Below are 72,089 nucleotides of genomic sequence, written 5' to 3' on the forward strand. Positions count from 1 at the left end.
CTTCAAACTTGGTATGATGATTGGTCATGACCAGCAGATGACCCCTATTGATTTTGGGGTCAAAGGTCACATTGACCTTGTAGGAAAAAACGGTTTCCGGTCAATAACTAAAGAACCCTTAGGCCTAGGAACTTCAAACTTGGTATGATGATTGGTCATGACCAGTAGATGACCCCTATTGATTTTGGGGTCAAAGGGTCAATGTCATAGTGACCTTGTACTTAATGACCGTTTCTAATCAATAACTCAACAACTCAAGTTGCCTTGGTTGATATTTTATAAATGTGCTTTTGGTATACACATTTGAAGGTCTTATGTAATATTATAACTTGGCTGTCATTAATGAGGCCTATGTGATTCATAAAATTTATGTATATATTATTTGGTAAGATTTTTAATAACTTTAATTGGTGCACACAACCTATAGGGTCACAATAATTATTACCTTGTGACTAGTCATGACCAGTAGGAACTAGACAACCCTTATTAATTGCTTGTTCACTGGGTCAGAAGTCATGCATAATAACCTGATCACATGACAAATTGGCTGCCGATAGGGGGCATACATGTTTTACAAACATATCTTGTTATTTAACCGTTTAAGGTGGAAAAACTTGAATAATGTGTTTAAAAAATTATCAATGTTTCTTTAATATCTATCTCAAATTTTACAATCAATAAATTGTTTTAACTGAAAATCTACAAAATTAAAATATTCGTAGTGGCATCTGCCATAATAAATAGAGATATTTTCTGCATAAACTTGTGTGTTTACTTTATTTATTTTTTGCTCGGAAATTATTCATAAATGGTAGGCCTATTTAATCATTTTCGTAAAAAGAAATAATTGTTTTATGTTCGACCTTCACCGGTCTTGAACGGTCACCTGTTTCCAAAGAACTTCTTCTATATTGATCGATTATTGTCAACTATATTCCTGATACAAACGTTTATTTATCCCCACCCCCAAATAATGTTGAAAATAGTTAAATGAAATATCTTTATATCATTAAAATGTTCACCGCAGGAAACCATTTTACTTGTTATGATACTGTACCAACCACAATCGTAATACAATGGTAAAAAGCTTACGGGAGCAGAGCGGCTAGGGGAGAGAACTTGAACTAGACCATTGTGTTTTTAAGTCTATATATAGATAACTCGCCCCAGTAGGATAATAGTTCGAAATAACACCATGTAACTTTATATAACGTCTATATAGTGAAATGTTTAAGGAGGTATAATAAACATGTATACATGCAATCTAGGTGTTTGGGAGAGGGGCGTAGTTGGTAGCTTGCATTTATCACAGTAGACAATATATCGAATAATTTTAACTGTGCCCTGTTAAATCTTTTCGTATTGACTATGTTAAAATAAGGTGAATATTTTTAATTCAACTCGTATGTTAAATAACGGCAGCTATTACAGGATACACTTAGTCTTTATTCTCAATGTCAAATTGCACTTAATCTCAACAAGAACCACGTTAACATGGCCCACCGAATGTGTTTGCTCATTGGAAGAATGTATATGTAGTAGAGCAGAATAATTCAATTTTAAGAGGTCTTTGTGTGATGAAGACTGGTGGCTGAAGTGATTACAGATTTGAAACCTATGAAGTTACATGTTGATACCGCTAACACTTTTTTAGATATGCTCCGGACAAAAGTATGAAAAATAACAAAGAGCATTAAATCAAAGAAATATAAAGGGTAGAGTTATCATTCTTGCGCATAGCAGTATGGAAAATAACAAAGTGCAGTAACTCAAAAATTATGAATGGTTGAGTTATCACTCACACCTCCTGAGTGAAATATATCAGCCTATGGAGTTTCATGTTGATATCTCAAAGGCTTTTTGAGGTACTCTTGAAAAAAATTATGTTTAAAAAAAAAACAGGACAATAACTGAAAATAATGTAATGTGGAGTTATCATTCTCGTGCACTGCACTCCACATTATGATCTATCTACCTATGAAGTTTCAAGTTGATACCTCAAATACTTTTTGAGATAAGCTCTGGACAAAAAAGTCGGACAGAGACTATTTCTATGTACCCCGCCGCCTTTCGGTGGGTGAAAGTAAGTAAAAAAATAAAATACAAGAAGAACAATGCTAGTCAGTAATATTTTTATTGTCTGTATTACTAAAAGTAGTGTAACACTTAATATGCATTTGAAGTTAAGTATCTATCAATATGTAACAATAAAATGAATAAAATATGTTACCACATATATTGATTTTAGATTAACTGAAAACGTTGATTTTCAATAACATTTATCACATTCCACAATGATAAGATACATAGAACAAATATGTCAAACACCATATTGTTTGCAATAATCTGTGTTTAAACAGATGATAGTCGGGGATTGTTAAAACACATGTTTATCATTAAAACAGAATATGCCTAAGAAAGCTATATTTCGTTTAATATTTTTCTAATTCTTTCTTAAAGTCAAACATAGGTTAAATGATGTTTTATAATATATTCAGAACATTTGGGATGTTTAATCAATGAAAAAATAGCACTGAACATTCAGTAATGCATCATAAAACAAATTGTTAACAAAGTACTACTTGATTGACTTCCGCTCAAAAAATTAATTCAATAAAAGTATACCAAACGCCAATAGAGTAAAGGATAGTTTTATATATGGTAGATGAGTTTTTTTTTTTTTTTCTTTAAACTTAACAAGAGACAAAAAAAAATTCTTGAGAACGTGAGAGCGTGTCTGAGGCATAGTTGGCCTTTAAAGGGTCATTGTGCTCTAAAATGTCATTCACAAAAGATTTGTCAATGGGTTGGGCTTATACTCACCATTAGAGATAGATAAACTTTATTCATACAAAGGCAATATGCCCATCAGTACACAATAATAATACAATCAGCAGTTGCATATTAACATCAATGGCATGATATAGCATGGTATACATAAAATAGTTCTATTAAAAAGTCAATACTTATTCATTAAAACATATCTAGTCTATTATATATGTGATACATATAAAATGTTTATGATAACATCAATGACTTGATATAAGCATCATATATATGAAATAGTGAGAGGACAAGGTTATCGTTGATACAATGCACTGTCTCTTTTATCAAAACTTTTGTAAACAAATATTGCTAAATTTTTTAAACAATCCAAATATTTTCAGATTCAAATAGTTCTCTAAATTTAATTACATAAGGTCTCTTCCAAAAATATTTTTTCATATGCATTTGTCTAATATCTTGTTACAGGGTCATTCAAATAAAAAATGAAACTCATCCTCTAGAGTATTACAAAGTCTACATTTTCTTTCGTCAAATGATATTTTTGTGGCCTATCCCATCTACCCGCTTCTACCTCTAAATAATGTGATGACACTCTCAGTCTTGTTAATGCTTTTCTAAATTTAGTAATTTTAACAATGTCTAAATATGGCTGATATCTAAAACATGAAAAAAGTTTATATGCCCTGGCTCTTGTCGAATTTTCTAATCGAGCGTTCCATAGTTGTAAACAATTATCATACATTCTTTGCTTAAATACATCTATAAAAATATTTTTGTTTCCAACTCCTTGGAATAGCCACACATGATTAAAACCTAATGAGTCTAGTAAAAGTTTAATATTATAGGCCCATGAAATCTTATTAGGATACATTTCTAAGTCTCTTAACATCATATCGTATACATGTCTTACATATTTTGTGCATTCGCATTCTAATATTTTAAACCAGAATCTTACTATACATATTAGCCTATTAGAAAGTAAACATGTTCGACCTAATTCTCCAGAGACAAAATTATTCTGGGTTTGGGCACGTACTCCTAAATGTTGTTTACAATATTGTAAATGTATTCTTTCTATAACATTTGTTTCTTTGAATCCCCATATTTCACATCCAAAGTTAAAATAGGAACAACTAACTTATCAAATAGTTCTAAGGAGTTCTTAACATCAATATTAGTGAATTTAACTAAATAAGACTTGAGTTTGTATATTGCCTTCAACACCTGGACAATATAGGACAATACTCGTATTATGCATTAACTAAATATGAACAAAGGAGAGAATACAAAACGAAAATTAAAGACCAACTCTTATTCCTTCTTTGCAATATCTAAAACATTTAGGTCGTAATAACTTTATGTACACAGACTGGTCTACAGATTATATCATACTTTTATTATTAATGCTAGTTTCTCTAAATGTACAAAATGACTGCATTTTGTCATTTACATAATGAACACATAGCATACTTAATCATAAATATATAAATTAAGTTTGCATATTTTAATCATTTACTTACTTAATTCATTCTCACGCTTGAAACTCTTAAGGAGATAATACTTTTCCATAACTGATGCATTTATATACATAAAGCATTTAAATATATGAAATGCATTAAAAACGTAACACTGTGCATACTCTACAAATATACCTTGTGGCTAAGGATATATTTTATCGTTTAACATAATTCATACTTTTCTTGCAGAAATGTTGACATTATTAATATTCAAATTGTGGAAACTGACAAAAAGATGAAAAGTGTTACAAAGCCGTTCGCTTAAAGCAGGCTAAGAATAGAAAACAATGTATCACTTTCAATTCATTTCTGAATATATTGCATTTCTATCTTTTTAAGTACGTCAGCTTATCTTATCGGAAATTTGAATTTTGTGATTTTGGACCTCAGTAGAGTTCCTTCATGTATATAATACACTTACATTATAAACATTATTTGGCACATTTACCTAAAGAGAATATTTACATATTTAATAGAAATAAACATTTCAATTACACAGGGATAAACAAAATATAAAAAGTGTTATGATTAATCATAACTTTCCTTTCTTAAAAAATATCCATGTATGAAGTTTAAAGTTGCCACCGAGAATACATTATTAGTGCTCGGGACAAAGTTAAGGATGAAAAATTACAAAGGTCAACAACTATTTAATTAAACAAAAGAGAATTATGCCTCTAAAACAAGAATGCATCCACATGCACAATTTCATGAATTTTTGAAAATGTATTTAAAAGTAAAATATTGTTTAGGGGTCAAAGAAAGTACGTTACGTTGCAAGCAGCACTCAAAATCTACATATCTTGCCAACAGGATGTCATAATATGAAGAAAAAAAAACACTTTAACATAACATGCATAACATGTAACTTGAAACAATTTTTACTTTTTTTAAACATTGGTACATTTTTTTCTCCATTTTGATTTTTCTTGAAATATTTTGGTTCATCTGGAGCAACTGTTTGATAAAATCTGTTCTGCATATAAACATGTAGGTAGTTAATATAACATATTTCAAATTCATTTTCTTATATAGCATGAATTGTATTATTAGTAACATTCTAATTTTGAGAATAATTATATTATCTCTGTACACAAGACGCAAAATTACAATATAATATGGTAAAATGGGTCCATGCAATAAATAGATCAACTGATACAAATAAAACATTTATATGCAATTTAACGGCTATAATATTTAATTTTCTGTCTATAATTACATAAAGAAATATTTTAAACAATTCATGTATGACAATAACATGTGCATAAATGCATAAAATCGAAGCAAACTCTACATATTTTTAGTGAACAAAATATTGAACAACAGCAACAAAAATGTGTTTACATAATCTTTGTCAAGTACATACATGTATATAGTTTTCCCTGAGTATATAATATCAGAATTCATCACATAACACTGTTTTGTTTTAGACGTAAAGCATAAGGAAATGATGGCAATGGATATCAAGTGTTCACAAAATTACAGAAGGTGATTTGATCACATTAAATGCGGTGCTATGGCTCAGGATTCATGTATCTTGTAGAATTCCAAGACGTCTTAATGTTAAGGACTTGTAGTTCACACAAAAATATTTATGTAAGTCTTTATAGAATGAATAGTTTGATCTAAGAGAACAATTAATACATATTCAATAGTGATCAACAAGAAACCTGGTACTACATGCCAATTATCTTAACGTTTCTTGGGAGAATATGCTTCCCTGCAGAAGAAACTGTCCATCAAACAAATCTAGACAATAAGCCGAACTATTTTTCATAAAAGAAGATAATTACTTTCACTATTGAAGATACATACTAGGCAATGCTATATTATAATTATGTAAGCTGGTGCACATTTTAAGTTTCATAAGATCTTTAATGTGTTATCTAAATTCATGTCTATGTTGGTATGTCACAACTTTGTTATAGTAAATAATAATTCCTTTATTTTAGTACATGTAGCAAGAAAATAAGTTGTTTTTATTTTTGGAGCACTAAGCAATATCACTATGACTAGACTTGTATATTTAGTACCACAAAGACACAGAAAAAAGGTAATAAATTGCTGACAAAACTTCAAGATCAGTGTTATTCCTGAACATCTTTTACTGTTTAAATATTTAAACATATGTCTTTGATTATTATGATAATCAAGATTCCCATTTCATACAGATTTCTTGCATATGAGACTGGCGTTTCGTTAGTTTTACCCATGCCGGAAATTTCATCTGGCATGGGGGTTCCAGATGAGTCGCGTACTGTACAATGGCACGATAAAGTTGACGTCCTTTTACCGTTATGAATGATTTTGTAATTCATACGCTGTTGAAAGAAAGTAATAACGGTTGTAATTATATAATTTTTCATTGAAAATTAAGATAAAGAATTTAGCATATAATAAAATATGGAAGAATATGCAAGAAAAAGTCACCTCGGGACGGATATTCCGATCCGAACCGCAAAATATGACAGATATTATTAATACAGCATCACAGTAGTTGCTGAAATTCGTCTTCCGTTTGAGTTACTAATGATAAGTTTTGTTCCATGTACAGATCATGTACTTATCGCTCTACAGCCTATGTTTTACTTTATTCTCTCACGAAAATCTCTGAGATTTTATTGTATTACTTTAATACTATATCTTCTTACATTGTCTTAACTAATGAAATAAATTTTACAGTAGACACATGACAAGGTTAGCTTTTAAAAAAGCTAGTAGCGACTCGCTTCGTAATTTTTATCAAGGGGTGTGTTTAAATGTAAAAATGACAGTTCTGTTAGCTGAAGGGACTTCAGCGAACATCAAAATACAAGTGACATCAAAAGTTATGGAAGCCAGTTCACTCAGTTTAACAAAGAGGAATATGAGTATATATATGAAGATGCATGTAAACAGATAGAATGAAGTCCCTATGTCTATGCACATTTACTATAGAGCATGTTGACCTTGACCCAAAAAATGTTAGATATGTAGAATTCATACAGATGTCTCTTTATACGAAGTTGTAATATGTTATTTAGTATTGGAATGATTGACAGACACAAGTCCTATACACGAATATATTACTGAAGAACTCTCTTGGGTGTGGGCGAATTTAGATTCATGGGGCATGAGTCTCGTAAATCCCGGTCAAAATAGACCGGGAGAGACCGGAAACGACCGAACCGGAGAATAGTATATCCCAGTAAATACATACACTAAATACCGGAAAGGATAAAATGACCGGAAAAAAGAAAAAGAAAGAAAAAAATGCATAGAACCAGATGTACACTTATGTTAATTAACCAAACGAAAACTTACTACATGTACATAGAAAACTAAATCAGAAGTCAGTGTAAATAACATTTTTTGAAAACAAACATATCAATCATCATTATATCTTTGCGCTCAAAGCGATACTTGCTGCTTTTTAAAAATGGCGTGAAAATTGAAGTTTTTTTGACGCTTTGTAAGATGAAATTTGATTGGCTAAATAATTTTGGATTCCAGCCCTGACAGATAAGTTTTGTAGAAAGCTGGAAGCCAAGCTTCGATTTAATTTTTGGAAGGATTCGGATTTTTAGGTTATTTTTAAGTAAAATCCTAACGTAATACCGCGAGCCGGCATAAGATACAACTTGGAATTTTACATTTATCAGATTTTATGAACACATAAAATAATTTATGTCATTGGCCCCCCTCTTGATTACAAATTTTCCCTATTACTGAATTGTTACGGTCAAAATCAGTTTTTAGCTTTCTACATAAATTAACTTTTTAGCCAATGAGGTTGTGACTTTAGATCACGTGATGCTTTCGAACCAATCAGGGCTCGTAAGCTTTCATAGCAAATATTATATGGCGAAGGAGAAGTTCTCGCCATTTCTTTCAACGAAATTCTCAAGATTTTACATTAGTATCTTTGTTTCAAGGTGAAACATTATCGCAATATATTAGTTAATTATTGTTCATTTAAAATTTAAAAGAGAAAAACCAAGACAGAAATATCAATAATGATATTTAATTAGCTTAAAAAATGATCACGAATTATCACTAAATAACTGCAAAATTGGTCAACACTAATTAACTATAGAATGATATATTATCAACCACAAAGAATTACTAATTATTATGAATATTTACCAAAATGCAGTACTAAAATAACTAAATGCAATAAAAACTAATTGCAAAACCAAATGGGCTAGGGTGGGTGGGCAAAAAGACTAGAAACGTGATCTCGACTACGAAATAAGTAACAGAATGGCTAGCAAAAGCAAAATAACCTATATATAGGTAATTAAACAACCTATCAAATTCAATAACAGAAATTTGAATTAATCCAATCAGAAATCTAAAAAATAAACCGTTGACCAACGAGATAAGCTGATATAACCAGAGGTCAACTCGATTCAAATAAAGCTTTATCATTCACAAGAATTAATCGATTTTAACAGGTGTATTAAAATACGCTATATTGTTATTAAAAGTTGTTGGACGTTAATTGTTGGGGCGGCGACCTCGTTTTTGTCTCTTTTTCCAGTGTAAAGTGGCAGATTTTCAAGCGAGCTGTAAACAAAGGAATTTTCCATTGTTATACAACCATCATGGCTGAAATCACTGCGCCTAAAATTCAAATATTTGGACACTCATTTGTGAAAAGACTAAGGGAATTCAATCGAGGAGATAGTACGCAGCGATATGATTTGAACTTACATGGCCATGCAATGGTTCAATATTCCGGATATTCTGGCGCTACAGTGTCAAAACTTCGACAACGCCTAGAGGTTGTTTACGATTTCAATCCCGACAAAGTTGTTTTGGTTATCGGCACAAACGATATATACAGGCCAGATATTTCTCCCTCGATCAGTTGCAAATAGCATCGTTGACCTGGTGGACACCCTTTTGTTTGTGACACAAGTTCAGAAAGTTATAGTGTTACAAGTCCTGCACAGACTTTCTCCATCAGTTCATACGAGATATCCAGTAGATGTTGACTGGTTTAATGTTCGTGTCGATGAACTCAATTCTCTATTGATGGAAAAACTGAACAAACAAGAACACAATAGATCATAGATCATGCTAGTCATAATCAGAATTGATTGTTAAGCAGTATGATGTAGATGTAGATTTATGGCGTATGAAGGGATTTTGGTCATCAGCCTGTAAACATCAAAATTTCTCATCAGATGGATGTCACTTGTCTAACGCTGGTCAGCTCCGCCTCATAAATAATATAAGAGCAGCTGTGGTCGCCGCCCTGAAACGTTCCATCTGCAATGCCAATGCATAAGATATTTATTTTTAAATCATGTCTTTTATCATGCCATAGTTAAAGCTAATATTTTCATTATAGTAGTCACCATATAGGTGGTCGTCAATTAGTTCATTATATGTAATCATTATCACTACTTTTCAAATCAACCCTGTAAGGGTGGACAATTTTCTATTAACTTCGGCTTACTTGCTCCAAGCATACATATCTAAATCTCTATGGTTACTATTTCAATGACTTATGAGTCAACATTTAGTATATAGTTTTGTTGTGACAAGGGTTACATTTTCCTATACAAATAATTTGATTTGGTTTTAATAACTTAGTACATATCTATGTGTCATGCCACCTTATTGACAGATACTGATTACACTAATAGAAGGATATTCGTACTGTATGCAGTATGGGAAAACTAGTGTTTCCTTCAAACACATTAACAAGTAAAATGGTTTCCTGCGGGGAACATTTTTAATGATATAAAGATATTTCATCTAACTATTTTCAACATTGTTTGGGGGAATAAATAAACGTTTGTATATAGTTGGGATATAGACTATAGTTGACGATAATCGATCAATATAGAAGAAGGTCTTTGGAAACTTGGTGACCGTTGATGACGGAGTTGATGTTTGTAAAATTTGAGATACATATTAAAGAAACATTGATAATTTTCAAAAACATAATTCAAGTGTTTCCACCTTAAACAGTAAAGTAATTATGGGAAAATGAAAATATCGCGTAATAGTTTTTTTTTGTTCTTAATTACCAATCTCCACACAGTGATCTCCCCTTAATTCTTCGGCGTAGATCTCTGCAACCAAGGTCCCGATTCATCAGAATTTCTGATATACTATATTTTTTTCAAAAATTGTTTTATCTACTGCTTTTATCTATCAGATAAGTTTTCTCTCATTTATTTAACAATGTTTATGAATAAATAAATAAATAATATGAATATTTAGAAATAATTTTAAAAATTATGAGATTATTTTCTACCGAGACGATATTTTGATATTTAATCTTTTTTAGCTTTTTAATTTATTTTTCGTTATTTTGTATACTTTCGATAATGTTTTGATAAACTATATTGAACGTAGGCACAAAAAGTTAAAAATAAAACAGAAAGAGAAAAATAACGTTAGATTTTCTTTGTAACAGTCGATATTTACATTTGAATTTCGACGTTACGTCATGTGACTTTCATCATCATGTGACGTCTTTGAAGGCAGTGATTACAATTCTGCCGAGGGGGGTAATCACTGTGAGGAGTTTGCTTAATTACGTGTCACTCTAATTCCCTAGAGGTGTCACCCCGGTACGGAATTAGACCCAGCCCGTTGTAGTCTAGAAAGTAGGTCTTTTAAATTTTGAAATGGCCTATTTCAAGTCATCTTAATTGATACTGGTTATATTTCAAGTATATCTTTAGTAATAATTAATATACATGAAGTTTCATTTCTGAGTACCTTAAAGGTTGTTTTTGATGTATTTTTGCAGGATTTCATTTCTGGGGGGAAGGTTTCATGAGGCACTATGCACAAGAATACACACCAGTTACTATTTGGAATATTCTATAGTGATTACAGAAATTAAAAGCTGCAGAAAAACTCCAAGGGCTAATGTATTATTTTTTGTGCTAAATTTACTTGGACTGCATTGGTGTTTAAAGAAATGGTCATGAAGTTTCGGTACCGGATTTGCTTTGTCCAGAATTTAGCCTTAAATGTGATGGATTCACTATAGGATATATGGGTCGCAAATTCAGTAGGCCGTCTCCTAGAGGTAAATCCGTAACATACCGGTAGACGGTATTTAGCCAGTTTTCGAAAAGGTCAATTAACCAATCATGTACGCTTTACAGATCACATGCTCCTCCATGTACCGAAAACAGGTCACGTGCTCCTCCATGCCTCAAAAGTAAAACGCGTACCAATACCCTGCGGTCTCCAGACCGCAGGGAATAATGTTGCTAGGGTGTGGTGCATTATTTTTAAATTTTATGCTTTCAAACTTATTCCAATAATCACATGCAATAACACATGCATGCATTATAAATACTGGTTCAATTTAAAGTTTATGTCTGTGTGAGTCCGTTTTTAGTTCACACACATAATATTTTCATGGTTTATTTTTAATCCATGTTTGTGTGATTTAGTTTCCAGTTCACACACGTAATTTACATGGATTAGTGTATAGTCCATGTCTGTGTGATTTAGTTTACAGTTCACACATTTTTTATTACATGGTTTAGTTTACAGTCCATGTCTGTGTGATTTAGTTTACAGTTCACACATAATTAAATATGGCTTAGTTTACAGTCCATGTTTGTGTGCTTTAGTTTAAAGTTCACACATATTGTACATGTTTATACATTGTTTAGTTTGCAGTCCAAGTTGGTTCGCATTATTTTACGATTGTCACGCATTATACGAACATGGTTTAGTTACCAGTCATATTTGTAGGCTTAATATTATAGCCGTCAGCTTATGTTTACAATTACCTCACACATCAAACTATGAGTCTTATTTTACAATGGAGGTTGTTAGGCTGTTTGCATATATGAGGTTGTGTTTTCCATTTATTTGATTTCTGACAGTCATATTTCATTCTTTTCAGATGAAAACCCTCCTAATAGGAGAAAAAGGAGTGAACGCTCCATGTTCATGTACTTGTGGCGCAGCAAAACACAACCAAGGATTTTCGCGGAAGAAAACTTAACGCCCGAAAGTTGGGGTTTCCACAACTTCTGTCCAACAGAGCTCTTTGGGGATTACCATCTCCTACACCAGATCAATTAACACAACAGATGGGAAATAACACCACAGATGCTAGTACTGAGAGCCATCATGGCGTGTTGCATACACTTCCTGCTATGAATACTCAATCAATGGCTAGTACGTGTCAATATGACTTTCCAAATCCGTCTACGTCAGATGCGCCTAATTATTCTCCCGGCAATCCAATTCCGCATTTATCGTCAGCAATGTCAGACATGCAATCCAGTGATTCGGATTCGGATGAAGATGACGTCTCCCCTTTGTTCCGTCTTTTCAAGATGCTATTTCACATCATTCACATGCAATTTTATCAGGTAATGGCATTCAGTTTGCGGAGCCAATCAGCACTCCTATCCTGAATCAAATTAAGAGGGCTACCTGTAAAGCTATTTGGAGAAACAAGTATGTCGATATGGCAGACCTCCTACCGTCCTCTTTAAACCCTCAACCAACACATTACAATTTTCAAGTAGATAATCGCTCAATTTCACAATAAACCCTACATCCAAATCAAAAAGAATACAAAACATTGAAGTATGGACAACTGCATTTAAACGTTTTATGGCAGTATTCTTGCAACGGTTCCCACTAGAAGCCCAGCAATTGCTTAAATATATGGAGATCGTCCCAGATTTAGCTAAAACGACGTCCATGCTTTGCATTTTTATACTATGACACGCAATTTCGAATGTTGCAGGAGTCGCTTGCTCTTCCCTGGGATCGAATTCATACTGAATTCTGGTTACTCTCTGGGCGGCGGTTCCCTTTTGGCGGTTTTGTAACCTACCAGTTTTACCATTTGGAAAATTATTATAACATGTTTTATATGTAATAGTTTTATTTAATGTCAGTAATGGCATTTTCAATAAATGCCCTTTTTCATTCAACACATGGGTTTGTTTATATTTTCCCTATGGCAAACGAGTTCGATCTAGACTGCTCTTTCCCTGTTCTTGAATAAGATTTTATGAACACAAAAAATAATTTATGTCGTTGGCCGTTTTTTTTTCTCTTGATTACAAATTTTCCCTTTTACTGAATTGTTACGGTCAACATCAGTTTTTAGCTTTCTACATAAATTAACTTTTTAGCCAATGAGGTCGTGACTTTAGATCACATGATGCTTTCGAACCAATCAGGGCTCGTAAGCTTTCATAGCAAATATTTTATGGCGAAGGAGAAGTTCTCGCCATTTTTTTTCAACGAAATTCCACCACCTCCCCTAAGTCCGCCACCTTTTTAACAGTTACCCAGCTCTGGTTAACTTACTTTCATAATAGATAACATTGAATTTTGTTAATATTACATTTTCTTGTAATTGTTACATATCTTTATGCCTGTTATAATTGTAGCACCTTTTTTATCCTTGTACTAGTATGTTTCTTTACTATATCATTAATTTTATTGTATCTCTACAAATGTTAAAATAGTTGTACCTTTCTTTCTATTACGTAATTATGTTCTCTTGTATCAAGATATTTTGTGGGCGGTGTTGTAACCTCCCAGTTTTACCATTTGGAAAATTATTATAACATGTTTTATATGTAATAGTTTTAATTAATGTCAGTTATGGCATTTTCAATAAATGCCCTTTTTCATTCAACACATGTGTTTGTTTATATTTTCCCTATGGCAAACGAGTTCGATCTAGACTGCTCTTTCCCTGTTCTGGACAATACATAAATATAATAGTGTATTACAATTTTCTTCCGCGGGAATGTTGTTTTTATTCTTAATCAATTACATTTGTATCGCAATTACACGGTCCCCTATATTTACAACAGCCCCTATACCCCCTATATTCTATAGTTTGGCATTAATGAATTATAGAATATCCAGTTAATCTCGAAAGATATAAGTTAAGTTATAGTGAAACAATTTAAACTGCACAAACATTTAATTAGAATTATCCACCCAACATAACAGGGTTATTTTTCAAATACTTCGATCATCACACTAACATATATTTATATAAATGTTATTTGATGGTGGAGGTAGCATCTTATTACCTTTAACAATTGAACGTAAATGTTTTTTTGAGTCATCGAAATAAATACAAATGTACTAACTTGTTGTTTATCAACATCAATCAATGTTGTAATATTTCCATGAAGACAATCTTAAATTTCCATTCATATGTCCATACATTTCTATTCCCTGGTATTGATTATCAAACTGTCTATTCAAAAAATAAAGAATGATGTCTATTTCACCTGTCACTTGTCTCATAATCTATTTATAAATTGTTTCTCTAAGTTCACTTAAGGTTACTCAGTACTTGTGTTGTATTAAAGTCAAACCTGTACTCTCCAGACTTCGAGGTGTCATCATATGTGACCACAAAATTGTCTGAGTGTTTTATAAATATTTTAAAATTTTCAAATTCTGTTGTTGGTTTTTTATCACAACCTGCCATTTGTATTGTCACTGTTTGTGGTAGTTTGTTTATAACAGTAATGAGATTATATAACACTGGACAAGACATTGTTATATCACACAAGGTAACAAGTTCAATATTGGTCATTTGAGGTGACAATATTAATGATCTTTCACCTAGACTGATATCACACAACATCACATGTTTCACATGATGTAACAGTGGTAGTATTTGTAACATTGTTTCTATGTCACTGGAAGAATCTAGACCACCAAATGTAAATGTGTGTAGTTTACTGGCTGCTGGTAGTTGACTTAGATAAGATGACACAACACCAGGTTTATATAATTCACCTACAGTACATTCCTCTAACAACGAAACATCTATGTTTGATGGTGACACAGGTATCCCGAGCAATCCTAAACATCTTAGTTGTGAATGTTGAGACAGGTCAAGGGTGAATCCCCTACATGAAGTATCATGATCACTACAGTTTAAACTTTCCAATGTTATTTCTTTCATTGATTTTTTACTAGTGAGAAAATTTAACAATGTCTCCAATACCTCGTGGCTCATAGTGAAACTGTGTATATATAAACACTCCAGGTGTTGTAATTTTACTAGTTGTCCATTTATCTCTGCAGACAGCCGAAAAGGTTCTTCTAAAAATTTATGATTTTCCCATATACATGAACTCAAAGCTAAACATTTTAAAGGGTTCAACAACAAGCTCACTATTTCCTCTTCTACAATTTCACCACTATAGTACAATTTCTCTATATGTGGAAGGTCAGAGAGTGTAAACAAATTTACAATTTCTTGTAGACTACACATACCTTCATTTTCAATTATCATTGATTTTATGTTTTTTTTATTTTGTTGACACAGATGTCGTAATTGTTGGAAGTAGTTTTCTTGGTGACATTTTTCATTAATTATGAAATCTTGTAAACACAATTTAAGGTCTTTGTTTTCCATTCCTTCTTTGGCACACCAAATATACATATCTTGTATGTCTTGTAATTGCTGACTGTGCATGGAATACTGATCTATTCTAGTTCTGTATTTGCTCGTTTTTTCATCATTGTTTATCACAGGCATCAAATTACTTGATATTGCAGACATTAATTTAGGGTTCATGCTACTAATAAAGACAAACACTTTTGACATGTCTAGTATATTTTGTAAACAATTGCACTCTACAAAGATGATTTTCTGAACTTCACTTGTATTTCGGAAACTTATAAATATTGCTGAAAAGTATTCTTGCACTGTTTTATGTGAAAATGAGATCTTAGACCTCTCATTTAATAATGTTTTCACTTTACTTTCTGATAATATTCCTGATAGACAGCTTGATTTCAATTCATTTTGGGTAAGATATTTTTCAGCGATATATTTATCAAAAACTAGTTTACTTTCTTTTTTCGCCCTGAACAATGTATAGAAAGCTAGTTCCCCAATGTTAACCAGATACGTGTAGTAACTACAGAAATGTATATGCTTTCTGAAACATTCAGGAACATTACTTGTGGATGTTTCACATGATGAATGGAACTTTCCATATAATTTCTCAGTTCTGGATAGAATGAGCTGAATAATGCCAGTATATAATTTTACTGCAGAATTTCCAATTGGAATTTTTTCAATCCAAACACATATAAGATAGAGTAAAAGAAGAGGGGTAGATTCTACATCTTCAAGGTCATGGTCTCTAATTTCCTCTTCAAATCTACATACCTTTTGTATGAGTACATCATCTTGAAGGCTGACATTCAATATTTTCATGACATTGATCTTAAATTGCCTGGCACTTTCTTTGGTGAATTTAACTAGCTCTACTGTCCTGTCTATTGGACATGTCCTCAAGTTTGATATTCCAAGCTTCCACGACCGGGTCGTTGTTAAGATCACACACTTTTCACTTGCATATCGATGAGGAATAATTTTAGGAAGTCTTGAACAATCGTTGTCAGGATGAGTCCATTCATCTAGTCCATCCAATATAACAAGACATTTTTCATTACGTAGAATGTCATTTAAAAGATTTTTTGGTATTTCAGATTTACAAGGAAGATTATTTATGATTTGTTGTTTGATCATGTCGTATACACCACATTCTGTAGCTGAATCTCTTAATAGCACGAGAAACATAAACTCAAAGCCAGATAACGCTTGCAGCACATCTTCTTCAAAATGCTTGTAATTGTCATCATTTTTATGAGCTTGACACCATGTTATAGCGAGATACTTTGAAAATGCAGTTTTTCCAAAGCCAGCATCAGCGCATAAATAAATTTCTTTCAGATCATTACTTCCAGATGTAAATAGGCCTTGTAAAGACTTGACTCTAGTTTTTTCCTTCTTTCCACCGGGTAAGTTTACAAGAATGTTCATTCCTGGCATGACATAAAAACCAACGAGGTGGGTATCAAAACCATCTGTTAGTGGTGAAAGAGGAACTGTACTTTGAAAGGTATTGTACCATGTAATAAGTACATCTTTAAATTCTGAAATAGAGATAATATACGAACTAGTCGATATTTATAACTTAAGATTTTAAAGCAACTGCAAAATACAAAAACAGCCATGTATTGCTTATTTATGCATAATGATTTCAAAATTATTTGTTTTATTGACATAAAACAAACACAAAACCACTTATTTTTCACGTAAAGTTATTCCCTAGAATGTTCATTTCTATACCCCAGTGAAAACCTACGGAAGCTTATCAGGGCCTCCACTTATCTAAAAGTTTCATGGCATGTCAACTTGTTTCTTTTCGTTTTGACCAAAAACATTTCATGAAGACGTTATGACTAATACGTAAAACATAAAACATTCCTTGAAGACGTAATGATTAATACGTAATACGTAGAAGTTTTTAATCATTGCAAAAACACTTTGTTGAATTATGTGAGCTATTTGGCAATGCGAGTAACGTCTTTGCGTCTTACTAAATATATCAGCAAAGTCGTGAAATCAAAAAGTTTCAACAGGAATTTTGTCGAAGAGACAAAAGCTTTAAGCATATCGAGAAAAAATCAGTAGCAATGCCTTAAAGCTTCTCATCTTTGACAGTACATTTTATTGAGAAATGCAAAAACATACGATATTCCATAAAAACAATATGCTACGGAAGCTTATCAGGGCCACAGTCGGCGAGATGCTTTGCGCTAAGTCAATTCATTTTTTTGCATTGATAAGATGTTTTTGCATTTCTAAATGAAATTTACTGACAAAGATGAGAAGCTTTTAGACATTGCAACTGAATGTTTCTCGATATGTTTGAAGCTTTTGTCTATTCGACAAAAATCCTGTCGAAACTTCTTGATTTCAAGACTTTGATGAAATATTTAGTAACACGCAAAGACGTTACTCGCATTGACAAATATCTCACGTAATTCAACAAAGATTTTTGCAATGATTAAATTTTTTTACATATTACATATTAATCATAACGTCTTCATGGAATGTTTTATGTATTTACGTATCAATCATATTGTCTTCATGGAATGTTTTTGGTCAAAACGAGAAGAAAAAAGTTGACATGACGTGAAACTTTTAGATAAGTGGAGGCTCTGATAAGCTTCCGTAATATGCCATGAATATAAAAATGATGAATCAACAAAATTTATGTATTTCGACATCTTACCGTTTTATTTACATCTCTTGTTCTTCAGCTACTTTATGTTTTTAAAATTCAAACATTCAAATCTAAAAATAGTACAACTCATATTTATGGAAGATAGATAGCGCATTAAATCTTTTCTTGTTTTCATTTTATTTTCATTCGATAAAGGTGTACAAATACAGTATGGTATCCTTTGTATATTTTTCACAGGTTGACCATGTCACTACTATAAGATATTAAGTCAATATATTTATTTCGAAAGATTCTTGTTATTGCAAAATAAATATGTGATTAATTCAAGGCATATTACGCCTCAGAAATGAATAATTTTTAATTCTTTAGAAATGGCTATCATAAATTTTAAAGTGATTAAATGGCCGTTTGAGAGCATGTTAGATGTCGGGTACCTGTAGAAATTAGAGCTAAATGTGAAATATTTGGTCACAAAAGTCTCAAAAAGTAGACAAAGTAGTATTTTGACTTCCATACAAAGTTCTAGTACCCAATCAAGATGACTTTTTAAATGCATAAACAAGAGCACCGCTAGGCGGATCATTATGTTCCCGCAGGTGTTTTTTTTTCTTAGTAAGGATGAAGCACATGGGAGTTAAAATAAATTATTACCTCCTTCAAATAGCAATCCTCCTATGACGTTTGAATATTGTGGTTCAAATGGAACTTAAGTTAAGATCTGAAAACTGTGTAATACTAATATATAGTGACCTTGAACTTTGACTTTGTGACCCCAAAATCAATATGGGTCTCCTACCCAATGTGGACAATCATCCTATGAAGTTTGAACACTGAAGGCCAAATGGAGCTTAAGTTATGTTCTGGAAACTGTTTTCAGTTTCAAAGTATTAGTGACTTTGACCTTTGACCCCATGATTCTAAAATCAATAGGGGTCTTCAACACAATATAGACAATCATCCTTTGAAGTTTGAACATAGTGTGCCGAATGCAACTTAAGTTAAACTCCGGAAACTGTTCAGTTTTTAGGTAACAGTGTCTTTAACCTTTGACCTTGTGACCCCAAAATCAATAGGGATCTTCTACCCAATACGGACAATCATCCTTTGAAGTTTGAATACTGATGGCCAAATGGAAGTTAATTTATGTTCTGGAAACTGTTTTCAGTTTTAAGGTAATAGTGACTTTGACTTTTGACCTTGTGACCCCAAAATCAATAGGGGTTTTCTACCATATATTGGCAATCATCCTTTAAAGTTTGAATATTGTGGGTCAAATTGAACTTAAGTAATGCTCTGGAAACCAATTTGCTAACGCACTGACGGACGGACGCACGCACGGACGCCAGGGGCTATATCATAATACGCCCGAAATTCTTTCGGGCATAAAAAAGGCATGTTTCATTAATTGGCTAATGAGTAACTTTTTGGAAATTCTGAGTAATAAAATTAAAATTTATTCTAGGGCATAACGGGCCTTCAAATAAATTGCAAGCATTTCGTGCTTGAACTATCCAAAACAATATCAAAATGTATTTTTGTGAGCTTTCATTTTGCTGTTACTAAAGACTCTTAAGTATATACATGTACATATATTATATACGAGGTCTGTCCCACAAAGTCGAGGGCAATAATTATTGCTGTGTAACAAAAATAGAACGTCCAAGCATGAACTAGTTTTGCACAAATGTACCTCCATCAAGTTGGAGTGAGATATTAAAAAGCATGATTTTGAAAAAGTAAAATAAATTCACTGAATATTTATGTATGAATACAGGCCAAAGGTGTGCATTTGCAATCCACGCCAAAAATGTCAATTTAACAAATCTAAAACATAGTAAGTGGTCAATAATGTGAGAAATCTGCCTAATGTTTTATATTGACATTTTCCTTCTGTCTGACGCTAAATGGCAAAATTTCAAGGAAATTGCAAGACATGTATGTTAAGAGTGTATCTTTTACTTCATACATTGCTCATATAAGCACTTTGACGTGACGCAGCCCAGCAGATGGTAATAAATTTCAGCAGAATGACACATACGGTCATGTTAAAAAGGTTAAACACATTGGAAAAGTACCTGAATGTTTTACGAACAAAAAAGAAAAATAAAGTAAATAAAAAAAATAGACAAACATCAGTTTGCAGTATTTCATGAATTCTAGACTGTGAACAGTTGTATGTATGACATTTTGTGTATGTCTCGAAAAAAAGTGGCTTGACAACATACATGTTCTTCACAGCGATGAAGAAAACATATAATAATCTCACTAAACGTAATGATGATGTTAGAGCAGTGTGTGGACCGCATTGTGTTACGAGTTAGTCTTATAAATGATGGTCTGTGTAATCAAATTTTATTATATTGTTCTTTTGCATGATCACCCAGCAATGGCATATAAAATACCGTTATTTTTAGAAGCCCAGTTACACGTCGTTGTCCATGACCTATTAAGTCAGCCTTTGATCTTATATATATGAAATTTTAAGAACAATTGATGAAATTAAATGCGTACTTTCATTTTCACTGTATTTTCTTCCACTACTATGTAACATATTTTCCGTAATTTTACTGGGGTCTTGCCAGATAACTTGCTTCTTAATTCAGCAAATACACAAAATTAAAGGGGAAGTATTTCAATTTGTGAGGTCAAAAAGGGAAATATATATACATGTATAAAATAAACATGCATTTTAAGTTATTTTCTATAGATACCGATTTTATAGTAAAAACTTGAATACCTCCTATGTTTTAGTCCATATGTGAGAACGATCTATTGGAAATTAAAAAAGAAATAGTAACAATATTTCTGTGAGGTTCTGTTTGTGAAATACCGAAAATCAAACTGATCACTAAAAAGGGAGAGTTAGATATGAACTTTTTATTGTGAATGTTAAACCATTATTTGTAATTTAAATCAGAGAACTGTGCCATTATCAAATAGCACTAAGATATAGACAGCTACTGACAAGTAATAAAAGTCATTTGGTCTATAATGGAAGGTCTGTAATACTATGTATATTTACGTCGATAGTAATAAGTTTAAGATGTAACATCAAACAACGAAATAACTTTTAATGGAAGTTGCTGACAAGTGTGAGATACATGATCCAATATAACATATGTTTATATAGCAGATAATAAATTGTCTAGAACAAACTATATTTATTTATCATATAAATGTTCATAACAAATCACTTATAATTTCTATCAACTTTTATCAACACTTTCTCTTAAAGATGAATATGAATATCTAAATGATACATTTTTATTGTTTATATAATTTTGTTAAAATATTTTAGGAAAATATGCCAATTGTAGACCAACCCACTTCAATTAAATGACCATGGTTTACCTTTCCAAATCAACTCTGAGTATGCATATCTGAAAATGTTACTAACTTAAAAGACATGCATTTAAAGGTGACAAAGTTTTATGTGGCGATTTATTCAGTATAAAAGACCTACCCGTGATGATAATGATACAAATAAGAAGTCTGGGTTGGCTTAAGTTCGAAACTGGAGTTATAATTCAAATATCCTTTATAGCATGAGTTCACAAGATGTTTTATGTTATTTTTATCACCCGCATTTCCAAAGAAAATAGATGAATATAAAAATGCGCTCTGTCAGTCTGTCATACTTTCGTGCCCGGTTCATAACTAGGATATTTATCAAATGAATTTGAAATAACTTAGTGCAAATAATTTTAAAATATGATGATTTGTCACGCGCAAAACCCGGACCCCTGTCCCGTTTCCATTTCCAGCGTAAAATACACATCAAAGGCATATCATACCACATATAGCCTCCTCTTTATTTTTAAGTCCAGCCTATCTATATCAAATGCAAATAGTAGTCCATCTAGCTTCGTTTCCAGTTTTATAGTCCAAAAAACAAACCCTTGTACACGAAACAACAAAATGTTGTTCGAGCGTCAAGTTACTCAAACCCTTGTACACGAAACAACACAATGTTGTTCGAGTGTCAAGTTATGGTGTAACTATCTACACTGGTAAGTTCATTTAAGAATGTTATTTATAAATTATTCTAAGTAAGGACTAAGGATTTTTCTAAGTTGGCTTACAATGTGAAATTATAGTTAGATATAGTTATTTGTGTCAATATTCATTACTATTATATTATATTTTATTACATACTAATATGTTATATTTGTTTAAATACAAAACTTGAGCAATATATATATATATATTCAATTATAATTGGAATTTGCTACATTTAATCCTACTATCGAATAAATGCTTGCGAGGACCAGTGTGGTTTTGGCAATATGTATCATCAAATATGGGCTTGAGCCCATCTGGCCACAATGGTAGTGTGAAATAAAGAGATCATAATGCATTGTTGAGAACAATACTATTAAACTCGTACATAGCTGCAAAGCCTTAATCACACTCGGCTTTTGCCTCGTCCAATACAGGTTTATCAATTGTGTACTCATCCAACATAATTCAATATTGTCCAAACATCATAAACTGATATTATATAAATGAGGGATGATTCAATAACTTTTGCTTTTGCTGAAACAAAATTAGTAAAATAGAGAAAATAATTATCCATAAAGAAAGTCCAAAACGGCAAAATTGAAAATGTTGCAGGCTCGGTTTAATTGAGTCCGTTTGTGGGCGGTACTGTAAAATGCAAACAACCGTCCACGCCCCCTAGCAGCGCTTAAAGCAGAGTTCAACATTTAAACATGTAAAATGATAGATGGAAAGAAAACCGTATGTTAAAGTAAATTTGAACATTTAATTAATTTGACAACACAAGAGCCGGTTGAACCGGATGATTCTCCCCGAATAGACACAGGAAAATATACCTCATATTGTGTCAGAGATTTTTGTCTCGGACAAAGATCAAAGTGTAAAAATAAACAAAGGGAAATAACTTCAAAATAAGGCAAGGCAGAGTTATGGTTATTTTGCCTGATGAGATCTATCTATCTAATAAGTTTCATGGTGATATCTCTTATAGTTTTTGAGTTATGTCCTTGACAAAGTTGAAAGTGTAAAAATTAACAAAGGTCAATAGCTTCAAAACTAGGTAAAACAGAGTTATGAGATATATCTACCTATAAAGTTTCAAAGTGTTACAATGCACAAAGGGCAACAACTCCAAAATTAAACAAGACGGACAGACGCTGTAGTCGAGGACATAAAAAGTAAAATAAGACTACTCTACTTACTCTGTTTATCATCAATGTACTGTTTCTCCTTGTCATCATTAATCCTTGTGTAGAGTGTTTCTTCTAGAGTCTCTGCTAAATTGGCTTTATCGATTCTCCCCTTATCTCCTTCTTCTTTGATAGTTTCAACTGCTCTTTCACATTCTTCTCTTATTCTCTTGCTTTGTGTTTTTACCTTTTCCTTTTGAAGCATTATTTGAACTGAGTTTTCTCTAGCCTTTTCTATGTCTTTGACGCTTTTGTCAGCTTGGTTTTCAATTGTTTTTAACGAATCATCGATTTTAGTTTCATTCTGTTGCAATCCATCATGAGATTTTGAGTCCAGAGAAAGAAGATCTTCTTGTTTTCGTTTAATCAGTTCTTCAGTTATAGTGTCCCGAGTTGCTTTCGCAACATTATCAAGTACTTTCATTATATCATCTTTTCCAATAACCAGGATGTCATTTTCTAGCTATATTATAAAACAAGTTATGTCAAAATAACCATATGCCCGATTCTATTACCTTTAATGGGTAGTAAAATAAGTAATCATTAAAAAAGCCACAGAAAAAACGTGTACATATGTATCATATATGTAAATGAATAAAATACAAGAGGAGGACCACCATGCCCTAATATCACTCACCTGATTATTGATGATCTGAATTAATATTGTTAGCAATGAATGAAAAGCAGATATAATGCCATATATTGAAACTAATATCATTCCATTCATATCTGCACCTGAAAAAAGTTGAAATGCTAATAACGGTTTTCCAAAGTAATGCCTTTGTATGTGCTGTGACCTGTCTTTGACCCAAGATGACCCATATTCAAACTTGAGCAACAAATAAAAAAAGGAGTTCCTGGTGCATTTCCAGGATATTTGGGCTAAAATTATAATCTCTAGAGTGATAATAAATTATTTTCCATTTTTGGTCTGTGTGAACTAGATGTTGACCATGGCTGACTCATGTTTAAATTGAAGCGAGAAATAAAACAAGTTTTCAGGATATTTGGGCTGAAAATATTACCTCTAGAAAGTAAACAATGTTTTTTTTATAACTGGGCGGCGTGACCTAGGTTTTGACACAAAGGTGACCCATATTCAAACATGACCTAGAAACTATCTACTTAAACCTTTTGAAAACTATTTCTATGACATTTACACAGAAACAGTGACCTCTACAGCATTAACTATGTTCTCCAATATTTGGGCTGAGTGTCCTAGTTTTTGATAAAAGATGAACCGTATTTGAACTTGAGCTAGAAATCATCAAAATGTTCTCAGCTTCTAACCAATTTATTTGGACCAAAACAATAACCTAAAGAGTGTTAACTAGGTTTTCTTTTTCCATATTTGGGCTGTGTGACCTAATTTGTTATCCCTGATGACCCATAGTTGACCTTGAGCAGGAAATCATCTTACCCATTTTAAGAATATCTAGACCCTAGAGTGTAAACAAGGTTTATAATATTTCATTTGTGTGACCTAGTGTTTTGTCTAAAGATAATCTATATTCAAACTTTACCTAGACATTATCTTTACAACCTGTTTGAACAATTTAGGACCAAAACAATAAAGTGATAAGAAGGTTTTTCCATATTTGGGCTGTGTGACCTAGTTAACAAACCAAATTGACCCATATTCAAACTGCCCTAGAAATAATCAAAAATCAGTTCTGACTAATTTCAAGAATATTTGGACTAAAAACATAGTCCCTAGAATGTTAACAAGTTTTTTTCATATTTAAAAACCAATTGCCCCAGGGTGGGCCTATTTGAGACAAGCTGCAAACTTTAAACAACTTCGTCAGAGGACATATAGATGGTATAATTTATCAAATATCAAACCTCTAAGCTTTCTCTTCAGAAAACAAGATTAAGCTTTTACTATATGTACATATTGAAAATCATTGACTCCTGGGGCCAGACCAATTTTGACCCCAAGACAATAATATAATTTTAAAAATCTAAATAGAGGTCTACTACACAATGTACGATGTCAAATGTCTAACGTTAAGCCCTTGTTAATTCAGAGTAGAATATTATTTTTTTACTGTATACATATATGGGAATATAAAAGACATCCTTGGCGAGGCCAATTTTACCCCATGGCTCTAATTGGAACATATTTTGTTGAGTTTTATTCAAAGATGCTACAAACAAAATATTTAAGGTTAAAGCCTTGCACTTTTAGAGAAAAAGAATTTTAAAGATTTCAATTTTAATTTGTTCAGCCCTTTCGAGCAAGATGTTTCATGAAACAGTACCATTTGAGCAATTTTAGAAGCGATTTGTGCAAGGAACATCCCAGCAAAATTTCACTGAGTGGTTTTTGAGAAGAAGTCGTATGTAAAAATGTTGACGACAGATGCACGTTCGCACTGACGGACGATGGACGCCGGACAAATTTTGATCACAAAATCTCACTTTGAGCATCCTTTGCGTGTGAGCTTAAAACAAGTACAAAAAAGGAATACTAAATCTTAAGGATAACAAGAGCTATCGCCAAGAAGCTTACTTTTGAGTTCAAACACATTGAAGAAAGAATAATGCAGTTAAAAATACTCATAGAAAATATTCCCATTATTATCAAATACACTGAATAAATTACAAAAATGGCAAATTGTTTGCGAAATTCACTTATTTGACCTTTTGTGACAAGTTCAAATTAAGGTCAATGTCAAGTTTAATTAAATCTTATTTGCCTTGTACCATCCATTTTGGTGCCAAAGAATAAGACATAAATGTACAAAGTTACAGCCCATAAAATGAAATAACATTTTTTGATTTTCAAGGTCATGGTCATTTACATGTCAATGTCATACTGGGTTTAATCTAATTTAAAACATTCTCCTAAGGTAAATGCGCTCCTCAAGAATGAAGATATTCCCTTTATGAATATATAAGTATAACCAATAATACAAAAATCCAAGCACAATTCAATAATTTGACCGTCAAGGTCAGTGATGGGCGAATGTTACGATTAAATTTATGAAATTCTATAATTAGACCTTCAAGGTCAAGGTTTTTGATGAATGACAGTCATACTCAATTTGGTCTTTATTTAGGTTTTTTTCTTCATAAGGATGATAGTGTTAGTGTATGAAGACAATCTATTCATAAATAACAAGGTTATGTCCATTTTAAGCAAACATCAAATATTTGATTTTATTTCGGGTGAAGTTCATGTTCATCCGGTTATCATTCAAATGGGTTTTGTGTCAAATATGAAAGTAGTACATTGAGAAATAAAAATACATGTATTATGATTATGAAAATGGATGAAAGCTTTTGGAAGGCAACAGTAAAGACAAAATCGTCAGCAACGGCAACAAAAGTATGACTATAACAAAAATTGCTTTTTGTCTTTTTCGAAAAAGTTGACCTAACAATGTGATAAAATGATGACACTTTATACAAACTGAAAATCACCCTCATCTAAAGAATATACTTAGTAATCAATTCGATGGTTTTTTTTGTGCGTAAGGTAAAATGTTTATAAAGTAACTTGATGTGTGCATTAATAGAATTATAAAGCATGATTTCAAACAACAGCTTGTTTTGTTAACTGAAAAAGTGTGCTTATTTACATCTATCAGCTTCTGTTTGGCATGTTGTGCGTGCATGTCTGTAGCTAAATATCCGGCATCAGAAAGAAGTTGTTGTAATACTATGAAGTATTGATGAAGATCTGTATCTTCAACCTCTAAAGTTGATGAATGCCTCAAATTTCTACCAATTTCTCTTGCCTGGTAAAAGTAAAACATTTTAATCAATTCTACAACAATTTTTATGTTTTGAATTCAATTAACAAAGATAAACTAGGACTATCACTAAATGTGATTAATACCATCGCAAGACTGCTTCGGAAATGAGGATTTTACTAGTAACAGAATACCTTTTAAAACAATTGAAATACAGTTATGCGGGCAATTAAAGATAGTTGTGGTTCTTGTATGTTGCATTTCCTTTCAATGTGGTTGGCCATTGATGAAGTTTTATTGAATTACTCTGCAATAAGTCAAGAAAGACAAGGAAAAGGAACAAAGGGCAATAACCTTATAAATACTGAAGATGGAGTTATGGTTATTGTACACTGCACTTCCTCTCATTGCACTTGACCATTGTATGAAGTTGTATTGAATTCCAACTACAAGTTTTCAAGTTATGCACATAACAAAAAAGTAACAAAGGGCAATAACTGTAATTAGTCCAAATAGAGTAACGGTTCTTAAGCACTGCACTTCATCTCACTGCCCTTGACCATTGTATAAAGTTTCATTGAATTCCAACCATTAATTTTCAAGTTATGCACTGGACAATAAAAAGTAACATAGGGCAAAAACTTTTAAATGAGTAAAAAAAGAGTTATGATTTCTGTACACTGTGCTTCCTCTCAATATACTTGACCATTGTATGAAATAGTATTGAATTCCAACTAGTAGTTTACAAGTTATGCTCTGGACAATACAAAAGTAATGGTAAAGTAACAAAGGGCAATAACTCTATAATTACTCTGGACAAGATGAAGTTATGGTTCTTGTGCATTGCACTTCCCCTTATTGTGCTTGACAATTGTATGAAGTTGTTTTGCATTACGACCAATAGTTTTCAAGTTATGCCCTAGACAAGGAAAAGTAACAAAGGGCAGTAACTCTGTAATTAGTCAAGATAGAGTTATGGTTCTTGTGCACTGCACTTCCTCTCAATGTGCTTGACCATTGCATGAAAATATATTGAATTCCAACCATTAATCTTCAAGTTATGGTCCGGACAAAAGAAAGCAATGGAAAAGTAACAAAGGGCAATAACTCTGTAATTACTTTAGATAGAGTTATGGTTCTTGTGCACTGCACATCCTCTTATTGTGCTTGACAATTGTATGAAGTTGTTTAGCATTCTCAAGTTATGCTCCGGACAATGAAAAGTAACAAAGGGCAATAACTCTGTAATTAGTCAAGATAGCGTTATGGTTCTTGTGCACTGCACTTCCTCTCAATGTGCTTGATCATTGTATGAAGTTATATTGACTTCCAACCATTAGTTTTCAAGTTATGCTCCGGACAAGGAAAATGCAACGGACCGCTGGACCGACCGACCGACCGACCACCGGGTGACTCCTATATACCCCCCCCCCCCAAACTTCGTTTTTGGGGGTATAATAATTGTGAATTAGATGAAATTGATAATGCAATGTTATAAGGTTAAATCGTAGTTGGCTTATTCACTTCTTTATAAGGGATGTATATAAATGAAGCTGTAGAGATAGTTATACAAATAATAATACGGACAATAGATTTGTTAACGTTATTGCTTTCAAACAACTTGCTCCTCACCGCTGAAACAGTTAATTGACATTGTTTTCACGTTTTTTTTATATAGAGGTATTCTTATGACTACTTCTGTCAAAAACTGTATATAAAAAGTGTTTACCTGCTCGAAAATGTTGTTCTTGTTGCCTAGGTTTTCATGTATTTTCCCCTGGAAGTCTTTGTGATTAATGATAACACTAATGATGCCATTGAAGTCTGTGTCGTGTGCACTAACTATATCTTTATAGCCATCTGGGGGCATGAAACATTTCGCTATCTCCCAGGAATTACTGCACCACTGTGTAGCATCGGTGTTTTTGTACGATGGACCATAGTACCTATGTACATTTTGTGTCTCAGTTGAGAAATTATGACATATCTTGTTAGGGCAGCCGGCAGGATTATACCTTGTTGCAGCATTTCGATGATAACTGCATTTTCCACGTCCAACACTACATATTCTATTTGTAGGACATTTAATAACATTTTCTGTACAGCAATTTGAACACAAAGTTCCGCTTATTAATCTGTTGTTGTAGCAAATATCATTTAAACATTTCAACCGGAATTCTTGAACTTCATGACATACAAAAGGCTCAAGTCCATCTTTAGTAAACAACACTGCTAACTGAGCTTTAACCCAGTTATTGTATTTCTTCTCTGAAAGTTTTTGGCTATATGAAGCCATTGTTTACTTCGTCTTACTGAGGTTATTTTATCATATTGTTGAATGGCAATCTTAATCTAGAAAATAACAATTACTGGTGTTAACGTGTAATTTATTCAGTTTCATTATTAATTAAACTTTGAAATGATGTTTAACTATCTTAAAAAGATGAACACACTTTATTCAGATAGTTAAAAATAACTGCATTACGAGTAGAAATTAAAACTCATTACCACAAATATATCATTTGACCTAGGCGGATGAACGGGTGGACGGACGGACAAAGCGGTGACTATATGCCTATCCTTAGGAGAGCACATACTCCCTCATATACAGACTCAATCAAATTGAGTCTGCAATTTTCATGTAATTTCTTGTGATTAATGCTTCCGAGGGAGCACTTTGTTTCCATATTTCTAAATCTAATACTAGTACATTGTTAAAATTGATTCAAATTTGAATTATTCAACATATTGACTTTGTAAAAAGTGTTATGAAAATTAAAATTAAATCCCTATATAAATAACAAAGTTATGGCTTACGTAAGCAAATATCACTGATCTGACCTTTAATGTCAACATGAAATCAAGGTCAAGGTCAAGTTTAATTAAATGATGACAATCCATTTTTCACTTATAACATCTGAAATATGAGAAACAAAATTAACAAGGAAAGGCTGCGTTCAATGAACGAAACCCAACACGACCCACATGTAGCCAATAATAGCAAAAAAGTGAAATTATAATAATTTGACTTAAATGTCAATATAATTAAGGACTTGAGGTCAAATTTAGTTTGATCTTCTTTCCGATATTGTCTTTTAGGTACATTTCTGTTTAAATATTAAGATAAGCAATTCATAAATAACTAACTTATAACTCATACAGCAACAATCATGCAAGGTTTTATAAGTTGATCTTCAAGGTCCCTAATTTATAAAGGTCTTCGTCAATGTGGTTTACTTGAAGGGCTATTCCACATATTAATACTGTCCAAGTATGAAAACAATTAATGTAAAAAATAAATAAATAGAACAACATTATAGATTGTGAACATCAACGGGCATGACTGTTACTTTACTAAAAGAGTGAACAGTAGTTATTATACAAACACAATGCACTGATGAATAAGATATTTTCACCTATTAAGATTGAAGTTGATACCTTGATACTTTTAAAGTTATGCTCTTGAAAATTTAAATATAAACAAGAGCACCGCATGAGGTGTTTACACTCATCTTTTGAGGGCGACGATTATCAATGATTTGTTTTTATAAATATTCAAGCTAAAAGTGACTGGACACTTCAAAGTATTGCTCGGGATAATGTCCCGAGTCTTAAAACTGCGTTTTTCTAAAAAATCAAGCATTCCAAGTTTCCAAGATAGCTTAAATTATCAAAATTATTCTATTTAACTAAAAAAATTGACAAAAAAATGAAAAAGGCCATTACTGCAAATTAACTATTTTCAGAATTATAAGTTAACAAATTTGCTCTCTCATGAAAAAATAAGAATTCCAAGGTTCGTGTTGATAACTTTCATAATGTTAGAATCGTTCTATAAAATTAATAGGCAATTTTGACAAACATCTTGAGGCAAATCTTCAATAATCTAGCTTTCAAACTAACAATGTATGCCCTTTTATCTGTGCATGGTCATTATAAGCAAATATTCCAATTTTTGTGTTAATATCTCTTAAAATGTTTGAATTACGGACTAGATTAAAGTTTTTGCACCATGACGATGACATTATAATAAGTCGACCTTTTCTTTAACCCAGACAATCTTAAATATAAACAAGGTTAGCTTTAAAAATAGGTAGTAGTGACTCGATTTTTCATTTCTATTTCCTGGGGTGTTTTAATGTCAAATTGACAGATCTCTCAATTTAACAACAACCTGGATAATGATTGAATTAATAAAAATGAATATTACATTCATTACAATAGGGCAATTGGCAACAAGGCGACCACCTAAGGACTAAATATATCAGGATGCATCCACATAGAAAGAATTTAAGTCAGTAGTTGCTAAGAAAAATCACTGGTTGCTATGGAGTCACTGTTTGCTATGGAAAGTCAATTGTTGCTATGGAAATGTAATGGCTCTAATGGGAAGTCAGTGGTTACTGGCGAAAGTCAATGGGTGTTATGGAAAGTCGCTGGATGTCACGAAATATCACTGGGTACTAAAAACGTCTATGCTGGCAATTTAAAGTCACTGCTTGCTATGGGAGACACTGGTGGATATGGGAAGTCATTGGTTGTTGTTGAATTCAGTGGTTGTTATGAAAAGTCACTGGTTGCTATGGAAGTAAATGGTTGCTAGGGAAAGGCAATGGTTGTAATGGAGGTCAATAGTTTCTAAGGAAAATCACTAATTGCTATGGAAGTCACGGTTTGCTATTGAAAATCAATGTTTACTAGGGAAAAGTAACAGTTCTTATGGGAAGTCAGTGTTTCCTAGGGAAAGTCAATGGTTGCTGAAGAAGTCAGTGCTTGCTTTTAAAAGTCACTGGTTGCTATGGAAGACAATAATTGCTTAAGTAAATCACTGGTCGATATTGAAATCACTGTTTGCTATGGTTGCTAGAATGGTTGCTATGGATATCAATGGTTTCTAAGCTTTCACTGGTTGCAATGGAAGCCACTGTTTGCTATGGAAAATCAATGGTTGCTAGGGAAAGTCAATGGTTTTAATTGGAGGTCAGTGGTTGCTAGGGAAAGGCAATGGTTGCTATGAAAAGTCAATGGTTGTTATGGAAAGTCACTGGATGTCATGGAATGTCACTGGTTACTAAGGAAGTCTATGTTGGCAATTGAAAGTACCTGCTTGTTTTGCCAGACACTGGTTGCTATGGTAAGTCAGTGGTTGCTATGGAAGTCCGTGGTTCCCACGAAACGTAACTAGTTGCTATGGAATCCATGGTTGGTTGGTAAAGTCAATGTTTTGCATGGTAGTCAATAGGTGCTAAGGAAAATCATTCGTTGCTATGGGAAGTCAGTTGTAGGTTTTGAAGTCAGTGGCTGCTTCAAAAAGTCACTGGTTGCTATGGAAGTCAATGGTTGCTTGTGAAAGGTAATGATTCTGATTGGAAGTCAATGGTTTCTTTAGAAAAATCACAGGACGTCAAAGAAAATGTAACTGGGTACTAATGAAGTCTTTGGTGGCAATTGAAAGTGGCTGCTTGCAATGCGAGACACTTGTTGCTATGGGAAGTCAGTGATTGTTATGGAAGTCAATGGTTGCTAACGAAAGTAATGATTTTATATTGCATTCAAAAATTGCTATAAAAATCAATGGTTGCTGAAGAAAGGTAATGGTTCTGATGGGGAGTAAGTGGTTGCTAGGGAAAGTGAATGGTTGCTTTGGAAGTCAGTGGTTGCTTTGAAATGTCACTGGTTGCTATGGAAGTCACTTTTTGCTATGGATAATCAATTGTTGCTAGAGAAAGGCAATGGTTCTGATGGGAAGTCAGTAGTTGCTAGGGAAAAGCAGTGGTTGATGTGTAAGTCAGTGGTTGCTTTAAAAAAGTCACTCGTTTCTATAGAAGTCAATGGTTGCTAGGGAAAGTCAATTGTTGCTATGGAAATCAATAGTTGCTAAGGAAAATCACTGGTTGCTATGGTAAGACAGTGGATGTCACATAATATCACTGGTTGCTAAAGAAATCTTGCAAAGATCTTGCAAAGTCGTAGTTTGCTATGCGAGACACTGGTTTCTATGGGAAGTCAGTGGTTGCTGTTAAAGAAAATGTCACTGGGTACTAAAAAAGTCTTTGGTGGCAATGGAATGTGGCTGCTTGCAATGCAAGATACTTGTTGCTATGGAAATTCAGTGATTGTTATGGACGTCAGTGGTTGTTATGAAAAATCAATGGTTGCTATGGAAGTCAATGGTTGCTAGCGAAAATAAATGGTTTATATTGCATTCAATAGTTGCTCAAGAAAATCACTGGTTGCTATGGAAGTCAACGGTTGCTATGGAAAGTCAATGGTTTCTACGAAATTCAATAGTTTCTAAAGAAAATCAATAGTTGCTATGGAAAGGTTGTGATTCTTATGGGAAGTCAGTTGTTGCTAAGGAAACTCAATGGTTGCTATGGGAAGGCATTGGATGTCACGGAATGTCACTGGGTGCTAAAGAATTCTATGGTGGCAATTAAAAGTCACTGCTTGCCACTCGAATTACTGGTTGCTATGTTAATCAATGGCTGCTATGGAAAGGTAATGTTTCTTATTGGAAGTCAGTGGTTACATGGGAAAATTAATGGCTGCTATTGGAACTCGCTGGATGTCACATAAAATCACTGGTTGCTAAATAATTATTTGGTGGCAGTTGAAAATCACTGCTTGCTATGCGAGACACTGGTTGCTATGAGATGTCAATGGTTGCTATGGAAGTCAATAGTTGCTAGGGAATTTCAATAGTTGCTATGGAAAGAAAATGGTTCCTATGGGAAGTCAGTGGTTTCTAGGGAAAATCGATGGTTTCTATGGTAAACTGCTGGATGTCACGGAATGTCACTGTGTACTAAAAAAGTCCATTCTGGCATTTGAAAGACACTGCTTGCCATGCAAAATATTTGTTGCTATGGGAAGTGAGTGGTTGCTATGGACGTCAATAGTTGCTACGGAAAATCACTGGTTGCTATGGAAGTTTTTTTATATGGGAAAACAATGGTTGCTACGGAAAGGTAATATTTCTCATGGAAAGTCACTGTTTGCTATGTAAACTCAGTGGTTGCTATGAAAAGGTAATTGTTCTTCTGGGATGTCAGTGGTTGCTAAGGAATGTCAGTGGTTGCTATGGAAGTCAGTGATTGCTTTGAAAAGTCACTGGTTGGTTTTGAAAGCCACTGCTTTCCATGCGAAATACTGGTTGCTATGGGAAGTCATTGGTTGCTATGGAAGTCAGTGGTTGCTTTGAAAAGTCACTGGTTGCTATAGAAGTCACTGATTGCCAGAGAATTCAATAGTTGCTATGGAAGTCAATGGTAGATAGGGAAAGTCAATGGTTGCTATGGACGTCAGTAGTTGCTAAGAAAAATCACAGGTTTCAATGAAGGTCACTGTGTTGCTAGGGAAAGTCAGTGGTTGCTTTGAAAGTCAGTGATTGCTTTGAAATAACACTGGTTGCTATGGAAGTCAATTGTTGCTAGGGAAAGTCAATGGTTGCTATTGAAGTTAATAATTGCTAAGGAAATTCTTTGATTGCTATGGTAGTCACTGTTTGCTATGGTTGCTAGGTAAAGTCAATGGTTGCTTTGGAAGTCAATTATTGCTAAGGAAAATCACTAGTTGCAACGGAAGTCACTGTTTGCTACGAAGAATGAATTGTTGCTAGGGAAAGGCAATGGTTCTTATGGGAAGTCAGTAGTTGCAAGGGAAAGTCAGTGGTTATTTTGTAAGTCGGTGATTGCTTTAAAAAGTCACTCGTTGCTAGGGGAAGTCAATGGTTGCTAAGGAAAGTCAATTATGCATTGGAAATCAAAAGTTGCTAAGGAAAATCACTGGTTGCTATGGAGGACACTGTTTCTTATGGAAAGTCAATGGCTGTTATGGAATGTCACTGGTTGCTATGGGAAGTAATTGGATGTAAAAGAATGTGACTGGTTGCTAAAAAAGTCTATGGTGGCAATTGAAAGTAGCTGCTTGCTATGCAAAACATGGGTTGCTATGGGATGTCACTGATTGCTATGGAAGTTTGTGGATTTTTCTGAGACGTATAAACGTCATAATTCTATAATAATCAAAAGGAGTTTCGGAATCAAACTTTCATGTTTAATTTCTCGGATATCTTGTATTTCTCGGGATACATGTGTGTGCATTTTACTGAGTTATCAATGGCATTTTATAAGTATGCCCCTTCATAACGATTTCGATCCTGAAACTCATGTGCATGAAAATATCGAAAGACACCAAATACCCTCAACTTTTCAGGTGTTTGTTTATGATAATATATGATTATTGATGTGTTCAAGTATGTATTTTCGCTTTCATCTAAAATGATATTCATTACATTAAAATATATAAACATGAGGGTGAAAATGAATAAAGCGAAACTATTGAGTACGATTAGGATTATGTTTTGTTCATGATGGCGTATTCGATCTTTGCTACAGGATAGTATTGATAAATTGCATGACATAATTGATCATCAAAGGCGTCCGTGGCAGAATGGTAAACATTTGTAAAGGTAAAAGTATATATGTATTGTAAAACAAAAAAAAAATGAAGATTTATTTATTTTATGTTTTATAATTTATTTTCCAAGTCTAAATGACCCTTCATCAACTGATATTTTGCACAAATAATAACTGTCTTTTTTAAGCAATAACCGCAACGAAATAAATTACTCAAATAAAATCAGTTTTACGTCGTCCGAGTATCTATTTTTTAAGATACTTCTTGTTTCAATAGCTATATAGTGTATAATACTTGTAGACAACACAGTTTAAACTACTTTTTTTTCTAATTCACCTGACGAAACACATCAAAATATAGAAAAAAATCAAACAAACTAACCTTTTATTTCATCCATTATTCTAGCTTCCTCCTTGTCCTGGTTCAGTTAGATCTACGCATTTATGTCATTTTAAGTCACGTGATTTACAACCTGTAGTTATACCCACCAAATATTCAACAAGTTTAAACATGGGTAAACAGATAGCGCCAAACAAATAAACGAGTGTATTCAAGTGTAAAATATACTTCAATTGTGCATTCATAAATGACATTAAATATCACAAAGCTATATTTAAAATGTAATATATAGAGGATATTTGTTTGTGTGTAAGATGAAATTTTATTTCATCGAGTGGGCTTTTAAAAAAAGTATTATGAGTATGAGAATACTGTTTTTAAAGTTCACGAGATGAAATTAAATTACATCTGACACAAAAAACAAACAATTTTTCTTTTTATTGTATGCTTAAAAACAAGTTAAAACGAAATTTCCATAATATTAACGTTAATATTAAAATCTGTTTTCCCCATTGAGAACCCCATTTTGTCGGAATTTCTCATTAAATACAAGATGTCTTGAGTTGAATAATAAGTTCGGCAATCAACGTTAAATGACGGTGATATTATTCATTTTATTAAAAAATTAAGAATGATCGCTGGTTTTAATAATTAAAACAAACAATTCTTGTAGGAGAAAAAGTCCAATCATCCATCCATATTTCTGTTACTTACTGCGAATTTATATAAGACCTGGCTTTTTTAAATGTAAGCGGTAGCCATTTTTTTAAAGTTGTGTATTTCACGGGTGGAAAATAATTGTGTTTGATTCAGAGGGATATCATTTAGATTTGTTAGTCATACACCTTGTTAAAAGAAAGAAAACTTATTTGAGGATTGTAACAGACAAAAAATGTGTTGACAAATGTGAAAAGATTCAAAAAGCAGCTAGGAAAATGGAAAACTTGGAAGCTGGCTCAGGAACGCTGGGTTTTTTACTTATTCTTCGGGCTGATGGCAGTCATTGCTTTTCAAATTTTCATAAAGCATACGGCAGTTATTGCCCGTAGGATACTTTAATATGCCCACATGTAATCAAGAGCAGTTTTGCATGGGGAAGGAATGTATTTTTCAGACTGTAAAAATGAAAAAAAAAAAAAAAAAATAAGAGACGAAATTTGGTGATTGGAATTTGAATAAATAGAAGTAAGTTTTCTTCTTTTTATTACTTTTGACATTTAAGTTATTTATCAATTTCAGCTTTGCTTTTTCTTTAAACAGCCTGACATTGTCAGAATTGTCAGCAAAAAATAAAATTGAGGTACTACATGGGGAAAATCTTAAAAAAGTAGTTTCGTCATTGAAAAGCGTGAACTTATATTTTGATAATTTTCACAGTGAAATTATCAAAAATAATTTTCACAGATAAATCAGTAATCCACTGAAAAGCATAAAATAAAAGTCTCTGTTGATATGTATGGAGCGCAATGTATCTAATTAAAAATGCGAATTCAAAAATATAGATATATATCTGTTATTATTATTATTATTGTACTAAATTCATGCAAGAGTTATCTTTCTTTTTACGAGAAAGATAATATATTACTACATGTATCTCAATGTATATATATATATAATATATATTATATATATATATATATATATATATATATATATATATATATATATATATATACAAATTCTGATTGTAATTTAAGGAGAACATGATGTTCAGATTACTAGGCTTAACAAATTTATATTAAAGTCATACTTTAAATGATATGAAATGAAATTATTAAGAATATTAAGCTTACTTAAGGCCTCAACAGACGGTAGAATTTAGTTGTACATCACTAATTAGAGAAAAAATGTACAATTTTCAAAGCTATACAACACTTCAGACGGTAAGTCTACACTGTAGGAATCATCTGAGGTTTCCCCTAAAAAGGATCTGTTTACATTGATCCTTTACATACTTTACTCACTAAATACTTTTTTCCCCATTAGTAATGATTGAAACACCTCCATTAAAAAATATATATATTTTTTTTAATGTGAATCCTGACCGAGACTCAAACCTGGGACCCTCAGAAAACCGTACTGCGGCTCTACTGACTAAGCTATCTGGCCGCCTACAAACTACCTCCCCTCCCCTAATTAGAGAACAATTCAATACCGTGACATGATTATTTTCGGAATAATTTAGGATTCGAACATTACCCAACTTTGGGTCTCCTGAAGAGTTTTTCAACATCATTTTTACCCCATCTTACTACTATGTTTACCTTTTAGCCCAAATTGTTCTGGAATTTCATTCATTACACCCATTATCAGGAGATAATTTGGTTATATGTTACTTGTCATTGTGGGAGGTCTGTAAAAAAATCTGTACGACAAGCTTTTCAAAATAGAACATGTCCTATCCCTTACATCTAGACTTAACGATTCCGAAATCAAGAAATAGTAGCCTTCACACATTAATATTTGTCTGTACATCTTAGTTTTAATTGGTGTTGTACTTCAAAATCCTATCGTCTGTTGAGGCCTTTATGTCATGCTTGACCTTCTCCAATGAAAAGTTTATGTAGATTTAATATTAATTTTGTTCGCTGTATTATGCACATAAATCATGCTCACTTTGTATTGTACATGTATATATTTATCTTGTATTGCAATCATGGGCGAATAGCCTTATGGAATAAATGAAATAAACTCTAAACTCTTATCTGCAAATATTGTAAGCGTGCACAAATTGTGATAAAGAAGTTTTTAAATAATTGGGGGCTCTGTTAGTCAATTACTGATATCAAAAATTGATATAAATCGCGCAATACATGAATTTAAGACTTCTACAATTTAATTGAAGATATCAAAATTATCAAAATTGAGTATTTCAGCTGTTATTTTTACAACAACTGAATTGATATTGCCATTGTTTTATAACGCGCAACAAATTGATTTTAAGATGCCTCAGATTCTCTCAATCAATTTGAGCGCGGTGAAATATTCAATTTTAGATTTTAGATAACTTGAAATCAAAGTTTAAATAATGTCAAATCTGCACATATTAAGATATTTAAAGAGGTATTTTAATATTTGGAGAGCTCAGCAAAATACATTAAGAAGTCTACAGATAAGTTAAAAATATCAAAAGTTCGTGTGTTGATTTTAAGACATCTTTAATTCAAATGAGGAGGTCTCCAATTGGTGCAATTACTATTTTCGATATTTTACCATCACTGTCGGGCATCACATGCTATTTAATCATTCTCAGTAATGAGTACTGTGAGAGCCATAGAATTGAGCAGTTATGAATTGTTGCTTGTATATAACAGGACCTGATCAACAACTGGTATATGAATATTATTTAATTTTTTTAAGTGCAATACTCAATTCTATTGGACGAATACATGTACGACTGTCAAGACTATATTTGACGAGGCGCTATCTACTGTGTAGATATAGGGTTCTATATACATCATGTCTGCTGTTTTCCTATAAACACGTTTACTACAGATAAGTAATTAAGGTATTTGGTATATTGTGATGGAACAGGGCCGGTGATCACATGGCTTTCATCTACGGTAATATTTTTGTGTCACCTCCAATTTAAGTTTCTATGGTTAAAAGGCATAGCTCGATTATAAAAACGGAACGTTTGTATGTAAACAAAAATGTTTTAACATTAATATAATGCTTTAAATTCACAACTGAAATATTCATACTATAGCCTATACTTTTGTGATATTTTATTCATTGTAAATGTAATTGTATAACTTTTGCCTTATTAATTAGAAGGAACAAAACCTAGCCACTGAGCCTGGTTATGTAGGTTTATAAATAACAAGCTGTTTTGCTTGAGTCTTGCGCGAGGAGCAAGTTTTTCGTGATGTATTTCAGATAAGAAGATTATATATATATAACTTTGGTAGGATCCTACAGATGGCATCATATGTCAAATATCAAAGTTCTTGGCCTTGTACTTTCAGATAAGAAGATCGAAACCATTTGAACACAATTTTGAAAGGGGACCACGCAAAGATCACTCATCATTCTTGTTTGGGTTACATGCATCCAATGGATTCAGAGAAGATGCTGTTTATAGAAATTGTTCCTGAAATTGTTCACGACGCATGACGACGGATGGGACGGTCACAATAGCTTACCATGAGCATGTTGCGTTCAGATAAACTGGAAATATAAAACATTTTTATTATATTCATTTGATCACCACGTTGTTTATAACGTGCTGCAAAAAGATGAAATAATAAAATATGAGCGCCGCCTAAGACTTGCATCTATAAATGCTTGCATATAAGGTCTCGACCCAATGAATTTTTGTATTCTTTGTTCTATAGTAAATCAATCATATTTCTTGATTCCAATGTACATGTGAATTATATACTGTCTGTCTTCAACTTTAAACATCAACACTATCCAAGTTAAATGAGGCTCGAAATATGTAAGGTATCTATTTTTTTCAGAAATCTTCACTCCTGACTGCTTTTGGGAAATCTTGTCCCCTTTCCTCTTATGATTCCCATCAAAGATGGCTGATAATTTAGAAGTGCGCAGGGGACCAGTCTAGCTGTGGGTAGAGATCACTTAAATTGGACAACTTCAAAATTTAAAATAACTAGACCATAAGATGATCACATTAAATAATAAACCTTTCTCTCTATATAAACCACCTATAACTCTACACTACTTTGTGATATGAATTTAATACATGTGTTGTGAAATCTTCGTTTATGACTCGCTTTCTGTTTTAATATCCATTAAAAATAAAAAAATCTGACAATATCATGATAAAGAAACTTCTTTTACGATTTCATGATATACTTAAAATAAAATATGTTAAATTATATTGGATTCCAAGTCATGTAGGTATACGAGGAAATGAAAAAGTAGATGCTTTAGCTAAACAATCATTAAATTTTCAAAAAAGCTGACTTATTGTTACCTGCTTGTGATTTTAGAACGGCTATAAATAAACTCGTTTCATCTGAATGGAAAGCAAATTGGGACAATGCCGTCTTTAATAAACTTCATGATATAAACCCATCTCTTGATGTGTCACCATTTCTGTCTTTGTCAAACCGCCATGATCAAAAAGTTCTTCTCCGATGCCGAATTGGACACACTAAAGTTACCCACTCTTATCTCCTCACGAATGACAATGCCCCTTTCTGTGTAGCTTGCAATGAAAATTTTACTGTCAAGCATTTTCTTCTTGAATGTCATGATTTTTCACAGGCCCGTAATAGATTTTATAATGTAAATTCACTCAAAGAACTATTTAATACAATTCCATCGAAAAACATCATCGATTATTTGAAAGAGATAAACTTGTATTCAAGGATCTAATTGACTCTTTTTTGTTGTCATTTACAAAGTTTTACATAATATTTTACGCCTATAAAAGCATTCGGCACGATATGGCCATTTATGTGTTGACGTGCCGTAAAATCCAAACAAACAAACAAACAAACAAACAATAATAAAATCAAATAGACCAATAAAACTGCTAGATCGTTCTTCCCCTTTAATATGTCCATGTCAACACGTTTATATTTATTTTGAACCTTTTTTAATTTACATTATTCGGTCGTATAATTATGTTGTTATGGACAATGCAGGTTATTAAATTATTATCTTTTGTATTGATATCGCAATGAAATAAAACTAAGCACACAAGTACCGTACGTAGTTGTTAGAGCATCCACATTAGGGAAACGGAGTTTCGAGCTCAAATCTGGATCTGCGCACATGAGATTAGTCTTCCTGAATAGTTTATGGATTGTCAGACGAATGTTTTTTAAGGTGATTTTATGAAAATATGGTTAAAATTATAAGATTTCTAAAGAAACCTACACTTCATAATTATTATAGTACATAATTTTTTTCACTGTTTCATATGAGGTTTTACGAAATTTGGTTGGTCAACCCTATACACATGTAGCAAGATCATTTTCATATGTCAGGCATATCAAACTATAAGTTTAGCATAAGGTTTAGGGGTCATTTCTTCTAAAGAGAGTCCATGGAAAAATCTATACAGGTCAGACTATCGTATTGTAATATTGACAGCGACTGGAAAAAGTGCAGATTCAATTGGGACTTCAGGTGTTTGAAATCATTGGATGAAAGTGGGATGTTTTTAAAGATCCTGTATGTTGTAATTATGGTTGTTGCCACACGTCAGTGAAATTTTATATATGTATATAATGATGCTTCTAAAACAATTTTCAAACATTGAATAATATGTTAAATATGTACTGAAAATATTTGTTCACATTATATGTAATCATTCAAATATATGCATTCATTTCTTATTGAAAAAAAATGACCTGAACTTTATGGAAAATATATTTCTAATAACATTTCTTTATTAACATGAAATGTAAATTCGGTAATATCTTTACAAAAATGCTTTTGGAACTTACAATAATGATAAATCTTCATTTGAGCATTATATTTATGATATAAAACCATAAAATATTAAGTTACAGGATCTTTATGTATGCAACCCAATCTATAAACTAGCATTATGTTGTTTATTAAGAAAATGAAATGTTTAATAAGACTCAACAATAATTTGCTTTTGGATATTTGCATTAAATTTAGATGAAGTCAATCCCTGTGATTAGCCAAAATAATAAAAATAATAATAAATAAAAAAATAATAAATAAAAAAATAAAAAAAAAGTAAAAAAATTCTTGTGTCGAGTAGAAATGTGTTTGATTCTCCTAAATTTCACTTCTTAAACTTTAGCACAAATACACAATTTTAAGATCATTTCTAATATAAATATAAGTCTATTTGAAAATCAGTACTATAGTCCAACCTAGATTGTATGTATACATGTATATATATACGCACAAATCGCTTTATCAATTTTAAATTTTTATCTCACTTTTAATCCTCGCAAAGTCTATATCCCAAGCAGGGGTTTGTAACACAGAGAGATAATCAATCGGAATGTCCTTGTCTATTATTCATAATTATCCGAAGACTGACGGAAAGGGCCGACAAGTTGCGATTGAGTAATAATGTGGAATCAGTCGACAGTTATTTGCCTTTCGTTGACCTGACAATAAGGAATAAATGAGTGCCTGTGATAAATGCAAGATATAAATGAATAATTGAATGAAAGAGATCCTTTACATTTTATTTTATAATGGCTTATGAGATTCCGAGATTTCATTTTGTTATTTCAAAATAAAAATTTCAATGCTCTGAATGTTAATGGCAGATTAGTCTTTCCATAGTTTTATTTAAGCTCGTTATTTTATTCGGATATGTTTTGTTTTTACCGTGTACAAAAAGTATTTTTAACTTCCGGTATTGAATCGGTAAACTCTACAATTTCCGACATTGATGTTCATTGTCGAGCTCACCCGTGCAATATCATAAACACTGGTCACTCGTTCTATGTTGTTTTGTTAATTGTATTTGTTTCTATGTGAGAAAGAAATTCATTGGTTCTTTTAAATCTTTTAACTTCTGCGCACTGTTTTGATCTACTGTTTAATATATTTCAATTGATATTGAAATATTTTCATAGTAATACAGTCTGATTCTATTGACTTGTCAATTATGAATACAATATAGCACTCATTTTAATATTCGATCCCACTTCGGACAGAAACGGGTATGTATAGTTTACATTAATATGGAGTATATATTAACTTATGTTTGGAAAAGTCACATTAGCTTAACGTATTGGTTCTCGTCACATCCGCAATATCACGTTCCGTTAAGTGATTACCTAATATGTCAGAGGACTATAGTTCGATCCTTACTTTTGCCATTGTTTTTAGACCTTTTCTTTGTTATTTTTGAAGTATATTTTAATGAAAATGGCCAATTGTCTACATAGATATGAAGCAACTTAGAAACACTGTTTTGTTTCCTTTTCTTATACATGTATTGTATTTTACTGCACTGAATGAAAAGACTAGTTATATTTATTTCAATCTGGATGAATTTTAAATATTCATTCTTAAAACATGTTATTATTTAAAAGAGTATATACTTTGACCGAGAGTCATGAAACTTTACAGAAATGTTTGTCAGCATGTGCATGTGTGCTTGTGGATTTATTCTGATTCGTAGATTTATTACCCTTGATTTAGTAGAAGATTTGCATTTTTCATTAAGTCGTGATATGCAATTGCACTTGTCCATCCACCTGTCTGTAAGCAACGTTTATGTCCGCTAAAATATAGCATGGGAGAGTTGGCTATAAAGTGGTGACATTGTGCAGTCCAGTCCAATCCTGATTGTTTCTCTTAAATATATTTATTAGCACATCAGCTATTTATTTGAAACTTACTTGAAAGCGTTAGGCTTAGGAGGGACACACAAATCTGCTGAAACATGGCAGAAATGTTGTCTGTATAAGACTTAAAAAAAAAAAGATTCGGACCATTGCATAGCTGGGTCGAAGAAAAAACTGTTTTGCACATGAACATATTTAACGGGTTTTACGTTTGAATGATTTTTGTCGGTTATTGCCCTTAAATAAAGAAAGCTTTTTGTCCTGTTAATGATATATTGTGTCCCCTGTTACGCAGAAGCTGTTAAGGAAGCGACGACATAGAGGGAACAAATAGTCATCCCTCAATACCACTGCTAATTAAGGTATCATCTGATCACTTTTCCTTCATACTGTATAAATAACAAAGAGATATAACTCAGACATTGCAAACTCAGGGGTTACATGTCAGTGTCTTCTCCCTTCATTAGTTATGCTACAAACTTGGGGCATTTATAAAGTTCCTCTTCTTCTAAGATCTATATTCCATTACAAGGACCACTCGAGCTTGAAATGAATATATAATACACAAAGAAATTGAAGTTTTTATTAAACTTGTCTAGCCTTTTCTTGAAATTGCATAAGTAAATTTTCAAGCTTTTATAACCATATCTATAGAAAATGTATAATGTTAAAACCGACTCACCCGATTATTTTCTTATAATGAGATGAACAGCTTTGTTGTATAAAAATTTCAATGCTCTGGTGTTTGGGTTTCAATTTTATGACCTGCGGGATGAAATGCAGGCTGACGATAGTTATATGTTCCGCTGTTCACATGTAAGCAACTCACATGTAAGCAACTAAGAAATAGTTGTGTTCTTCTCTGTTGGGGATTCAATTCTGTCTGAGATTTTGATATGTATGTGTTTTATTTTTTATGTATTTTTAAATACTTTTTTCTTGTTTCAAACTGTAACATAACCTTCTCATTAATTCTTGTTATAATGTCTTAATATAGGAATGTCTAATTAAACACAGCAGGTCACCGTCTGAATATATAAACTAAAATAGCAACATAAACACGTAAACTCCATACATAGAAGACGAATAAAACATAACCGCTCAGTTTTACAAGATTACCGTCACTCTAAACAATTAAATCATCGAGATGATAAATAAGTACTCATCAATTTTACAACAAGACTACCTTCGAACAAGAGACAAAGCCTGCATTATTTACTGCATGTGTGTACATCAATGACATTGTTACAAACCAGTAACGTGTATATTCACACACATTATAATTAGTTATCTCAGTCAGTACGACGTACATCCTATCGCAATTATTTACTTATTTATGTACGTTCTCCCCAATGCATATATTGAAGTTTCTTAGAGCTAATGTTCTATCTGATGTATTAAATAATTACTCCAAGAAGTTTTCATTTGAAATTCATTCAAGTGCTGTAAGTGTACCATAAAAGTCAATGCTATTGATCAGGTAAAAAATGCTTCATCTTCAAACGTCTCTATATTATTGTGCAGGGTATAATAATCCCTACTTATTAAGGAAAATAACTTTTGTACAGACTCAATCAAACCGAGTCTGCAATTCTCTTGTAATTTTGTTGTGATTAATGCTTCCGAGGGATCACTTTGTTTCCAGTTTATTTACTTTAAGCACTGTGTATTTTCTATATATCATTTAGACGCCACTTATTCTATACAAATATTTGATGAGTGTTGCTATTTTCATTCGAAACATAAATGTCCGTCAGAAACTATATTCCTTCAGGGGTGCATGCAGATTTTTAGTGTCGGGCTCATTTATGTAAAAAATAATACTGGACTTGAATCCTTCTGAAAGGAGAGTAGAAAAAATAATGCATAATTATACATAATAATAAAACATAATATAAAACAATATTGTCAAAAATAAATCGTTTGTCTGTGAAACTTGAAAATCATTTTAAGCGCCTTGTAAAGTTTCTCAAGCAAAATTAATACGAACAGGGGCGGTCAAATTAAATGTGCTTACAATAAATTCACTACTTCATTACATTATTTTCATTTACATTACAACCTCTGCAAAGCAACACCCCTTTGAAGGTTTGAGTTATTGCCTAGATATGTTAAAGTTGTTGTGAAAACTTACTGTTCAATGTTCTACCTTGGACCATTGTCAGCTTTAGCACGTTTTCATTAACTCAAAAAACATCGTTCTGGTCTGTTTGTAAAAACAATTTCTTTTGAATGAAAATAAGACACTCTAAAGCTTTTAAATCCAACTTAAGATGGAAATAGGCCGATAACGTCGAGTTACAAACTTTGAAATGTAATTGATATTTGATAAAGTCTGCATTGCCTTCAGATGTCAACAGACGAAAATCAAAACAACAACATATCTTGTTATGAAATGTTTTAAATGAACTTGTAAGTTTCTCACGTATTCTGTACATGTTAATTAACTCTAATGACTAGTTATATCAAATAATCTGTTTTTTTTTTCTCTCTTTACTTATAGCTGCTACTGCTTGTCATATTATGTCAGTTAAAATAGTGAAGTCGCAGTTATTCATGTAATTTGCAGTTTGAAAACAATGGTTGGCAGACTATGACACATATGATATTCCGATAAGATATGCACAATTTCCAGTTTCATAAAATCATACAATCACATTCTATTAGTAATACACAAAACACGTACGCTATATACGTAATTGAATAATCAATCAAATAGAAGAAATGCGTTTCGTTTATATAATCACAATACACGTAACTGAGCTATACTTGACCCATTACTTGTCCTGATTTGATTACAGGATACCCACAGGGAAAAATTCTCATTTATTATTAGATTATTCATCAGTTACGCAATGGTGTTGATTGAATGTTATTGGAAGATAACCTTTCGCATAGGTTTGTATTACTTCCATATACTATTGCTATAAAAAGAACTTTTGCTATTGAATATACAATAGAGACGGACCGGAAAGTAATATTCGGGCCTGAATTAATAATGACACTCAAACTGAAAATCCCGGGCCATTATTTATTGAGATGAACGATTACAACCTTCAAGTTCTTCTATTCTGTGTATTAACCCCTTACTAAAAGAATTATCTGGTTAATATGAAACATCACAGGCTTCGTATTACAACGCAAATATATAATTACATCAATAAATGAAATCAATGAAAAGAATTTTTTTCTGAATATGTTATTGTACAGGTATATGATTATCAAAGTAAACGTCGACATATTGTTTAAGTGTTTCAGTTATTGCTGCCGTTTTTAGCGGACTAGATGACTGGCATGCATTGCGGTAGAAATATAACAATTTATTACCCTTCCAGATTTTTTCCGCCTTTTTGATTGGATATTGATCACCCGAAAGAAATTGATATAACCGAGCCAGACGGCGGGTAATATACACACTAAATTTCCCCGTTTGGTACCCAACGTTGTAAACAACATGCGCGGAGATGATGCGCGTACGGTTCGATTTTACGCGGTGTAAATTCCGATTTAAAAGCACTTTTTAACTGTCAAATGATAAATATTTACCAAAGTAGAGTTATGATACATATAACCATCAGTATCGAAAACAAATATGACCTTGTGAAAGCTTGATATTAATTACAAAAAAGTGTGTTCAATAGACTACTCCTTTTCTCTTGTTTACTTTTGTAAGGTACGGGATAAATACGTCATGTATTTATGTGACGTCATGTTGTGACGAAGAGGTATCCTAAAGGGAATCTTATTTCGACGTTTCATTTGAAACAGCAATGATTATTTAAAAAATCGTCTAAACTCGGCAGGGGAAGGGTAATAAAATTATTATTTTGGTTTTGGAGTTATATATGTGGATATATTACCTGCCAAGATAAAATATCACCCTCGCCTAACGGCTCGGGTGATATAAAATCTTAACAGGTAATATATCCACATATATCACTCCAAAACCAAAATAACATATAACATCCGTGGTTTAGGTGATTATATATAGTGTTTAGTGATATGCATTTTAAATATTTTAGTTTTGGATTTACACAAAATCACATCTTAATTCAATAATCGAGTACTAGTACACGAAGTTAGTTGTCCGTCATGTTTGTGTTTTCATGTCTCATGCGTTGCACTTTTAAATGTGAATATGCTGCAACTGATAGTAAACACTCGCAATAATATTATGTTAGTGACAATAACTCGGTTCTATATATATGGAAATGCCGCACTGATTTTTCAAGTTGGTTCCCATTTTAGCTGTGTATTACGTATCATTTAAAAACGGGAACCATGATATTGAATGCATAAAAATACGTATTCGTCCTTCTCTGAAGTTACGCTGCTCGTAACAAAATACAAAGCATCCGAAAACTACTACAGCATAATATTCCGTATATACATGTATTTGTATATATAATTACTGATAATTACAGTACATCTTTACTTTCATGACATTTTTTACATATATCACTTAGACAGATTATTGAGATAAATGTATCAAGGAGAGATTGTCTAAAAGAACATAGGATTAACTAAGTCTGCCTAAATATATGATTAATTTGGTTGGGATGAGACGATAAATTGGGTACATTTCGGTTCAGCTGCAGACAATAACATGTCTTTGATCTCGATTGGAAAGATAATTATTAGTTTACCGAGAACACCACGGTTATCTGTCTGCTTCATTCGAATCATTTCTAAACTAAATGTAATAAGTCTTGTTACAAGAATGGATTGTTACTTCAAACGCATTTTTCATAGACCGTTCGGCTGCTTGTCATTACATTTAATAGTAGATAATCTGTGCACCCATATCCTATTGTAATATACATATATACATTCATGCAGTTATATCAGTTGTAGTATTATATACATTTAGTTGTAATATATACATTTAACAGTTGTTTATATTATCAGGACCTTACACAGGCTGCCGGTACAGACTGGAATATCTAAATCTACCGCAAACTTCACATATTCGTTCACAAGTTCTTAAACTTATTCCAATAATATGCTAAAAATCTTGAAAACAAAGTGATCCCTCGGAAGCATTAATCACAACAATATTACATAAGAATTGCAGACTCGGTTTGATTGAGTCTGTACATGAAGGATACTGAAAAAGTGCAACATCCCTCACGCCCCCTAGTACCGGCTTGAGCGGTACTCAATTCTCAACACTTAATAGTGCTGGCATAAATGATCCCGAAGGACCAGAAAAATATAACAACACTGAAGTGAAGTACGGGGCAACTTTGTTCTAAAACTAGAACAAACTTTGCAAACAAAATAACTTACTAAAGTTTTTAATTACATGCTTTTCGGTGGTTTATAGAATTAAGTCATTGAAATAAAAAAAAGATGTTTTCACTGTTTGAATCAGTGACATTATCAATGTAATATTTTTACTGTTTTGAATTAAACCCGTTACGATGTGTCAGTGAAATACCAGCGTGCAGAGAACTGGAAACCAACTTACTGACGTGACGTCGTAAATGACGTCACATTGTAATAATATTTTGCGCGCTTTTCATTAAACATTAGATTAAAATGTCGTTTAGTGTAAGACTGAAATATATTTCACCTCATGATCACCAACACACTCGTGAAATAAACCTTTTGGTGCTCACTCTGTGAAATATATTCCGATCTTTCAAACTAAACAAATATCCTCTATATCATACAATCTATTTTTGTGTTTAAACTTTATACCTTTTAGTGCGTTCATTTAAGCTTGCTTTAATATTATAAGTAAATATTTTTACGAACGAAGTAAATCATCATTATATCTATGTATCTGGCATAAATGAAGTAATATACTTGCAGCTGATGTTAATAGAATTCTCGTGAAACATATTTACTCAGATCTTTGGATTACACTCAGCGGGCAGCATAATAACACATATAAAACATGACTTTTGTACTCGATAAAGCATCAACAAAGTATCAGATTTAAACATGTCATACTAAACTAATTTTAGATAAAATTGTCAATAATGTGCTTCATACGTAGTCAAAAATATTTGAATTACAAATAACCATTAGTGTCTTTTTCTCTGCGACACTGTCTGCAAGTGGTACATATTTTACATGACACTTGAGATGAAGACATATCTGCGTGTAATGTATGGATACTAATAGCGCGATGTTCGATACATACGAGTAATATGTTCCACACTTTATCATGTGTATAATATTGTAAAGGAATTTTAAAAATTGCAGCACTGTTTACAGTATCGGAAGTTGCACCTGAATAAACATGGACAAATCGCAACAGCTCTTCCCTTTGCTGTTATCTTTTTGTTAGTTTTAAAGTTTAAATGACCGCCGATTTATTAAGCCCTTCCTTGTCGTGACCCACTGGTATTACCATCCAACAGACAAAATGGGTATTACGACATCCGAAACTTTAAATACCGATTTCGACCGCCAGAACTTTATAGTTTGAATCTGGCGACGATTGACAAAAAACTTAGTTATGGACAAAACATTGCCAAACAATTGTAAACAAAGTTTTATAACTTGACAGAGTCATGGTGTTTTGTAATTGTGGAAATATAAGTAACATTGACCTTGTACTCCCAGTACGGGACCATCCAATGCATGTCCCTTCAAAATTTGACAAAATCAGTCATTTATAAAGGCTGTATAAGCCAATGTGTAAAATCCTTTGTTGGCACTATTGACATTGACCCACTGACCCCTTACTCTATCCAAAGAAAGAAGACCAAGCAAAATATCTTTCTACCAATTATGCAAGACATATGTCCATAAATTAAAAGGGACACTCAGGGAAATTAATGACAAAACTATTAAAATGATCTAAATGTACTCACATCATGCTAAAATGACAAATTTTAAAGTCTCAGCATTACTGTATTCATTCTATAAATTTTTGGTTTGAAGCATAATATATATCTATATGATGTTGAACGAAATTTAGACGCCGACTGAATCACTGAGTAGTTTTAAAGCAAGTCATGTGACCTGAACAAACCCTGGTAGTTACTTTTAAAACAGATACTGAGGATATTGTATGATTAAACAAGTCTACGGCATTCATTTAACATATTCATTAACGTTTCCAGAGTTCACTGTGGCAACTAGTGTGAAATCGTAACGCTCTAACCTGACCAACGTGGGTCAAGTTAGGAATCCACTATTTTATTCTTTCTAAGGACAAAATTTTAGTCCCTGTGACGGCCTAGTGTATTTATATTGAGGACATAAAAAAACAACGAAGAAATGAAATGTTGCCTGTTTCTCCCTTCAAGGCTGTAAGGTAAAAGAGTAAACATCAATTTGTAACGCTGGTGATCTTATCCAGACGATGTAAGTTATGACCCTTTCAAGTATCAAAAACATCAATAAAAATAAAGGCTGTTTAAGGAAAGGTGCTTAAATCTATTACTCGCACCCTTGACATTGACCCACTGACCCAAATCTCAATTAACAGGAAGAACACCATGAAAGTTATCTTACTACAAAATATGAAATGTATCTGTCTATTTTCAGCACTGGTGACCTTAACACAACTGACTTCTTTCTTCATTCAAAGCAGAATACCCCAATTCTATGTTCCAACCAAGTATAAAGACATCGGTTAATAGAATAAGGTAAATACACATATGAAAGAGTAAAAATCTATTTTTGACATTGATGACCTTGACCCAAATGACCCATATCTATAAGCAAAGGGAAATGACCGCCCAAGGCATGCTTGTCTTAAAAATGAAAGACATCAAATAAAAAGTAAAGAATTATTTTTTATTTTGATGAGGGAATGGTTCCCTCATACCGGTAACCTGGCTCTAAATTTCTAAATAGCTGCATTTTATTCTATCAAATTGTTATATATGTTTTGTTAATGGGGAACGGTTCCACTTTAGAAAATGGGTAAGAGAAAAGTTTTGAAATTTATTTTTTATTTTGATGAGGGAACGGTTCCCTCCTACCAGCATCATGGCTTTAAATTTCTTAATTATTGCATTTTATTCTATGAAATTGTTATAGCTGTTTTGTTAAGGGGGAACGGTTCCACTTTAGAAAATGTGTCATACTTAAGTTTGAAATTTGTTTTTTATTTCGAACGGTTCCCTCTTACTGATAACATGGCTCTGAATTTCTAAATTATTGCATTATATTCTATCAAATTATTATATCTGTTTTGTTAAGGGAGAATGGTTCCACTCTAGAAAATGTGTTATAGATAAGAATTGAAATTTATTTGAACTATTTCGATGAGGGAACGGTTCCCTCATACCGGTAACCTGGCTCTAAATTTCTAAATAGCTGCATTTTATTCTATCAAATTTTTATATCTGTTTTGCTAAGGGGGAACGGTTCCACTTTGGAAATTGTGTCATAGATTAGTTTTGAAATTTATTTTATATTTCGATGATGGAATGGTTCCCTCTTACTGGTTACCTGGCTCTAAAATTCTAAATTATTGCATTTTATTCTATTTAATTGTTTTATCTGTTATTTTGTTAAGGGGGAACGGTTCCACTTTAGTAAATGTGTTTTGACGTTTAATAATTTTTTAAGTTTATTTATTTTTTTTGATGGGGGAATGGTTCCCTCTTATCGGTAACATGGCTTCTATTTCTTAATTATTGCATTTTAGTTTGATCAAATTGTTATATCTGTTTTTTTTAAGGGGGAATGGTTCCACGTTAGAGTATGTGTTTAAGATAAGTTTTGAATTTTTCTTTTTATTTTGATGAGGGAATGGTCCCCCCGTAAGCAAAATGTATCTCTTATTACTGAAAACTTGCTTTTTATTTATCGAAACATGTTGTATTCTGTACACAGCTTTTGTTCTTCGGGTGAACGATTTCCCCAAAAACATTTGCAAAAGAAACAAAAAATAAAATTTGGATGCTTACTTTAGCTGTTTGTCTTTTACTTTTCACAAAACAATGCCATTACTTTAGCTGAAAATAATGTAAAAATAGTGCCTTAAAAAGGGGAACGAGTGTATTTCCCCTTTTTAAAATATATCGAGTTTTTTTGTTTTTTCAAAATGTCCAATGAAAACTCTTCTTATATTCAGTTCTTCCAAGTCAAACTGACTTTAGACTGGCCCTCGGCCGGAAAAGTATTTGACCTGTGGATTTATTCATTACTGATAGAGTTGTTGCCTTAGACATAGTTATAATTTGCAATTTTCACGTCACAGGGTTAAATATTACTTGTACTGGGGAAGTACAGAAACCAACTTTGGGCGTACATGCGATTTTTTTGTTAATCAATGCCAAATAGAAATTGTCAAAAAGATAATTAGATGTTTATGCATCAAATAATTACAATACATTTAAAAACAAAATACAACCAAATAATAAAATATACACAATCGACGCGGAATAAAAATACAAAAGATAACCGGATTTTAATGATATGAATTCTTATAACAGTGTCTGTTGAAGTTTGTTTGATTTTATAAACACGACAATTGCATACTGATTGTAAATACTGCCAATGCACACAATACACAACAAATAAATGTTCGATATATTTTCGAAAAAAAAATTGTGAGATGTACGCATCAGCTATTTACTTGAAACTTGGAATATGTATGAAGGGTCGCAGGAATTTTCAGTAGATCATGTTTTATATCTCTACAAAGTAAATTTCTGGTTATAAAAATTCATATTTACTAATAAAAGTAACCATAAATCATCACAAACGTCACCATTCTAATTCTCTTTACTTTATTTTAAGTCACCTGTCACAGAGTAACAGCGTAAGCTTTTATATCGTTGTTCGTTCATCGTTCCCAATTGATTCAAATGAATTCTCTCCTAAAACCACACACACACACAAATCTGCTAAAACTTGGCAGAAATGTTGTTTGTATAAAACTTCAAAAAGATTCGGACCTTTGCATATCTTGGTGGAAGAAAAAAATGGGTTTCGCACATGCACTTATTTAACGGGTTTTACGGTTGAACGATTTTTGGTTCCGTTATGGTCCTTAGATAAAAACATAAATTTTTGTCCTGTTTATATGATATTTTGTGTCCCCAGTCACACAGTAGTTGCAACATGTTAAAGTAGCGACGGCATATAGGGAACAAACTGTCTAATCACCCCTCAATATCACTGAATATTTAACTATCATCAAACGACACGTTATCACTGATCAACTTTGTATTGAGACATTCTTCATACTGTATAAACAAAGTTATTTAACTCATATATTGCAAACTCAGAGGTAACATGTCAGTTTTCTCTCCCTTCATTAGTTATGGCATATATAAATTTCCTATTCTAAGATCTATATTCCATTACAAAGACCACTCGACCTTGAAATGAATACATGATAAACCAAGAAATTGATGTTTTTTTATTAAACTTGTCTATACATTTCATAGATTCGTTTTCTTGAAATTGCATAAATAAATGTCCAACCCTTTACTACTATATTATAGTAAAGTTATAATGTTCGAATTATAAAAACTTGTACACCACATAATATTTTGTAATGAGATGAACACCTTTGTTGTTTACAAATCGTAATGCCAATAGTATAGCATAATGCTATTTTTGGGTCTAAACTTTAGGACCTCTTAGAATGCAGGCTGTGCTACTGTTCACATGTAAGAAATTGTTATGTCCTTCGCTGTTGCGGATTTCAATTCTTTGTTTTAGTTGATATTTATTGCTAACCCTCTCATTAATTCTTGTTATAATGTCTGACTAAAGGAATGTCTTATTAAACACAGTACGTCACCGTCTGAATATATAAACTTAAATAGCAACATAAACACGTTAACTCCATACATAGAAGACGGATTAACATTACTGCTTAGTGTTACAAGATCACCGCCACTCTAAAACCTTAAATCATCGTGATGACTAATGGGTACTCATCAATTATACAACAATGCTACCCTCGAACTAGGGAGACAGTCTGCATTATTTACTGTATGTGTGTAGAAGTTTGTTTGAACATCAGTGACATTGTTACAAACATGTAAGCATGCATGTTCAGTATAGTCGTGAACACATTATAATTATTGACCTCGCAGACAGAATACACTGGTTTAATGACGGTCTGCATTGAAGACGGAAATAAATAAAGAATGAATTTTGAATTATATAAATTCAAATTACTTGCCCATGATAAAACCGTCGTACATTCTATCGCAATTATTTACTTATTTATGCACGTTCTCCTCAATGTATATACCGAAGTTGCTTAGAGCTAATGTTCTATCTGATGTATTAGATAACTAATTCAAGAAGTTTTCATTTGAAATTCATTCCAGTGCTATAAGTGTAACATAAAAGTCAATGCTATTGATCAAGAAAAAAAAACGTCTCATCTTCAAACGTCTCTATATTATTTGCAGGGTATAATAATCCTGAATGTTTAATTAAGGAAATAAACTTTTGTACAAACTCAGTTTAGCCGAGTCTGCAATTGTCTTGTAATTTTGTTCTGATAAATGCTTCCGAGGAATCACTTTGTTTCCAGATTTATTTACTTTAAGCACTGTGTATTTTCTAAAATAATTTAGACGTCACTTATTCTATACAAATATTTGATGATTTTTGATATTTTCATTCGAAACATAAATGCCCGTCAGAAATTGTATTCCTTCAGGGGTGCATACAGATTTTAGTGTAAATACATTTATGTAACAAATAATACTGGACTTGAATCCTGCTGAAAGGAGAGTAGAAAAAATAATACATAATTATACATAATAATAAAACTTAATATAAAACAATATTGTCAAAAATAAATCGTTTGTCTGTGAAACTTGAAAATCATTTTAAGCGCCTTGTAAAGTTTCTCAAGCAAAATTAATACGAAAAGGGGCGGTCGAATTAAATTTGCTTACAATAAATTCACTACTTCATGAGATTGTTTTCATTTACATTACAACCTCTGCAGAGCAAATCCCCTTTAGAGGCAAGTACTCGGGTTGTTGCCTAGAGAGGTAAAGATTATTGTGAAAGCTTACTGGTCATGACAAGTGTCAGCTTAAACATGTTTTTATTAACCCAAGACATCATTCTGTTTTGTTGGTAAACACGATTTCTTAGGAACAAAATAAGAGACTAAAATGCTTTTCAAATATCATCTCATGTCAACCTTAAGATTGAACTCGGCCACTATCTTAGACTTACAAACATGCACAGTTATTTCATAGGTCATATCTAGTTTTATAAAGTCTGCATTTTCTTCAAATGATAGTAGACGAACATCAAAACAACAAAATTACATGTTATGAAATGTTGTAAGTTTCTTACGTATTTTGTACCTCTATTAACTCTGATGACATTTAAACGAAAGGTTATATCAAATCATCTTTTTTACTTCTTTATACTTTTAGCTGCTATTGATTGTCATATTATGTCAGGTAAAAAACACAAGAATAAAGATCAACAAGGCAAAGGCAACGTTCACAGGACGCAGTCCCCAACACATCAAGTAGGGCACCCAGAAGGCACCCAAACCAAAACCTGGAGTGGAGATAAGGGCGGTAAAAGGAGAGGGACATGTAATGTGTGAAATAATATAAACTTTAAACGGGCCCATATGGGAATTAAAGGAATAAGGGCTGTAAAGGTGAAAAGGGGAGGGGTTAAAAATGGGAGGGATGTGAGAACAAAACAAGTAACAACACAGACATTAAAACCACGTGAAGGAACACCAAGGGGTACCGCCTTGGAACTGTAAGTGGTAGTTAAACCACTTTTAGTTTAATTCGGTTTTAGGCGCGCAAAACCTCACTCTTAGCCCCAATATGGTCCTGGATGACATGAAAGTGTAAACAAAACTAATCCCCGCAAAGTGAAATTCTAACAATGGTCATGGTTACATAAGACGAAAAAAATAAAACACGTAAAAAATTATGTAAATATGTAAAAAAGGTACAGCCTAATGACCATTACCAAAGTACTCGATGCCTTAAAGGAAGGCAGAGCAACACAAAAGTCACCTACAAGGGCCCGACGAAGCAAAAAAAAAGTCCTAGTTGTTCATGTAATTTGCAGTTTAAAGTCAATAGTTGGAAGACTTTTGCACATATGACATTCCGATAAGTTAAATACGAGAAATATCTATACAATTGTATATATATTTATTTGTTGGAGAATCTGTTGAAGATATGCACAATTTTCTGTTTCATAATATCACAAAATCACATTTTATAAGTAATACACAAAACACGTACCTCATATTATTTAATAATCAATGAAATAAAAGAAATAGCGATTCGTTTATATCATCAAAATACTCGTAATTGAGCTATACTTGACCTATCGTTTGTCCTGATTTGATTACAGGATACCAAAAGGGAAAAAGAGTCTCGTTTTTATTTAATTATCCATCAGTTACGCAATGTTGTTGATTGAATGTTAACATAGTTAAACATAGTTTTGTATTACTGCCATATACTATTGCTATATAAAGAAAAAAAAAAAAAAAAAAAAAAAAAAAAAAAAAAAAAAAAAAAACAACACTTAAGTGAAACGCAAAATACACGTAGAATAAAAAGGTTCTCTAGAGACATAAATATTCCGATTTTTAAAATTAACCATTTTCAGAAAATGGGTTCAAATGTGTTTAGTCGGCTCGGAAACAGCTATACAAACAAACGGGTTTATTTCTGAATATTTTCAAATTTCCCGCTCTATTAAACAAGGTTGTCCAATAGCGCCGTTTCTCTATATCCTACAAGCAGAACCAATGGCTTGTGCAATCAGAAACAATATTAATATACACGGCATTAAATTGCCTTCGTTAAATGGCTATGAGCTTGAATTAAAAGTATGTCAATTTGTTGACGATACACAATTTTTTTGTGAGAATGAGTCTTCAGTTCCAGAAATATTTAATACTTTAAAAGAATATGAAATTTCCTCTGGGGCCAAAATGAATAAGGATAAAACAACAGCCATCTTTATTGGAAAATCAAAAGAAAGGACTCCGAAATTTAAAGATATAAAATGGACGAGAAATTATGTTAAAACCTTAGGAATTTGTCACGGCTATAATATAGACACGAATGAAATTTGGATGAAAAAGATAAACAAAATTAAAAATTGTCTTCAAGTATGGAAAGCTCGGGGCCTGACTTTTAAAGGGAAAATTCTTATTCTGAAAACATATGTAGTTTCTATTATTAATTTTGAAATTGAAACGCGCGGTATACCGACAAAATACTTAGAAGAAATCGAAAAAATTATGAGCGATTTTCTTTGGGACAATAAGCGACCGTTAGTTTCAAAAAGCACAATTCTCCTTGACCTGAAAGACGGAGGTCTTAACTATTGTAATATTTCAAATATTCAAGCCAGTTTGGATGTTAAAACAATATACAAAATTTTACACTCTGACATACAGAACTGGAACGCAATAGGAAAATATTTTTTACAAAAATATGATACTAATGGAGAAAATAAAATTGATTATTTTCTGTGTAAATGTTCTTCATTAGAAAATTTACCTTTCAAATTGAACATAAGTACGTTTTACAACTCCGCTCTCGAAAATTGGTGTCGGTTTAAAGCGAAGTTTAAGCCAAAGTCTCTGTCCGATGTAAAAGATATATTTCTTTTTTGTAACACTGAAATTCGTTTTCGCAAGAAAACACTTTGCTTCAATTCATTTGTAAAAAGTAATCTATTGTTTTTAAAAGATATTTGGGACTTTGAAAATAATAATTTTATTAGCATAGACACTCTTTTAAGGAAATTAAAATGTAAGCGAAACTGGATTGCCGAATGGCATATTCTCAAATCGAGCATTCCTAAAATGTATATAACTGCTTTAAAAGAACATCATTATGAAACAGTGTCGAATTACACTCACTTAGATGATATTGTCTTAACGAGCAAGACGCAAACAAAAATATTGCCTGAAAATATTAAAATAAAACAAATATCTCATATATGGAATCAAAAGACTGGTAAATTAAAAAGTGAAAGTAAATGGGAAACCCTACTTAATATGGAGTTACCATGGAGTAAAATATGGTGCCACGTTTATGATTCTTTTTCTTCATGCAAAGCTGTACAATTTCAGTGGAAATTTTTACACAATGTTATTTATACAGAACACAAGCTGTCTCTTATGAATTTATCTGACGGTAAATGTTGTATATGTAAATCTCACAGAGAAACTCTGTTTCATCTCTTCTGGGAATGTGATTTTTCTAAGAATGTTTGGACATATGTAATTCAAAAACTTAAGTCCGCTAAAATTTTGGAAAATGATTTTTCAAATTTCCAATCTACTGCACTTTTTGGATCTTTTGAACACGCAATGAATGATAAATTGATCAATACTGTTATATTCGAAACCAAATGGGCAATATGGAAATATCGTAACAATTGTAAGCATAATTATTTATATCAACCAATACCTATTTTGTTAAGAAATTTGTTCAATGATATAAAATACCAATTTGAATACAAATGTAGAAATAAAAACGATTCAGTGACAGAATTTTTAAAATATTTGTAATTTGTATGAATATTACCTTTAATATATGGGAAGCAACTTAAGTGAAATTATAGATTTAATTCATAAAGAGTTAACTCGCTTTTCAACCTTGTCATTTTTCGCTTTTCGGACAAGTAAATGATACGTTTGCGAATTGTATATTTTTCACATTATCTATAATGATTCTTATTTTGTAAGAAATCAAATATATATACTTGTATTATTGTAAGGCTGATAGGAGGATGCTCCTCGACCCCTATCATGTCAAAGACGGGGAAAATAAATCGAGTTAACCCTTAACTTCGGGCACCCAGCCCGAAACTGAAAAAAAAAAAAAAAAAAAAAAAAAAAAATTAACCATTTTATCTATCAACAAGTGTATTAAAGATATGAATTTACGATAGAGACGGACAGAAAAGTAATCATCGGCCCTGAATTAATAATGACCCTCGGGCTGAAGTTCTCGGGTCATTATTTATTTAGATGAACGATTACCACCTTCAATTCCTTCGATTCCGTCTGTTAACCCCTTACTAAATGAAACATCCGATTAATATAAAACATTACGGGTGTCGTATAACAACGCAAATATATATATATATAAATAAATGAAATCAATGAAAAGAAATTTTTCTGAATATGTTATTGACTGTACATGTTTATGATGATCAACATAGGTATTGAATGACGACAAATTGTTAAAGTGTTTCAGTTGTTGCTGCCGTTTTTAGCGGACTGGACGATAGGCATTGCGTAAAAATAGTATCTGATATGTAACAATACAAATCCGTGATTAAGGTGGCTGTATATAGTGCTTAACAATATGCATTTTAAATATTTCAGTTTTGGATTTACACAAAATCACATTTGAATTCAATAATCAAGTACTAGTACATGTAGTTAGTTGACCGTCATGTTTGTGTTTTCATGTCTCATGCGTTGCACTTTTAAATGTGAATATGCTGCAACTGATAGTAAACACTCGCAATATGTTAGTGACAATTACTCGGTTCTATATATAGAAATGCCGGACTGTTTTTTCAAGTTGGTTCCCATTTTAGCTATGTATTACGTATCATTTAGAAACGGGAACCAAGATATTGAATTGCAAAAAAAAACGTATTCGTCTTTCACTGAAGTTACGCTGCTCGTAACAAAATACAAAACCTCAGAAAACTACTACACCATAATATTCCGTATATACATATATTTGTATATATAATTACTGATAATAACAGTACATCTATACTTGTATGGCATTTTTACATATATCACTTAAAAAGGCTATTTATTGAGGTAAATGTATGAAGGAGATAATTTCTAAAAGGACATAGGGCATATTGATCATTAAATTTAATAGTAGATAATCAGTACACCCAGTACAGTATATCCTATATTGTAATATACATATATACAATCATATCAGATGTATTATATACATTTATCCGTAATTTATACATTTACCGGTTGTTAATATTATCAGGACCTTAAACAGGCTGCCGGTACAGACTGGAATATCTAACTCTACCGAAAACTTCACATATTCGTTCACAATTTCTTAAACTTACTCCAATAATATGCTCAAACGAGAACAAACTTTGCAAACAAAATAACTTACTAAAGTTTTTTATTACACGCTTTTCGGTGGTTTATAGACTTAAACCATTGAAATAAAAAAATGATGTTTTCACTGTTTGAAACAGTGACATTATCAATGTGATATTTTCACTGTTTTGAATTTAAACCCTTTACGATGTGTCAGTGAAATACCAGCGTGCACAGAACTGGAAACAAACTTACTGACGTGCCGTCGTAAATGACGTCACATTGTATTAACATTTAGCGCGCTTTTCATTAAACATTAGATTGAAATGTCGTTTAGTGTAAGATTGAAATATATTTTACCTCATGAACACCAAAAGTTCATTATTCATTCCTGGGTACCCCACTCGTGAAATAAACCTTTTAGTACTCACTCTGTGAAATATATTCCGATAAAAATGTTTTTTAATTGTTAATAATTATTTGCTTCCTATATAGTTAAACATTATTTGAATTACAAAGAGCCATCAGTGTCTTTTTCTCTGTGACACTGTATGTTATGTAATATTTGCTCAAAACAAAGAAAAAATGGGAATAATTCATTTCAATACAAAATGCATGAAAACACCTTTTTCAGATGCCAAAATAAATTTAATCCATTCGTAAATAAAACAAATCTTAATCATTTTTTATGTTCCAGATGATTTATATGTTGTTTTTTTTCGAATAAGCGAGCATCTAACATAAAGTTACAGGTTTTGGTAATCGATAACGTAGTAAACCCATTTTATGATAATTACATATAATTATAAACTTTTTATCTTAAATAAAAACTGCAAACAACATAAAACTTTTTCTTGCTCATACTATCGATAATTGTCTTCAAATTGAAATGTTACTTAAAACTGATATTATGTTCTGCCTTTCACACAGATGTTTATATTACTCTTTTGAGAGAAGTGCTTAAAAGGTTTAACGATTTTTCTGACAAACATAATAGCAGGGAATCTATGATCTTGCTCATGAATCGTAAAAGATAAGACGAACATTACCATAATTTACTTTTCAAGTTTCAATTTATTTTGTACAGTTTTATAATCTTTATTCTAAGTGCCCCAGTAATTTAGATTCCTCCGGGAATAAATGATAAAAGACCTTTCATTTTATACATCTTTCTTACAATATCAGACAACCTCATTGTTTTGTTTTGAAATGTTTGTTTTCTTTGTTTTTACGGCGCTCAAGTACAATTTTGGTCATATGGCAAATGATTTTGGCTTACCTCAGGTGTGAACTTATCTTAATGCATCACCAGGGGTCAAAACCACCTCAACTGCTGGAAGTTTGAGAAACAGATACTCCAATTATTCGAACCCGTTTAGTCTGAAGTCGAGTCTAGTGAATTTTGAGGTCAGTCATATTTCAGTATACAAAATGAAAGACAATGTACAGATTTAAAGTTTTTACTATATACATCTCAGGAGGACAATGCAATCGAGGACTAAGGATAGTCATTACTTAGCCTAGACGAGTTTATGAATGAAAGGAAGGCAATATAACAAATCTAGGTCTTCCACAACTGGGAAGGGTGGGCTATTTGACACCAAGGCTAAAATTTGAAACATCTTGGTATAGGTTTTGTAGACAATATTTTAGGCCAAATGTTTTGGCTTTTGGAGGAGAATATCTTCTTAATAGGGAAAAACAGGACCCATCCGCGGGCGGGGCCAGTTTAACCGCAGACATATAATTTGTAAAAGTAGAGAGAAATGTCTTAGTAGAGGTCAACAAGACAATATGGCATGCCAAATATTTAGGCTCTGACCCTGGTAGTTTTGTAAAAAAATTGTTTTACAATTTTCATGAAATATGGTTTAAACATATGACTCTTAATAATTGACCCCAGGACTATGATTTTCATTGATATCCACTAGACAATCTTTCATGTCAAATATCTAAGGTCTTGCTCTTGTAAATTTGCAGACGATTTTTATGTATAAATTAAAAACCCATGACCTTTGGGCGTTATCAATCTTGGCACCATGGCTATAAATTGGAAAATCTTGGAAGAGGTCATTTACCCAAGGTTTTCTATATAATATCTAAGCTCTAGCTCTTATTGTTTTCAAGGGGAAGATTTTATAAATTATGACTATATACATATAACGAAAATACATGACCTTAAGTGTACAGACCTAATCAAACCGAGTCCGCAATTCTCTTGTAATTTTGTTGTGATTTATGCTTCCGAGGAATCATTTTGTTTCCAGATATGCAAGAGCTGAGTTAATTTTGACCCCATAGATATAATTTGAATATTTTTTTTCAAGTGGTCCACAAGGCCATGCTTTGTGCAAGATATCTATGCTCTAGACCGTGTGGTTCTAGAGAAGTTTCCTTCGTATTATTCTTTTGATGCTAATCCTTTTCTTCATGGTAAAAAACGTTGAAAACCTTTAACCTTAGGGTTTATGGTGACATGTTTGAATGAAATAGGACTTGTGCTTTTTTAGAAAAAAATATTCAACTATATAATCTTTAAAATACACACATTCTCATACACGCACGCATGCGTGCACGAACGAACGAACGCACATTTACAATTACACGCCCAGACACTCGGAAGAATCGCTATATGCCAATGTATCCAAGATGTTTCGGTGGCATTAAAAATCAAATGTATCAGTATTGTCTTTAGTTTATTTGGATATTAACCCGTTGATTATTGATGAAATTGACATGATACGATGTGATATGTAATTTGCATCTTCAATCAATCGTTCAATTGAAAAGTAACAACAAAAAATAAATCATAAGAAAAAACTGATTCAAAATCTTAAATAATTTCGAATTCCATGCGTTCTAAATGGATCTGTTTTAGGGAAATTGAAATATACCAAAAGTATCATTTATGTACATGTAACATGAACTTATTAAACGGATAAGTGAAAACTATTTATACTCTATAATGTGAATGTAAGCAATGAAGGCAAAACTTAAAACGTTTCTGAAATAATAATTAATATGCTCTTTCTTAATTGTTTTTATGTCTTGATATTCGTTATAAATAAAGAGTTCTTTGAAATTGTTTGTTTTTCGAGAAGTATTCAATATTGAAATGAACTGGGAAATGTGTTTCGTATGGCTGATCTACGTTATGTCACCAAAGAAGTATCACGTTACCGATCATAACACCAATTTCCGATATCATTTGAAGTGAGCTGTGGAATAAATAAATAAATAAAGTAAATAGATAAAATAAATTCAATGTAGATAAGGACAAAATAAATTTTTGACTGTATTAAAAAGCTAATTTAGTAAAAGTTTTTTATGCTTGATATGTTTATAAAAATCTTAAAACAAACTTATCCTTCGGAAGCATTAATCACAACACAATTACATGACAATTGCTGACTCGGTATGATTGAGTCTTTACATGAGCAATAATGAATAAGTGCAACATCCCATATAAATCTAAGATTTATTAGTTAAAAGTAAGACCTCTCAAAATATTTTTGTTTTTATAATGCCTTATATTAAACAAGAATTTCGATTTATGTCATTATCTCATATCAATCCTATCATTTTCATAAGCTTACATTTGATATTTCTTTTCTTGAACAAGTGAATGACCTATGTAGAAATGACCTGTAAACCAAAGGCACTTTATCTTAAAAATATACTTAATTGTATTCATTTTCTGTCTTTGAGAGTCATCTATGATTACTTATAAGTTATTCCTGTCTTGGACAAAAATGTATAAAGATAACAGTGCGAATATATGTCTGTTAAACCAGGCCAAATTTGTGTATGGAATTTTAAATGGATATTGATTTCCTGGTTTCTCTTGTATGAAGAATACTTTTGAAGCACAAAGAAGCAAGTACAAACGCAAAGTAAAACAATATTTAAAGTTACATTGAATAAATTCCATAGAAAAAGAAATAGCGACATTTCATTAATAAATTGGGTTTCATATCGACTCCAGATCTTATTTTGGTGTCCAGGCAACCAAAATGAGTTTAATGAGCATACAAATGTGCAACCTCATTATGGCGAATTCGGAAGTACAATTTCTGTTTGCATGAGAAACTCCGCCTTCAGATCATCCGTACATCAATATTAAATCAACAAACATGACTATAAGTAGCAGTCCTAATTCAACGGTATATTTCCGCATTGTAACGGATATTTCATACAAATTTAATCTGTTTTATGAGATGATTATTTTTTCTGAACCACAGGCCTAGTGCACCGTGAAACTTAAACGGTAAAAGTGTGTTTGCACAAGAAAATCTTATATTTGCTGTGTTCCGGATAGCAACTATAACTCCGTGACGTAGCGCATACACGAGCTGATTATTGTCTTCATTTGCATGTTAAAATTCGTATACGAACTTTAGTGTTACCGTGGGGTTTTCCATTTAAAATCCTAATTTATGAACAATATTTGATGAGATTTACAACGATACTGTTAAAAAGGTTAATGAAACTGTAGAATGCTTGGTTTTTAGGCCGACGGCAAAAATAGTTTAACATATTTATTTAATGTAACTTTAACAACGCAGACGCTGTGAATTTAAAGCTTTTAAACTTTTAAGGATGAGCATTATGCGAATCTGTAAAAGACATGTTGGATAAACAATGTCTGCCGAAGCCTTTGTAAAGATGCATTACATTTAAAGCTTCGGAATGTAGTCCGTATTCTTATTTTGCACTGAATATTTTTCATATATATATTTGTTTAACTGCATTTGATCTTGTATAATGATTGTTTGTGTATTGCTTCACTTAGTGTTGAAGATTAAATACCGCTTTGAACCATTTAAGCCGGTGATAGGGCGCATGAGAGATGTTGCACAATCCATTATATCTTATGACCAGACTCATCAAACTATTTCTTTAACTCTCGTATTATATGGATGCATATCCCCTTTTTCAAAACTTCAAAAGTTGTCACGTACTTAACTTAGTTAGAGTTTATTTCCCTGTTTTATCGCAATCATTGGTTGCAGAACTAAATGTTAAAGATTGAATAGCGGTTTTAAATACCGCTTAAGCCTTGGTTAGACGGGCGTTTGAGATGTTGCATACTACACTAGCTTCCATGAACAGACACAAGCAAACCGAGTCTGCAGTTTTCAGATAGAATAGTTGTTTTCATTGCTTCCAAATGGTCACCTCTTTCCAGATTTTTGTTTTTATAATTCACAACAGCAGGTGTTAAAAGATGTCCTGTATTTCAATATTGAGATATTTGTCTGGTCCTTAGGGATCATTGGTATAAGCACGTGAGTGGTGAAGACTTAATACCACTTAAACTGGTGCTTGGTGGCGCGAGAGATGTTGCACAGTATCTCAAAATAACACACTGAGTATGCAACTACCATATAATTGTTTTCATTGCCTCGAAGGGATCACCTCTTTTCCAGTCGCAAACACTTATTATCCCCATAAAATTATATTTGAATCATAGATCATGAATTATTCATGGTTTGTTCTTGAACTATAATTCAACAAAACAATATAGATGCCATGCGTATTTTGTAATATTGCATTATGATATCTTTTTTTCGAACATAAATGTTCCGTTTTATGGTTTAGTTATGGTCTTCGACTTTTAATGATAGGAGTGTCAGGGGTTTTATTTAAAATATAAATATGGTATAAATAAATGTAATGTGTTATGTTGTTATATTTATACTCCTTCGGGATAATTACTTATAACACATTTTGTTTAAGTAGAGAAAAACTGAATCTCTAAAGAAGGCCTAATACAACACACTTTAAAATGTTGGAGGCTCAGTTTGAATGAGCCAGTTCATGGACGGTATTGAAAATTGCAAGTTACCGTCCAATCCCCCTATTATTACTGTCTTATTTGAAGGTTTCATTTTATATTGCTTCTTAACGTTGCAACTTTTGTGAATTCGGTTTAAATATTCACTTATATTTAAACTTATTTTGTGCAATAATGAATACAATCGTATTTTTAAAGAAAATCATGTTGTTTTGAGAATAACAATAACAAGAAATAGTATCAGTCCGGATATTTAATACCAGTTTGGAGTTTTCGCGCACTAAACACAATTAATAGGTAAATTGACAACATGCTACGAAATAAATAGTGAATCATGACAATATTATGTTTAAATACAATGATCAGAAACGTATCACTTATGTTATTTTGTAATTTGCTTAAATTAAACATGTTTTGTTAAACAAGAGGGCCATGATGGCCCTGAGGTCGCTCACCTGTATATAGCCCCCCACCCCCCCCCACACACACCCATAAGAAGATGTTTCATGCTAAACATCTAAGCTCTAGCTCATTGGGCTTTTTAAAAGAAGATTTTTTTAAATTTTTACTATACACATAGAGTTAAAAACAATGACACCCCTGGGGCGGGGCCAATTTTGACCCCAGGGCTTTTATTTGAACAAACTTTGTAGACACTTACTAGAAGATGTTTCATGCTTAATATCTAAACTCTAGCTATTTGGGTTTTTTCAAAGAAGATTTTAAGTTTTTGCTATACACATATAAGGAAAATCAATGACCCCCGGGGCGGGGCCAATTTTGACCCCAGGGATTTTATTTGAACAAACTTGGTAGACACCTATTAGAGCATGTTTGATGCTAAATATCTTAGCTCTAACTATTTGAGTTCTTTAAAAGAAGATTTTTTAAGTTTTTACTATATGCATAAAGGGAAAATCAATGACCCCCTGGGGTGGGGCCAATTTTGATCCCAGGGCTTTTATTTGAACAAACTTGGTAGACACCCATAAGAAGATGTTTCATGCTAAACATCTAAGCTCTAGCTCATTGGGCTTTTTAAAAGAAGATTTTTTAAAAGTTTTTACAATACACATATAGTTAAAAACAATGACACCCCTGGGGCGAGGCCAGTTTTGACCCCAGGGCTTTTATTTGAACAAACTTTGTAGACACTTACCAGAAGATGTTTCATGCTTAATATCTAAACTCTAGCTATTTGGGTTTTTTCAGAGAAGATTTTAAGTTTTTGCTATACACATATAAGGAAAATCAATGACCCCCGGGGCGGGGCCAATTTTGACCCCAGGTCTTTTATTTGAACAAACTTTGTAGACACTCACTAGAAGATGTTTCATGCTTAATATCTAAACACTAGCTATTTGGGTTTTTTCATAGAAGATTTTTTAAGTTTTGACTATACACATATAAGGAAAATCAATGACCCCGGGGGGGGGCAATTTTGACCCCAGGGCTTTTATTTGAACAAACTTGGTAGACACTCATTAGAACATGTTTCATGCTAAATATCTTAGCTCTAGCTCTTTGGGTTCTTTAAAAGAAGATTTTTAAGTTTTTACTATATGCATATAAGGAAAATCAATGACCCCCTGGGGCGGGGCCAATTTTGACCCCAGGGCTTTTATTTGAACAAACTTGGTAGACACTCACTAGAAGATGTTTCATGCCAAATATCTAAGCTCTAGCTCTTAGGATTTTTTAAAAGAAGATATTTAAAGTTTTTTCTTTCGGTTGCCATGGCAACCAGAGTTCTGCATGAAATTAAATTTTTTGAACAATTTTTAAAGGTGACCACCAAAGGAACATTCCTGTGAAGTTTGGATGAAATTGGCCTAGTGGTTTATGAGGAGATGTCATTTAAAGTAAAAGTTTACGGACGACGGACGGACGCCGGACGGACGACGGACGACGGACGCCGGACAAAAAGCGATCACAAAAGCTCACCCTGTCACTTTGTGACAGGTGAGCTAAAAATAATTTTCTTTCTTTTTATTAGTACTACAACAATGCTTTTTGGAATGGATGAAATTGAAATTAAATCAACATTTATCAACAACAGCAGCAAACAACACACATAAATTACTAATTTTTACGAAGATAATAAGAAATATTTAATCATCTAATCTATCGCCTTAGCGCTGATTGCTTTAAGATTGGTATGATAAAAGGTAATGAATAAATTATGTTTTTTTTTTCTGAAACAATGAAGATGTTAATTATTCATGAAAAGTTACGTTTAAAATGTAAGTAGGGAAATTCTTAATTATAGTGAGAACCTGGTTTTTTTTCCTGCAAACTTGTAAATGTATATTGCGTCAAAGAAAACTTATCAAAATGGGAACTGTAATAGTACTTTTTAATGAAGTAGAAATAACGCAAACCTTTTTTAATTGAATGGTTTACGGCACTGTTTGTTAGACAGGTACGAAGGACTTGCATATATATTTACATCAATATTCGGCTAGTCACACAAATCATGGAAATTCCATCACGTTCTAAACATAGAATAACCCTTAGTTATGAGGCCTCATATGAGGTACTGAAATTATCCATTATTTTGTATGAAGAGAAGTCGTTTCCGTACATAAAATTTAACCCATTATATATTCTGATTTTATTGACCTGTCAATTTTGAATATTTATATATTTATATCATTTAAGTATTCGATTTCACTTCGGTTCTGTCCGTGTAGTTTACGACAATTCATATGGAGTAAATAACTAATGTTTTGAAAAGTCAGACAAGCTTAATGCAAAAGACTTGTCAAACCCGCGATAGCACTGACGATATAGTGATTGTCTAATATATTAGGGGTCTGTAGTTCGATCCCTACATTTGCAATTGTTTTTTAAGGCCCACTCTTTTTCTTTATTTGTGCAGCTTATTTTCATGGAAATGGCCGAGTGCTTCCAATATTGAATATGTAAATATATATGAATCAATTAAAATACATTGTCTCGATTTGTATCGTTTTTTTACGCCATTGAAATGACATTGTCTAATTTATTAATTCTGAAAACATGTTATTTAAAAAGAGTTAAGACTTTACCAAAAATAACAGCTAAACATATTAAATCAAAACGAACAACATAACGAGCAATCATAGTTCCGTAATATTGATTCAAAGACACAAATTATATTAAATCAAATCTCACTACGTACATCTCACGGAAATTATCGAAAATCTTCCGAATATTAATATATAGTGTGCATTGACCGTGAAATAAGTATGGAATTGACCAGTTAATAAAACCAAACAATAATTTTACGAGTTTGTTATATCGGACCTATTTTCATTTATAATTGAAGGTCAGACCATTTTCTAAGAGGTAAATAGATGTAATTCAGGAAATAGAGCGTAGACTAAACGCTGGTATTTATTACCCGGTACCGTTACCCCAACGCATTCGCATGCAATGGCGTGCTTGTTTGCATGATATTTTACTCAGTAAAGCCATGAAATTATTTAATATAGAAATATAGATCAAAATTCAGGTTTTCGTCACACTGCCTATTTATCTGTACACAGGTGGAATACGGAGACGGCCCACTGAATTTTCGTACTATATATCCTATAGTAAATCCACCACATTTAAGGCTTAAATTCTGGACAAAGCTAATCCGGTACCGAAACTTCATGCCCATTTCTTTAAACACCAATGCAGTCCAAGTAAATTTAGCACAAGAAAATAATACATTAGCCCTTGGAGTTTTTCTGCAGCTTTTAATTTCTGTAATCACTATAGAATATTCCAAATAGTCACTGGTGTGTATTCTTGTGCATAGTACTTCCTGAAACCTTCCACCCAGAAATGAAATCCTGCAAAAAATACATAAAAAACAACCTTTAAAGTACTCAGAAATGAAACTTTATGTACACAATTACTAAAGATATGCTTTAAATTTAAGCTTGAAATAGTGAAAAATGGGCATAAAGTTTGCCATTATAATGATTTTTCCCTAAAAATTGCTTCAAAACTTCCTGATTAAGACTTTTACTTAAATATATTAGTAAACAAAGCAAAGTATATACATATACAAACTACACTCTTTGTAAATACAATCTATAAACATGTAAAGATAACAATCTCTATTACCATAGTACTATATATGGCCTTTTGTAAGTAAATTCTCACTCAGATAAGGCCTTTAAAATTGTTATAGAACAAGGCAATAAATTCAAATAATTGAATAGGAAGTATTAAATCAATTTACTCTTCAAGCTCATCATACTCCTAGAAATATTATTTTGCAATGGGAAAGAGACGCCTTAATAGTGGAACTTTCAAGAAAGGACACAAGATTTTACCTCCTCACTTGAACGCTGCAGAACAAACCAACAGTAGTCTTTGCTTACATCTCAGCCAAAATCAGGCACATAATTCCTCAAAACCAGTGATTTGCTCACAGAAAAGTCTGCACAAAAATGGTAACAGTGAACCGCAAGGGAATAGAATGATCAATTTAGATAAGCACAGTGCTCAAAAATGTTATAAATTAAACATCAAATTACACTGTGAACAAAAAATTGGACTGGGTTCTAGGCTGCAATTTAAGTGCTTATCCTGCCAATTTGTATCTAGCAAAATTGAGACATTTAATAAGTGCCCGGGTAGTCAAGCAGCTGCTATCAACATGTTAGTGATGTCCGCACTGCAAGACACAGCTATTGGAATAGAAAAGGTTAACCTGCTGTTCACTTCAATGGATATTCCTGCACCTAGTAGAAGTTATATGCAAAATTTAATAACAAACACAGCAAGCCTAAACACTGTACAATTTAATAATGCAGATAAGACTGAGAAAAGGAAGCTTGTTGTTCAGCACAATAAGAGTCTTCACAAACCAAATCCGAACCATCTCGACTTATCGTTTGAGGCTTATAATGCAGCCAAAATGGTTTCTTCATACAAACCTGGCCAGGCAGCTTCACAGGCCTAAGGTGTTGCCATTGAAAACCACACAAGCTATGACTACATAATTGGGTTAGCAGTACAAAACAAACTTTGCTAGACTGGAGCATACATGCGGAACAAGGGCTTTGAAGTCAGTTGTC

General features: G+C 32.4%; 1 protein-coding gene across 3 annotated transcripts; it reads right to left on the reverse strand.

The window, feature by feature from the left end:
• Positions 1–2,122: 2,122 nt before the first annotated feature.
• On the reverse strand, positions 2,123–36,077 carry LOC132732643 (uncharacterized). 3 transcript variants are annotated; one of them, XR_009626077.1, is made up of 7 exons: positions 36,015–36,077; positions 30,030–30,129; positions 28,942–29,564; positions 27,099–27,257; positions 23,524–23,974; positions 14,408–17,225; positions 2,123–9,560 (listed from the first exon to the last, which is right to left on the reverse strand). XR_009626077.1 is itself a non-coding variant. In XM_060719116.1 (6 exons), the coding sequence occupies exons 3-6, from the start codon at positions 29,506–29,508 to the stop codon at positions 14,596–14,598; spliced, it is 3,807 nt and encodes a 1,268-aa protein (XP_060575099.1). In that variant the 5' UTR covers positions 29,509–29,564; positions 30,030–30,129; positions 36,015–36,077; the 3' UTR covers positions 14,288–14,595. The 3 variants fall into 3 exon arrangements, 2 of the variants coding, with proteins under 2 accessions (XP_060575099.1, XP_060575100.1); XM_060719116.1 differs by lacking the exon at positions 2,123–9,560 and having other exon boundaries at positions 14,288–17,225; XM_060719117.1 differs by lacking the exons at positions 2,123–9,560; positions 30,030–30,129 and having other exon boundaries at positions 14,288–17,225; positions 36,015–36,066.
• Between the last annotated feature and the right edge of the window lie 36,012 nt (positions 36,078–72,089).

Source organism: Ruditapes philippinarum, unplaced genomic scaffold (assembly GCF_026571515.1).
Source record: "Ruditapes philippinarum isolate M1 unplaced genomic scaffold, ASM2657151v2 ctg65_1_1_1_1, whole genome shotgun sequence".
Lineage (NCBI taxonomy): Eukaryota > Metazoa > Mollusca > Bivalvia > Venerida > Veneridae > Ruditapes > Ruditapes philippinarum.

What these genes read in the sequence shown, in the direction of transcription:
- LOC132732643 (XM_060719116.1), bottom strand. Translation starts at nt 29,508, where the DNA reads ATGGCTTCATATAGCCAAAAACTTTCAGAGAAGAAATACAATAACTGG. An exon ending in AGAACAACATTTTCGAGCAG is followed by an intron (nt 27,258 to 28,941) that starts GTAAACACTTTT and finishes TACTTTTACCAG; the next exon opens with GCAAGAGAAATTGGTAGAAA. An exon ending in GTACATTGATGATAAACAGA is followed by an intron (nt 17,226 to 23,523) that starts GTAAGTAGAGTA and finishes TCTCTATTTCAG; the next exon opens with AATTTAAAGATGTACTTATT.